Source organism: Ursus americanus, chromosome 21 (assembly GCF_024610735.1).
Source record: "Ursus americanus isolate L20-20 chromosome 21, mUrsAme1.1.p, whole genome shotgun sequence".
NCBI classification, from domain to species: domain Eukaryota; kingdom Metazoa; phylum Chordata; class Mammalia; order Carnivora; family Ursidae; genus Ursus; species Ursus americanus.
Genome location: NC_142147.1, coordinates 959,878 through 1,021,064, shown reverse-complemented (window position 1 = coordinate 1,021,064; position 61,187 = coordinate 959,878). Strand labels below are relative to the sequence as shown.

At 61.3% G+C, this 61,187-nt stretch overlaps 5 protein-coding genes across 12 annotated transcripts; 2 read left to right on the top strand and 3 right to left on the bottom strand.

The window, feature by feature from the left end:
• The first annotated feature begins 13,822 nt into the window (after positions 1 to 13,822).
• CDT1 (chromatin licensing and DNA replication factor 1) lies at positions 13,823 to 18,502 on the top strand. Of its 2 annotated transcripts, none has more exons than XM_045772673.2 (10): positions 13,823 to 14,134; positions 14,608 to 14,892; positions 14,970 to 15,124; positions 15,704 to 15,901; positions 15,997 to 16,142; positions 16,277 to 16,377; positions 16,837 to 17,025; positions 17,280 to 17,420; positions 17,493 to 17,694; positions 18,167 to 18,502. In XM_045772673.2, exons 1-10 carry the CDS (start codon positions 13,904 to 13,906, stop codon positions 18,328 to 18,330), a joined length of 1,812 nt encoding a protein of 603 aa, XP_045628629.2. In that variant the 5' UTR covers positions 13,823 to 13,903; the 3' UTR covers positions 18,331 to 18,502. The 2 variants fall into 2 exon arrangements, with proteins under 2 accessions (XP_045628629.2, XP_045628628.2); XM_045772672.2 differs by having other exon boundaries at positions 15,701 to 15,901.
• Positions 18,503 to 19,009: 507 nt separating this feature from the next.
• Positions 19,010 to 21,431, bottom strand: APRT (adenine phosphoribosyltransferase). The gene is made up of 5 exons (XM_045772681.2): positions 21,267 to 21,431; positions 21,036 to 21,142; positions 19,815 to 19,948; positions 19,502 to 19,580; positions 19,010 to 19,411 (listed from the first exon to the last, which is right to left on the bottom strand). Exons 1-5 carry the CDS (start codon positions 21,344 to 21,346, stop codon positions 19,269 to 19,271), a joined length of 543 nt encoding a protein of 180 aa, XP_045628637.1. The 5' UTR covers positions 21,347 to 21,431; the 3' UTR covers positions 19,010 to 19,268.
• A 421-nt stretch (positions 21,432 to 21,852) lies between these two features.
• Positions 21,853 to 48,370, bottom strand: GALNS (galactosamine (N-acetyl)-6-sulfatase). 3 transcript variants are annotated; one of them, XM_045772674.2, is made up of 14 exons: positions 48,165 to 48,370; positions 42,662 to 42,785; positions 42,125 to 42,199; positions 41,565 to 41,667; positions 38,992 to 39,135; positions 37,266 to 37,332; positions 37,058 to 37,185; positions 36,601 to 36,740; positions 34,593 to 34,696; positions 30,655 to 30,791; positions 29,757 to 29,859; positions 26,345 to 26,466; positions 24,465 to 24,582; positions 21,853 to 22,657 (listed from the first exon to the last, which is right to left on the bottom strand). In XM_045772674.2, the coding sequence occupies exons 1-14, from the start codon at positions 48,279 to 48,281 to the stop codon at positions 22,571 to 22,573; spliced, it is 1,569 nt and encodes a 522-aa protein (XP_045628630.2). In that variant the 5' UTR covers positions 48,282 to 48,370; the 3' UTR covers positions 21,853 to 22,570. The 3 variants fall into 3 exon arrangements, 2 of the variants coding, with proteins under 2 accessions (XP_045628630.2, XP_087726499.1); XR_006775413.2 differs by lacking the exon at positions 21,853 to 22,657 and adding an exon at positions 25,463 to 25,599; XM_087870373.1 differs by lacking the exon at positions 21,853 to 22,657 and having other exon boundaries at positions 24,528 to 24,666.
• On the top strand, positions 48,364 to 52,428 carry TRAPPC2L (trafficking protein particle complex subunit 2L). Of its 5 annotated transcripts, none has more exons than XM_045772678.2 (5): positions 48,364 to 48,464; positions 49,892 to 50,039; positions 50,981 to 51,076; positions 51,213 to 51,292; positions 51,679 to 52,210. In XM_045772678.2, the coding sequence occupies exons 2-5, from the start codon at positions 49,926 to 49,928 to the stop codon at positions 51,914 to 51,916; spliced, it is 528 nt and encodes a 175-aa protein (XP_045628634.1). In that variant the 5' UTR covers positions 48,364 to 48,464; positions 49,892 to 49,925; the 3' UTR covers positions 51,917 to 52,210. The 5 variants fall into 5 exon arrangements, with proteins under 5 accessions (XP_045628634.1, XP_045628635.1, XP_045628636.1 ...); XM_045772679.2 differs by lacking the exon at positions 51,679 to 52,210 and adding an exon at positions 52,217 to 52,428 and having other exon boundaries at positions 48,373 to 48,464; positions 49,869 to 50,039; XM_045772680.2 differs by lacking the exon at positions 51,679 to 52,210 and adding an exon at positions 52,217 to 52,428 and having other exon boundaries at positions 48,373 to 48,464; positions 49,869 to 50,041; positions 50,989 to 51,076.
• A 3,073-nt stretch (positions 52,429 to 55,501) lies between these two features.
• PABPN1L (PABPN1 like, cytoplasmic) lies at positions 55,502 to 58,683 on the bottom strand. Its single transcript, XM_087871061.1, is given in 9 exon segments — positions 55,502 to 55,595; positions 56,097 to 56,239; positions 56,740 to 56,759; positions 56,762 to 56,827; positions 56,969 to 57,074; positions 57,570 to 57,620; positions 57,962 to 58,102; positions 58,430 to 58,482; positions 58,485 to 58,683. Coding segments are annotated over 9 exon segments (873 nt in total).
• Positions 58,684 to 61,187: the final 2,504 nt, after the last annotated feature.

Genomic DNA, 61,187 nt, shown 5'->3' with positions numbered 1-61,187 from the left:
GGTGGCTCGGAGCCGCAGGACCCCGGCACCCCCCCAGCAGCTTTGCCCTGATCACTTTGCTATCCGAGGGCAGTGTCAGCCGCCAGAGCACCGCCTGGGCCTGCTGTGCCCTCTGGTGAAAAAGCCAGGTTCTGATCCCAGGCGGTGCCGGTCACCCAGACCTTCACTTTGGCCTTTGTCACCCTCGAGGTGAGCATGGAAAGGAGAAAGGGGCAGAGCCCACGTGAGTGTGGTCCTAGGTCCCAGACCGGGTGGCACAAGAACCTCGGTGGTGGGTGTGGTTGGGGCCCAGAGAGCCTGCAGCCAGCCAGCACTGACCCACGCCACACCTGCCTACTGATGCCAGCTGCAACCCAGGCACAGACCCTCCAGCTCTTCAAAAGCCAGAAATGCTGGGCAGCTGGGGGGCTCAGTCGGGTGTGGGCTCAGGTCCTGGTCTCAGGGTTCTGAGATGAGCCCCACCTGGGGCTCTGCGCTCGGCCCAGAGTCTGCTTAAGACTCCCTCTCCCTCTGACCGTCCCCACTGCATGCTTGCTCACTCTCAAATCAATAAATGAATCTTTTTTTTTTTTTAAAGATTTTATTTATTCATTTGACAGAGATAGAGACAGCCAGCGAGAGAGGGAACACAGGCAGGGGGAGTGGGAGAGGAAGAAGCAGGCTCCCAGCGGAAGAGCCCGACGTGGGGCTCGATCCCAGAACTCCAGGATCACGCCCTGAGCCGAAGGCAGGCGCCCCAATAAGCGAATCTTTAAAAAAAAAGGGGGGGGGAACATCTGGGTGGCTCAGTGGGTTGAGCGTCTGCCTTCAGCTCAGGTCATGATCCCAGGGTCCCTGGATCGAGTCCCACATCAGGCTCCCTGCTCAGTGGGGAGCCTGCTTCTCCCTCTGCCTCTGCCTGCCACTCCCCCTGCTTGTGCTCTCTCTCTCTGACAAATAAATAAATAAAATCTTAAATTAAAAAAAAAATTTAAAATGTGTTCAATGCTGACTGGTTTTCTCCCTGCCTCTTCTTCAGTCTGCGTGTTCCCGCCTTAATTCCTGCTGGCATTGTGTCTGACCCTGGTCTTTTTCTAGAACCCTGTGAGATTTGTAGCCTTGGGGTTCCTCCCCAAGGCCAGAGCCCCAAGGAGGCTGGGGACATAAGGTCCAGCTACCTGGGAGTCCCAGGACCCACCTGCAAATGGTGGCCTGTAGTGGAGACAGCTGATGCCACCCTCAAGGGGAGCCAGCATCTGGCCACCTAGGGCCATTGGCAGGAGTTGTGGCCAAGGTCTCCGAGCAGCGGCAACATCAACAGAGATGACCAAAAGGCAGCCCACGCTGGCGCCACCGGCTGCTGGCTTTGTGGCCCCAGGAGGCAACCCTCCTCTCCATGCCTCGCAGAGCATCTGTGAGATGGGGTTGTGGCCCCGAGCAGCAGAGCTGTGAAGATTCAAGAGCTTAACATCAGTAGACTGAGAAGTAAGGACTACCGTATGTCCCCTCAGTCCCCTCCATGGGCGTCCTTCACCGGGCCATGGACTGGAGCGAGCAAGGCCCTCCCAGAACGCCAGCAGTGAGAGACAGGAAGAAAAGACATGAGCTAGAGGGAGGCCTCCTCTCGCCCTTTCCTCTGCCTGGCCTGGGGTGATCATGGGGGCAGCTGAGGGGGGTCCCCACCCTCAGGACACTGAGGCCCACCTGCACAGGCTTTGAAGGGACAGTCTGCAGGTCCTCCGGCCACAGTCCCAACCACCCGACTCTCCCTCACCCTCTCAGAGGACTCCTGCCCCAGCACACTGACTTCCAGTGAAGTGTCTGCAGTGTCAGAAAGCAGACCCCCCACCCAGAGCAGAGGGCAGTCCTGGCTCACCAGTGCCTTTCTCTGGGCTCTGCCCGCCAGAGTGAAATAAGAGGACTGAGGTCAATAACCTCCGAGGGAAGGTTCTCCACTCTGACATTAGAGGGGTCTAAGGCATATTTTAAACCAGTGATTTTGAAATCTGTGCATAGGTAGGAAGACCAGGGTGCCCCCCCCCCCAGTGTTTCAGTGGGACCAGTGGTTTCCCATATGGGAGGCATAAGATAACCTTGTTTATATAAAGAGTTTATATGAAAAAAAAGTTTAAAAACCACTCCTTTATACTAAGTCCTCCTAAGGCTTAGGGTACAGGCTTCAGACCCTTTCTCGAGAGCAGTTTGTGTGGTGTGGGAGCAGGAGGGCTTGGAGAATGAGGGGGGGAAGCAGAGTCCCAGAGCAGCAGGACCAAAGCTCCCCACACAGCTTTGGGGACCTGAACCCCAGGGCCCCTCCCCTCCCGTCTGGCTCCCGCACAGCGGCTACAAGGAGAAGGGGAGCCTCAGAACCTACCCTGCAGGAGCGGAATGCACGTGTCCCAGAATCCTGAGCAGCAGAAGATTGGACAGAAGCTAACCAGCCACCTGCAGGAGACGTTAAATAATTACAGTGTATCCCGCCGTGGAGTAGCAACTCTGTGTCCGCTCACAGCAAGCTCCAAGATACAGTGTGACAGCGGAGAAAGCAGCATGTGGTGCCCAGGCCCACACTTCCCCTCAGGGCACAGAGGCAGGGGGAGGCAGAGAGAGAGGGAGAGCGGAGGGAGGGGAAGGGAGAGAGGGTTCAGGTGGAGAGACAGAGAGACAAGGAGAGAGGGAGAGAGAGAAGGTGAGGTGGACAGCGACAAAGACAGACAGCGCGCACAGGGCTGAGGCCACACCATCAGGCTGGGAAGGACACAGAATGGTCACTGAAACACCCCTCCGCATGTCTAGGTGTTCTGCTAGTAGCATATAGTATGACTTTCACAAAATAAATTTAAATTGAGCACAGTGGGGACAGAGTCCCAGAAAAAGAAGTTCCTGACCTGCCTCCTTGAGGGGCAGGGGAGCGGGGAGTGTCTCGGCCACACCTGCTCTCACCCTGCAGGTGACGACATGGGGGCCAGAGAGGAAGTCATCTGCCCCAGAACAAGCCAGGCTCTGAGCCCAGCTTTCCTGACCTCCCACCACCCCACAACTCAGAGTCCCACTAAGTTCATTGTTCTTGATTAAATTCATAATTTCGTCCGGAAGGAGCAAGCGTGGTTAGTTCCCCAAGGGAGAGAGGAAGGGCTGGGGTGCGGCCCATCACAGGCGTCACTCTTGCCCAAGGATAATACAGGCGTTGTTACCTGCCCACACTCAGACATGAATTTCAGGAGGAAACCACCCAAGTGTCCATGAGCAGCTGAACGGATACAAAGGGAGGTTATCCAGCCATAACCACGAGCGAAGGGCTGGCCCACCAGTGGGCCGACCCGGAAGGCACCACGCCAAGCCAAGAAGTCAGACACCGTGTGATCACGTTCGCACCGAATATCCGGGCCAGGCCAACGCATAGACACGGAAACTAGAGGAGAAGTTCCCCGGCCCGAGGGAGGGAGGGAACGGGGAGTTGTTACTTAACGGGGCCAGAGTTTCTGTTGGGATGATGAGAACGTTTGGGAAATGGTGGTTGTGCAACCGTGTGAACGTACTTAGTGCTACTGAATTGTACGCTTACGAGGGTGAAAATGATAAGTCTGTGGATTTTCAGCCCAGACACAGCTCACTGAGGAAACATCCTCGTGGTTAAGATGATTTCTGAGCAGCCCACCCCGAGGCTTCCTCCCACCCAGGAGGCTCCCCAGAGCCAACCACATTCTCTCTTTTTTCTGAGTGTTGTTTTCCTGATGGCTGGCCAAAGACTTGACGAGTTTGGGGGAGTTGTTTTATTTCCCCGAGTACATTCCCACTCAGTTTCCCCTTTCCTGGAAGCCAAGACCAGGAACCGACCCCGCGGAGAGTCAGGGCACACCCGGCTGCGCAGAGGCCCAGACTCTCCCACGGGCCCCGCCCACCTACCGCAGAGCCGGCCTTGTGGATCTGCCCCCTGCTGCCCACCTGCCCACCCAGGGTCAGCCTGGTGACCCTGAGTCCTCGCTCAGGATGTGACCGCACCAGAGTCAGCAGTGACACCAGGTCAGGTTCGCAACCCACCTGCTGGCCTCGCAGGCCGGCCGAGTCGGACCCCACGATGCAGAGATGGGCCAACAGGTGCGTGCGGCCAGGAGCCCTTCACAAACATCTACCGGGAATCCAGTAGGTACTGAAACCCACACCTGCGGCTGCAGACGTCACCTGATGAGTAATCAGCATTTTCCACACAAACCTGACTTTTCGAGCTTGTCAGCAGTTTCCTTACCCCCATCTCAGCAGTAAAAGCACCTGCAGTGGGACGGATGATGGGAGGCACTAAGACTGAGCAAGGGGCCGACGACCTGGACCAGAGCAGCAGTGAGCCTGACCACTGTCCAGGCGCCCCGGGCAAGCACAGGCAAGAAGCCTCAGAGAGGTGACCGATGGCCCTGCCCAGACCTCTGCAGCCTGTCCCACAGCAACATCTGCTGCCTCTCCAGCCCTGCCTGCCCACTGGAAGGACTGTCCCCGGCAGCAGTGGGGACAGGGTGAAGCGGGGGGGGGGCACAGAGTGGCAGAGACCAATGGCTGCATCGACGACGGCTGGCCGACTTTGGGGAGCATGTTCCCCTGGTGAAATGGGATCATTTCCACCATCCAGACGGCTTTTAGGGTGGGAGGAGGGCCCGTGAAAAATGTCTGGCATCAGAACTTGCACAAAGCAGTGAACCAAAGAGAAGGAAGGGCACTTGGGGGCTCCACCCATGAAGCCTCTGCCTTCGGCTCAGGTCATGATCCCAGGGTCCTGGGATCGAGCCCCACGTTGGGCTCCCTGCTCAGCAGGGAGTCCACTTTTTTTTCTCTCTCTCTCCCCCTCTGCCCCTTCCCACTGCTTGTTCTCTCTCTCTCATTCAAATAAATAAAATCTTAAAAAAAGGAAAAAAGAAAGAGGAGGAAACAGGTGAAACACAGAGATCCCTCATCTGGGGAGACCGAGGAGCCAACACCTGGCTGCCACCTGGCCAGTCCGGCACGGACCGCGGACAGACGTGAAGGATGAGACGGACAGGCCATCGCCCCATCCTGAGATTAGGATCCGGGCCAGGGATCGATAGTGCACCAGCGGTTTAAAGGAAAACCACCAAGACTAGAGGGTTTGCAACACATCAACAAACCGAGCCCAGAGAAGAGTAGTGCCTGACTTCGAGGCCGACCTCCCGTCCTTGGCGGGTCCTGGGGACGCTCTTACAGGTGGGAGGCCGGGCTGCTGCGAGGACCCGGGGCCTCCCTGGGCAGGGGCTTCATTCCTTCAAGGGATGCGCTCCGTCAGGCGGAGCGAGGCGCTAAGGTGGAGAAGACATGTGTTTCTCCACAGCCTGCCGCCTGGCCAGCTTCTCAATGCTCCGCCTCCCTCTGCTCAGGGTGGGAAATTCTGAGACCTTACTGCCCCCAGCGACACCTCGAAGGAAACCAGGGACGGCAAACCCAGGGGGTCTGGACAGGGCAGGCTCCAAACCGGGCCAAGGTGGGCCCCGTGGGGGAGGGGGAGCAGCAGGAGGTCCTGGCCCAGCCAGGCGGGTTGTCCGGCCCTCCCTTGGCGCTGGCGGGCGCCTCCAGCCCTGCTGACTCATGCACCCTCGCATATGGGCCACGGCTCTCCTGGGAGCCTGGTGGGAGCTGGAGGGGGGGCCCGTGTGCAGACTTGGCTGCCCCCCACACTTGGCCCTTTCCCTGCCTACACTTCTGGGTTCAGGACAGCTGGGTCAGCTCACGGGTGGAGTAGGAGCTGACACACCCTGCGCCTTCCTCCTTTGCAGGAAACTTCCCAAAGTAGGTTTAACTGTGCAAGCCCCTGCCCCTCCAGCCTGGGTGCCTTTCAGCTTCCTGCTGGTCCCGTTCTGGCCTTCAGTTACCTCTGGTTTTCTTTACTGTCACCGGAGTGGTGCTGACCAAGGGCCCCTCGCTGTGGTCCCACTGATGGAGGTCACCCGCCAGCTTGCTCAGGTGCAGGGAAGGGGGGAAAACATCTCCTTGGCCACAGTGCATGGACCACGGGCAGCGGGGCGCCGGCTCTGGACAGCAGAGCACAGCCACCGAAGCCGAGGCCGACTGCTGCCCTCTCCCACCGGGGCGCTGGGAACAGAGGAAGGAGACAGAGGTCCTGAGCATTCTGGCCCACGAGGCAGGCACAGGGAGGCTGACCACGTCACTCTTCCTCAGGCTCCTGGGTCCCCCGCAGGGTTTCTGGGGCCACTGGCCACATCACTCCACTGTCTGTACCCCTGTGCAAAACACGCAGGGCCGCGTGGGTCCCCCAAATGCCTTGCTCTCTGCAAAGCTCTGCCGGGAAGGCTATCTCCGCACCTGGCAAATTCTCCTCCACGTTCTGGAACCCCTCAGCAGGACTCTCCCCTGCCAGCCCTTCCTGACCGCCCAGGTGGTTACCATGCCCTGCTCCAGCCGCTCCGACCCCTGGACACAACTCCCGGGGACCCCGAGCCTGGAAGCTCCCCGGGGCTCTGCCTCAGGGGACTCTGCACCCCCGAGGTTGGCACATCACCTACAAGAGACAACGGAATCACACAGACCCCCAACCCCGACGGTGTCCCTGCCATGCCCGCTCTCCTGCCCAGAGCTCTGTGACCCCTGACCCTAACTGTGTCCAGAAGGGGAGTGTGGCTGACCCATGGGAGCTGGTGGAAACACTCTTCTCCTTTCTCCCCTGGACAGTCCTCAGATGTGACCTACTTGGCTTTTTTGGGGTACGGTCCTGTGTGACTGAGCCACCAGATTTGAGTAGAGATGGCTCTTCCACAGGCGCCCTCCATCCCACCTGGTGTCCTGTTCTCCCACGCTCCCTGCAGGGCCCATCACCCAAAGTCCCATGAGGCTTTGCCTTGGGCCCTGCTTTCTGTCAATTCTGGTGAAAAGAGTCTCCCGCCAAGAACACGTGTGATTCCCAATAGCCCTTCATCTGACAATGGCACAGACCCCGCTCCTGGCCCCACTGCCACCTTCCAGAGACTTTGGGGTGGGGCTGTGTGGTCAGGGCTTGCCTGTGTGACAGCACCCCATCACAGGTCAAGGCAGAAAGCCTCCATGGGCCCTGGGACCTGCCCTTTCCCTCCCTGTCCTGAGGCCCCCACCTCCTCACCACGGGCCAGAGCCACTCAAGGCCCTGTGTGGTCACTTGGCAGCCCTCATGGGCCGCACTCAGCCCTTCCTCCCTGCCCACGTCTTCCTCTCTCAGGAGTGGGGCTGCCACAGCCTCCTGCCCCTCACCTGTCCTCCGCAGCAACCGACGGGTCTACCGTTCACACACATCTGTTTGCCGCTTCCCTCCCCCCAAGGCCCAGGAGGAAGTTCAACCTCCTCTGTGGTATTGCAAGCCCTTGGTGGTCTGCCGACCATCCCTGCCCAGCCACAGAGGCATGTGGTCCCTCCCACCCATGCCCAAAGCCTGGGGTCCAGGCCTTCCCTGTCCTGCTCTCGGGTATTTCGCGCTCTGCTCCTGGTCCTCATGACCGTTCCGTTCTCGCTCCTGAGTATTCCTGCACGCATGTGTGCTACAGGCATGCGCCATGGACCCTGGTGACGCCGAGTCACTGGTACGTGCCCATGGCCACACACACACAGGTTGGTGGACGAGCAGGCATCTGACCTGATCTTCAGCTCACCCCTTCTAAACGAGTCATAGGATTTTTTTTTTAAAGGTTTTATTTTTAAGTAATCTCTACACCCAATGTGGAACTCAAACTCACAACCTTGAGATCCTGTCTCCCTCCGCTGACTGAGCCAGCCAGGTGTTCCCAAAGTCACGGGCTTCTGCCCAAGTGACGGCCTCAGCCTCTCTCTGGCCCCCACCCTTCCTCCGGATGGAACCTGGTCTCACCACTCCTGAGTGTAGGCTTCCACGGCCCTTATGACCTAAGTGCTCTGTGAGGCCCGAACGAACTTGTGCGCCCTCTCCTGTCAGCACACCCCACTCACTGCCAGGCTGCAGGAACCCTGGCCCAGGCCGGCTTCCCTCCCGGGAGCTGCTCCTTGCTGGCTACTGGGAAAGTGCAGGTCCCCGTGGAAAATCACTCCCGCGCAGTCTACCTCTGCAGGTAAGCCTGGCCCAGGGGAAACTGACTTCGCAGCACCTGCTTACAGACCTGTTTAAGGCATCTTATGTTAGATCCTGCCCCTGTTTTACCAGCAAAAGATGGATTTATCAGGGAATAAAAAAGGATTGCAGAGTGCGACAAATGAGCTCCGGGAAAACCACAGGCGAGTGTGGGGAACAAAGGGGAGGATGCTTTTTTAAGGAGGGAAGGGGGTAGGTTGGGACTGCTGTTATGAACTAAAAGTCCAGTGGGGTAAACCGGGAGCTGGACGTGTGGGGGTTTCCCGTTGTTCCTGTTGGTGGAGGGAGCTGTTGTGTGTATGTGGGGGGGGGGCGGGTAATGAGGACAGTGTCCCCTCCTCAGGCTGGAGTAGTAAAGTAGTGTCCATGGGCAAGGGCAAGCCTATGGCAGGCCAAGTCCCTCTTCCTGCTGGGTCTGCAATGGACAGGCGGGGGCAGGGCGGGAGAGCTCCCCCTGCCAACCTGCACGCTCCCTTGTAATGGGGTTTCCCTTGACTAAGTTTCACTTACCTCAGTGGGCACTGCCATGGTCCCCTGGCCCCTGCACAGTGCCCAGCACTCAGTGGGAGCGCAATGGATGCTGCCGAATGGGCCTGCCTCACTGCAGAGTGGGCTCCTGAGCTCGGGAGGAACCTTCCACTCCGCAGGGCTGTGAGCCCCCCGAGCCCAGGGCTGTGAGCCGCCTAAGCGCAGGCCACAGCTAACCCTCCTGGATCGGGAGCGGCTTGTGGCAGGCCCCCCCAAAGTCCTTCGGTGACGAGCAGTTCAGGGCCACCGCGGAGGGGTGCGGCGGCGAGCTCGGCCGGGAACAAGGCCCTGGGTTCAGGTGTGACTGCTCCGTACGGTCTTCGTGCGGTTCCAGGCATTTTCCCGTGGGCTCTTATCGTTACGGGGGCCGCCTTCCCACGGAGGACAGGGTAGCAGGGGTCAGGACAGAAGGCGCGGAGCCTGCAGGACCCTCGGTCTGAGGTGACCCCGGTGACCCCAGCGGCCCCCACACGCCAGCGCCGCAGCGGGGCCCGCCCCCTCGGTCTGTGGAGTCGGAACTTGGACCCAGCCTCGGCTCCGGCCACGCCCACAATTGAGCCACGCCCCCAACGACGGCACCTCCCCTGCCACTCCCGACCACGCCCGCCCCCGGTGGCCCTGGAGCCACGCCCTACCGGTCCACGTCGACCCGGCCTGGCCCCACCCCTCGCAGAAACCCGCCCACTCCCCCACGCTTCCGGCCCCGCCCCCCGTGACACCGCCCCTTCTGGAGTTACGCCCCGCCCCGTGCCGCCGCGTGATTGACAGCGCAGAGCTGCGCCGGTGGCCTAGTTTCGCGGGTGGGCGTTCCCGCGCGGGCGGGGGCTGGGGGCCCGGGGTGTTCCGTCGCGTCTCCCCGGGCGCCGCCTTTGCCCTGTGCCAGGCCGCCCGGTCGTGGGGACCCCCGGCCTGCAGCCTCCAGCCCGCTGGGACCCGGCGTGTCCCTAGCACTTGCCGGAAAATTGTCTCCTCGGAACAACTTGGGCACGTGAGCCCGTTTCCGGCTGCGAATTTCATGAAATCTGAGCAAAGATCAGGTGTGAAGTGCGGCTGCACGTAGTATTAGCACCAGGGCGTGGGGATGGTTGTGACGTGGGCGGCGGTGCCCCACGTGACGGAGCTCATTAACAAAGTTTATATCGGTTATTTGCTCACATGACTGGGATATAATGGGTAAAATAAAAACTACTTTGGAATGACTGTCCCCTGATTCTCTTTACCTTCTCAATGTGCTACGAGAAAATGTGCTCCCGCCACATTTCTGTTGTGGCTGCCGCTCTGCACACTCACCCGGGGGTCCAGTGTGCCCACCCCCATGCTGACACTCCCTGAAAGCAGACGTGCTGCTGCCGGAGTCACTGTCACATGGGAGCTTGAGGCCACGTCCGCTTTCCCAGGGCTCTGCTGAGAGCGCGCTCCCGTGAGGTCCCCTTGACAGAGATGAGGACCATGCGGCTTGGGGCGGAGGGGAGACCTCCCGGGTCACTTGGCCCGTGGGCAGCAGCAGCGTCTCCTCCCTCCCGTGTGTCGCATCATGTCTGGTGGACAATGAGCCAAATGCAGGCTGATCCTGGCTGAGACCCAAATGTCTTCACTGAAGGTCAAGCTGCCCCCAGATCTGGCTATAGACATCGCATTGTAAGCCAAGACCGTGAAAATCCCCCCTGTGGCTGCAGGTGCCAGGCTCTCTGCAGGCCCAGGGGAGTCCCTGAAGCCTGGATTCCACCATAACTCCCCAGTCCCTGTCTGGTCTCTCGGGGAAGGTGGAGACTAGCGTGCGGAGCCGGCTCCCTGGTGCACCGGCCTGATGCTTTACAGGTCTTGGCTTCTTCACCCACGAATAGGGTATGGCTTATAGGTCCACCGAGGTAGAGACAGAGAAGGCATTCCAGTTATGGGGACCGGGCCCGCACACAGCACACCTCACCGGAGTCCAGCTACTGCTGTTCTGTAACAGTGCTCTGCAAACTGTCAGGCACCGCGCACCCCCGGGCCGTGGTTATTCTGTGCATGTGGCCCCAGCACGTGGCAGCTGAGGTGCAGTCATCGTGCTATGCACGTGTCGTGGGGGCAGACGAGGGGGTGGGATGGGTTCTAGGGAAGTTCCAGTTGGGCAGACACGGCTGCAACTTGGAACTTACTTCAACTCTAGCCATTTTTTGGAGCGTAGTTAAAATGATGATGGTGGTGGTGGTGACGGTGATGGGGGCCAGGGTTCTCTACTCTGTTCTCTATCAGATAGTCCCGTGGCCCCTCCTTCTTGCCCTTCAGTGTCATCCTCTCCAAGAGGCCACCCTGAACCCTCAGATCTAAAGTGCCCCCCCAGTCACTCCATTTCATGACCAGGTTTTATATTATTTATTTGAAAGGGTTTTTTTTTAAATTTTTAAAAATATTTTATTTATTTGAGAGACAGAGAGTGAGCGAGCATGTGAGCGAGCCCAAGCAGGGGGAGCAGCAGGCAGAGGGAGAGGGAGAGGCAGACTCCCCGCTGAGCAGGGAGCCTGATGCAGGGCTCCATCCCAGGACCCAGGGATCATGACCTGAGCTGAAGGCAGACGCTTCACCGACTGAGATACTCAGGCGCCCATTAAATTATGTTTTTAATAAAACTAATTTCTGTCTCTCTCCACTAGAATGTGAGCTCCTTGAAGGCAGGGGCCTCATCTGTCTTGCTCTCAACCTGGTACACAATGGACCCTCAGTGGCCTGGCCTGTACTGGGCCTTCGGCAGCCAGGCTCCCAGTGGGCACTCAGTAAATACTGGGGGATCACATGAATGAACGCATAGTCCCCGACCTCCCAGTTTCTCCAGGGTAAACACCCAGAAACAAGGGTTCTAGCCCTTTGTTATCTGGTCTCTCTCTCTCCTGAAGGCATTCCAGCCAGGCTATATCCTCTTAACATTCCATACCTATAAGCCAACATGACACTTCAAGGGAAGCCCAGGCAGAACAGAGCAGAGAAGTGCTCTCACTTCCCTTATTCTAGACTCTGTACTTTTATTAACGCAGCCTCATATGGATGAACCCTTGGACCAGGCTTTCATCCAGCCTCCTTGGGTTGGAAGAACCAGAAACCCACTCAGAGGCACTTTAGGCAAAAGACGCAGAGGTATGGGAGGGGCTAGAGGCTGCTTCCTAAAAACCTGGGCCATCACGAAAGGCTGGGGGTCTCCCATGAGAGCAAACTGGAAACCATTACAAACCACCTGAGTCAGCGGCTGGGTCTGGCTGGGTGGCCCTGGGTCACCCAGACCCTTGCGCACTATGTCTCCACCTCACTTCCCACAACCAGAGGTGACAGAAGGGCGGCTCCCACTCCAGTCCCAGGAGAGGATCTCATTGGTTCAGCTGTGCGCCTCTCATCCAATCAGCGATGACTGGGAGGGAGGGGGTCACACCTTGCAGATGTGGCTGCTGATCCCCTTCACCATAGGTGGGCAGACAATGTTCTAAGAAGGAGCTGCCCCAGAGGCTTAAGTCACCCCAAAAAGGCCGAATCACCAGGAATGACATTAAAAATAACAGTGGCATGGCCAGACACACTGCCATGGCACAGACATTGGCCACCGCGCTGGAGCGGTCCCCCGGCTCCCGCTGTCTGGCATGCCCCAACACCCCCGCTGGTTGTGCGGAGTGAATGAAGACAGACTGTTAAGTCCCCAGACTCGCCTCATCCCACATGTGACTGACACATTTGAGATTCATGTTCTGGATCCTACAAGATCCCTCAGCTATCCCAGAGCCACTCAGGGCCTCCGAGGGCCTGCTTCTGCCTTGCCTCCAGACTAGTGCCCCGGGGAGCTGGCCACAGCTCTCCCAGGAGTCCCCCTTGGCTGGGTGTGCATGGGAGTGCGTGCTCTTGTCACACAGCCATGTGGTGGCCAGGCAGGCAGGGCGTCCTCTCCTGAGGCGGCCTGTCTCCCATGAAATGCTGGTAGACACGTCTCAGCATTCTGCAGGCTCTGGGAGGCCTCCTGCCCGTCAGCTTATCTACAGAGGGCAGGGGCTGGGAGCCAGACACAGCCAGCTGTCTGTACCTCTCCAAGACCACGTGTTTCCTTACTTTTTACACTTGAAACGGAGTGCCGGGAAGCACAGTGTGTTTGGGAGGGAAGATGGCGACCTCCCTCCTGATGAGCAGCTAGGAGCTGGAAGATTTACAAAGTCCTCTTGCCGCCGTTGGTCTTATGAAGAGGCTGTGCCTCGAATGTGTGCTGTTCCGGAGTTCCAGAATCCTGCACATCTCCCCCCTGTAACGCATAGCAAGTTTAAATGTGGAGAGCTGCACTTCCACGGAGGTCAATGCTTGCCTCCAGAGTGTGGCCCGGAGCGCACACACCGCCACAAACCTGTCACACACCTAGCCTTAAACACGCCGGCTGCCACCTTCCACCCTGCTCCCTGGGCGGCTGCTGTTCCCCAAGCACGGGCGTAGCTGCCCGCTGCCCTCATCGCCGACGGGAGCTGCCGCCTCCGGGCACCCTTCCCCCACCGAGAGGCTCCCTTACAGGGCACCCCGGGGCTCCGTGGGTCCCGGCAGCAGAATTCTCGGAGGCAGCGTGCCCGGCAGCAGGATCCCCGGCCCCAGGGCCCCGCAGCAGCGTCCCCGCGTCCCCGCCTTCCCGGCGGAGGGTCCCCGGCGGCAGCAGGATCCCCGGCCCCAGGGCCCCGCAGCAGCGTCCCCGCGTCCCCGCCTTCCCGGCGGAGGGTCCCCGGCGGCAGCAGGATCCCCAGCCCCAGGGCCCCGCAGCAGCGTCCCCGCGTCCCCGGCGGAGGGTCCCCGGAGGCAGCAGGATCCCCGGCCCCAGGCCCCCGCAGCAGCGTCCCGCGGCCCCTTCGGAGCTAACACACCCCTGACCCTCCCGAAAGCCACTCCTTCTACAACAGCCTCCCTGACGCAGAATTCGCACCCGCGGAGAGACTCCGGGGTCTGGCTGCCGACCCTGCCCCGGGACGCCGCCGAGAGGGCCAGCGTCCACGGTGACTGCTGTCAACCTCCGCAGGAAGCAGCGTGGTATCGCTCTCTTGCCGGGACCTCACCGACTCCTCGTCCCGCCCACGACGAGCTCTTCCACCTTCCGAATCCCGCGGAGAGAGTCGCGCTGCGGCGCATGCGCGCGCCGGCGCCGCCTAGAGCGTCAGCGCGCATGCGCCTGGGCGCGTCCATTTCCCGGCCGCCCTCAACCCCCCGTGCCGATGGTTCCGCCCGCGGGGGCGGGGCCAGGCTTGGCGGGAAAATCGGCGCGGAGCGCGGCACCACTTCCGTCCCGCCCGGTACCCGGTTCCTGTCCCCAGCCCCGCCATGGCGCAGCCCCGCCTCACCGACTTCTTCGCGCGCCGCCGCCCCGGGCTCCGCGCCGCGCCGCAAAGGGTCAAGCCGGCCTGGAGCACCCCGAGCCCGGCCAAGCCCGCGTCCGGCGCCTCGGCCCGCACGCCGGGCGGCAGCCGCAAGCGCGCCCGCCCGCCCTCCGAGCCCGCGCGCGACCACCCCGCGCCCCCCGCGCGCCGGAGGCTGCGGCTGCCGGCCGACACGGTGAGGGGGGAACTGAGGCCGGGTCGGGGGGAGGGGGACGCGGACCGGGGGGCTGGCTGCCGACAGTGCACCGTGCAGAGAACAGGCCCGGAACAGCTGCCGGAGACAGTGGAGAAGGCCTGGGGCTCGGTCAGCGCAGACGGCTGGGGGCAGGTGTGCTGCGGCCGCCGCGAGAACCAGGCACGGAGCTCCGCAGCGAGGTCGCAGAGGTGCTGTAGTGAGCTCCTGGAGGGGCCGTAGGAGGGCCAGGGCTCAGTGGGCTGGTAGATGTCCAGTCTGCCGGCGAGGCCAGGCGGGGGGTCGGGCCCGGGAAGAGCGGGAAGCACCGACAGGCGATGGCCCCGCCCCTCTGGCTCGGCTCCGGCGAAAACCTCCACCGGTGCCCCCAGCAGCGCCTACTCTAGCTAACTGGGGAGGAATCCCTCTCTTACCGCAGTGTCTCACTAGTTCACCTTTGGCCTCCTGCCCGCCAGGTCTCAAGTTCCGCTGTCCCGGCTACCCCGGCTGCCCCAGCTGCCCCTGCTGCTCCCTCGGACCCGGCTGCCCCCGCTGACCCGGCTGACCCAGCTGTCCCCGCTGACCCGGCTGTCCCCACTGACCCGGTTGCCCCGGCTGCTCCTGCTGCTCCCGCGGACCCAGCTGCCCGGGCTATCCCCGCTGCCCCTGCTGCTCCCGCGGACCCGGCTGCCCCTGGCTCCCCAGAGCAGACCCCTCTCTCAGCAGGTCTGCAGCCCTGCCTGGCCACCAGGGAGAAGAAGGTGAGGCTGGACCCAGGGTGGGGGGGGTAGAGTGCTGTGGGTGTGACTGGCCAGCTGATGGCATCTTGTGTCCACAGGCCTCCTCAAAACTCATTTTTTCTGAGCTCAAGTCATGCCTACAGCGGGCACGGGAGCTTGGGGCCCGGGCCCAGGAGCTGAGGGCAAGTGCCCAGAGGAAGGATGCTGGGGAACCCAGCGTGCCAGAGGACCAGGGGCAGCCAGCAGGGCCATGGTGAGTCCTGGGTGGGCGGTCAGGCACCGGAGGAAAGGCAAGGCTGGTGGGAAGACAGGGCTGAGCAGAGGCAGGGGCTGCCCCTTTCATGGACCCCGTGCACTTGATGGGGCTCTCGGATCCCAGCCCTGGCACTGGCTCGCTCCGCACCCTGGCCTCCATCTGTGAGACATGCCAGTTCTTGCCGCGGGGGCCTCTGTGAATTTTCAACGGCTCGCCTTATTGGGTGTTTGTCCCCTGTAGCCATGTCCGTCCTCCCCACCTCCTGTGGTTACCTCGTGCCTCTTAGAGATGAGGGAGCCAGGGTTGGGGGTGGCCAGGGACTCCCCCAGGTGGCCAGGCAAGACATGAGAGAGCTAGGTTTGGAGCTAGGCTTTTCTGTCTGCAACCCCAGCCGTGCTCGTGATGGGGGCACGGGGTGTGCAGGGGCTGTGGGAACTGGAGTGCGGTGTACCAGGGGAGTGGTGCTCAAGCCCCAGCTCTGGGGTCTCCCTGGCCGTGCTGGCTGCCTGCCTGCCGTTGGTGTGGGAGGGGTGTGGCTCTGGTGCTTCCCCCGACGCCTGGCTTCCTCCCCAGCAGTGGAGAGAAGGCACCTGCCTACCAGCGCTTCCATGCCCTGGCCCAGCCGGGGCCCCCGAGCCTCGTGCTGCCCTACAAGTACCAGGTGCTGGCGGAGATGTTTCGCAGCATGGACACCATCGTGGGCATGCTCTACAACCGCTCCGAGACCGTGACCTTCGCCAAAGTCAAGCAGGGCGTCCAGGACATGATGCGCAAGTGAGTGGCCTGAGGCGGGAGGGGGGCCGCACCCTGCCTGCCATCGGCCGTGTGCCCTGCCCAGCGCGCTCTGACCCCAGCACCTTGTCCTGTAGGCGCTTTGAGGAGCGCAACGTGGGCCAGATCAGAACTGTGTACCCTACTTCTTACCGCTTCCGCCAGGAGCGCAACGTCCCCACCTTCAAGGATGGCGTTAAGCGGTCTGATTACCAGCTTACCATTGAGCCGCTGCTAGACCAGGGTGAGTGTGCTTCGGCGGAGTTCACGCAGCTCGACTCCCCGCCCGTGACACGGTTTTGAGCAGGGGTGTGAGGTGTTGGGTCCCCGGCCTCACACTCCAGGGGCCGGGGGCTCAGGCCTGAACTCTGCCCACAGAGACCGGCAGCACGGCCCCCCAGCTGACGGCCTCGTGCCTCCTGCAGCGCCGGCAGGTCTTCAGCCAGAATCTGGTGGAGCGTGTCCGTGAGCACCACAGGGTGAGTGCGTGGCCGAGATGGCCAGCTTGGCCCTTGTAGGAAGCATCTCCCGAGCCCGCCCTGTCCTCTGGGCCCTCCTCCAGGGCTCGAGCCATCCCTGTCCTAGCTTGGTCTTACCTGCAGGAAACGGGCCCTCTCGGGAGGCTGACCTTTAGAGTTCTCTGAGCCCCTCCGAAGATGGCCTCCTACAGGGTGCGGGCCGGGCGGGGGCCCTGGTCCTGGTCCCCTAGCTGAGGGGAGGAGCCCAGCATCGCAGCCTCAGTCCCTGCGAGGTTCATGACGGGCTCTGTGGATGCTGGCGGCTGCTGTGTCCTGCCCTTGGCCCAGCTGAGCATGTGGAGCTCAGGTGCAGGACCTTGCCCGAGGTCGCCCAGCTGGGACCGGAGCCCAACAGCCTTGCCTGCCCCCACGCAGATGTGCCCAGGGTCACCTGGCACTCCCTGTCTCCTTCGAACACAGGCTTTCCTGGCCTCCCTGAACCCTCCCATGGTGGTGCCCGAGGACCAGCTGACACGCTGGCACCCCCGCTTCAATGTGGACGAAGTGCCTGACATCGAGCCGGCTGAGTTGCCCCAGCCGCCCAGTACGGAGAAGCTGGCCACCGCCCAGGAGGTGCTGGCCCATGCCCGCAGCCTCATGTCGCCCAGGGTGAGAGGGTCAGGGATGATGGGGCGGGGCAGCCCGACCGCCACATGGGCACCTGACAGGCTCCATCCTTGGCCACGTGCCTCGGGGGTGGTGGGAGTGGGGGATGTGCCCTCCCCTCATTCACAGCGTGCCCACTGGTGGGTTCTGCCCTGGGGCCACGAACGCCTGCCCTGACACGCAGGGTGCTTGGGCTGGACAGATAGCAACTCCTGTGCAGGGAGGGCTTCTCATTTCTCCCCTCTGACCTGCCCCAGATGGAAAAGGCCCTGAGTGACCTGGCTCTGCGTACGGCCAAGCCCAGCAGCCCTGGGTCCCCTAACCCTGCCCTGCCGGCCACCCCGCCGGCCACTCCCCCTGCAGCCCTGAAGGGGGTGTCCCAGGACCTGCTGGAGAGGGTGAGTGTTTGGGGTCCTGGCAGGGAGGCGGCGGGAAGGGCTGTCCGCTGACGATTCCCGGGCCTGCGGCAGATCCGGTGCAAGGAGGCGCAGAAGCAGCTGGCGCACATGACGCGGCAGCCGGAGCAGGAGCAGCGACTGCAGCGGCTGGCGCGGCTGCCCGAGCTGGCCCGTGTGCTGCGCAGCGTCTTCGTGTCAGAGCGCAAGCCAGCGCTCACCATGGAGGCGGCCTGCAGCAGGATGGCGGGCAGCTACGTGGTGGCCATGAGCCCTGGTAGGTGCGGGGCCCGGGCCCTCCCCACGTCCCCGACTCCCGGATGAGGGTGGGCACCGTGGACTGGCCGCTCCCCATATGTGTGGCGTGTCTGTGGTGTGTGCCGGGTGGGCGCAGTGCCCTCGAGGTCACCTCTCGAGCCTCTACGCACACAACCCAGCCAGCTAGTCCCCCTCAGCCCCTCACAGGGCTCCACGGGGCCGTCGCCTCCCTCCAAGCTACAGGGCAGCTCCTCCCTGGGGACTGGGACTGGTGTGGAGCTTAGTGGGGGGTCAGCTCCTTGACAAGGCTGCTCTCTCTGCTTCTCGGGGGCACGAACAGGCCCGGTGGGTGTGTGGGAGAGGGGGAGGGCTGGTCCTAAGGAAGGCCTGCTGACAGGGCCTGGACACCCGCCCCGAGGGCAGTCAGCACCCACTCGCATGGGCGTGGGCCCCAGCCTCACGCACCCCCCCCCCCCCCCCCCCGTCTGCAGGCGAGATGGAGCAGCACGTGCGGCTCATCTCTGAGCTGCTGCCCGACTGGCTCAGCCTCCACCGCATCCGCACGGACACCTACGTCAAGCTGGACAAGGCTGCTGACCTGGCAGGTGTCGTCACGCGGCTGGCCCGCCTTGCCCATGCGGAGGCGGCGCTGTGAGCCTCGCAGACATGGGCTTTGGGTCCCTGGCCGGCCTGCTGCGTGTTTTACTTCCTTTAGGAACACAATGCACTTTTGTGCCTTCCGAACTCCCACGAGGCTCTCTGGCCGGTGTGGGCAGCACGCCTCCCCTGGTGCAGCATTTCGTCATTAAAGTGGTTTCTGTTGGGGACTTTGTCTTCGCTGTGTTTGGGGGTGTAGGGAAGTGGAGCAGGAGGTCAGGTGGTTGGCAGAATGCCTCCTGGACGTCCATGTGGAAACCCTGCATGGTCAGTGAGCTTGGCGTCCCCATTGGACCCTTGTAAGAGGGAGGCAGACTGCAAGTCTGGAGGGTGGTGAGCCGCTGGCCTGAGGATGGAGGGCCGGCCCTGAGTCCAGGTGCGATGGGCTCTAGAAGCCGGGAGAGCCAAGGAGATGGTCTCTCTGGAGCCCCCAGAAGGAACCAGCCCCACCCACATGGATGGTCACTTCCAGCATCTAGAAGCCGCAGGGGCCGGGACGTGACTTGTTAGAGCCACAGCTGAACAGCAGTTTGCGGAGCACCAGTCCCCCGTCTGCCCTCTGTGAGGACAGAACCACACAGTGCTGCAGACAGGCCTACGTAGCCTGCCGGGGGATTCCTGCAGGTCCCGGCCCCGAGGCCCAGATCCCACCCTGGCACCTGGACCAAGAGCAGCCGTTCTACCAAAGCAGTTTATTCGCTCCTCTCAGTGTAAGTGCACCTGCAAGGGCCTGGAGCTGAGCCCCAGCTTGAACTGCTAGCTCCAGGCCTTGGCACCTCCAGAGCCCACAGGACGAACCCCAAGACAGTGGCCTAGGCACCGGAGAAAGGCACAAAATCGTTACCAAAAAAAAAAAAGTCCAGGCAGATGGCCAGCGCCCCCTGGCGGCCAGTAGCCAGCCACTGGGCTGGAACTCCTGCCAAGACCGGGCCAGAGTCACTCAAACTGCAGGAGAGAGAAAAAGGGCACGGGCGCCAGCTTCTCCCGGCCCTTCAGAGATGTCAGCTCCACGAGGCTCACGCACTCCAGCACCTCGGCCTGCAGCTGGCCCAGCAGGTTACACGCTGCCCGCATGGTTCCTGGGGAGAAGGGGGTCGGCATGGTGACGAGGCTCCCAAAGGCCCATGCAGCCCTATACTAGGCCCTCTTGGCCAGGGAGCGACCCTTACCGCCAGTGGCCAGCAGATCGTCCACGACGACCACCTTCTGTCCCGGCTCCAGGGCGTCTCTCTGGATTTCCAGCTCAGCCTGCAGAGGGGAAGCAGGCACACGGTCTGCATGTGTCCGGAAATGGCCTGGGAGGTGACGCCGAAAGGACGCCACACAGTCTGGGGCCCAGCTTCAACCCACCCAGTGGTTTCCTGGCTGTGTGAGCTAGCCTGGTGTCTCAGAGTCCGAGCACCAACCACGGCAGTTCCACTCGACCCACAGCCATCCTCGGGGGAACCAAGGGTCAAAGGTGGCGGCACCCAGCCCACTCACCTTGCCATACTCCAGCGTGTAGGAGGCAGACACAGTGGGGCCAGGGAGCTTCCCTCGTTTTCGGATGAGCACGCAGCCCAAGCCAAGCTCCTGGGCCAAGGAGGGGCCGAACAGAAAGCCTCGGGAGTCCAGGCCTGTTGGCGAGAGCTGGGGTGTCAAGGGGCAGCTGTGTCGCACAGCTGCATGAGATCCCCGTGGGCCAGTGCTGGAAGGTGACACGGAGCCCTTCCAGTGACAACAGGCTCCTAGCTCAGTTGGCTCCAGCTAAGAGACCAACGACATCCACCCTCTCACGAACGCTGACCGAGCACCCACCCTGCACAGGGACAGCTGGGTGCTGGCAGGCGGGAGATTGGGGGCTGGGGCCCACGACCAGGTGTGTCCTGGACGCCCGGGCGTGTCCGTGGCTGCGTGGCCTCAGAGAAGCTAGCTAACTTTTCCCCACAGCGCTGCTGCCAGCCCGTAACCGGGCTAGCAGGGGCTATGGGACGGACTCAGACACCTCTTGTTATCCTTAAAAGCAGCATCTACCCAGAAGGGGCAGCAGCACATGGTCCCCATCCCACCCAGACCAGTGGGGGGTGGGCTTCTGGGAGGAACCCCCTGGGGGACTCAGCCAAGTGGGGAGGTGTGGCCGCTCAGGGCGGTGAGGAGCCGAGGAAGGTCTGCATGTGTTTGCCCCCAGGTGCCGCTGGGGACAAAGGGCCTGGCCCACGGCTCAGTCAGTACACACTGTAGGGGCACCCCCATGTTCTTGGCCCAATGGACTCTGGTCAGACACTCCCTGGGGAAATTCAGCCGCGGAGTGCCACGTGTCCGGAGCCGAGGACCAGGAACTTGGGGGGGGGACGACCCTGCCCTCGGCCGCGCCGACCAAAGCTGTACCCACCCTCAGGCTGCAACGTGGGGCGCAGCGGGTCTATCCTTACAACCCACCCAAGGGTTACCACCCAAACACCCGTGCGGCGTTCAGCGTGTCCCCTGAGGGCCGCCCCCAGCCCCCCAAACAAACGCGGGGCGTCCGTCCTGTGTCCGCTCTTCTCGGGGGGAGAGGAGCGCACACGCCGCCCCCCCTCCGGGCCTAGCGCAAACCCAGTGACCCCGCCAACCACACGGCCTCCCGGGGCCTCCGCAGACACCCCAGGGCACGGCAGGGGGCGGGCAGGAGGCCCGGGAGGGCGGCGTCCCCCTGGGGTTCAGGCTCCAGCCCCCTCCACTTGCCCACGATGTAGTCGATCTTGCCACCGTGGGTCTTTCTCAGGTGGTTCGCCAGGAGGCTAATGGAGGCGCGGAAGGAGTCGGGGTCCTTCAGGAGGGGCGAGATGTCCCTGATACGCGAGAGCAGGCCGGGTGACCCCAGGGGTCGGGCCTGGGCCCCGCCCCGAGCCGCCGCCCTCCGGGGCCCCGCTCCTTCGTCCGTCCGCGCGGCCCACGCGTCCCACCCGCCCGCACCTGAACAGCACCCCCGGGACGGGGAAGTCCGGGAAGCTGCGGATGCGCCGCGCCACCAGCTGCAGCTCGGAGTCCGCCATCGGGCAGCCGGCGCGTGTCGGCGAGCCGGGAGCGAAGCTCAGCGAAGAGACCGGACGCACGCTGGGGAGGGGCCGGCGGCTCTGCGCCTGCGCTCCGCGCCAGTGGGCGGGGCCGGGCGGTGGGGGTAAGCCCGCAGCCGCTTGCAGGAACTACCGTATTTCATCGAATCTTAGGTGCCAAGGTTGTTAAGGCGCGCTTGTATTTTTGTACCCTGAAGAAACGCGTCCCCGCCAGGGGTGGTTTGCGTGCGCCCTGGGCGCGAACTCGGCGTCCCCGAAGGCCCGGCCGGGCTCCCGGAGAAAGCCCCAGGGGCGGGCGCGCGCGGGCGGCAGCGGGGGCGCCGGGGCCTGGAGGGGAGTGGCGGGCCCGGGACAGTCTGGGAGCAAGGAGGGCCAGGGCCACCGAGAGCACCGCCCCGTCTGCGCAGGTGGGCGGTGGCTCGGCGGCCCCAGCGCACCCCTCCCCCTCCGTCGACTGCCGCAAAATGTAGCTCTTAAAAAACACCCAAATGCCCATTCCTTTATTCTAAAATTTTCCTTCATAATTTCCCAAGTCTTACAATGGTGCGGCTTTGGCGTCACGATCACCGCAGAGACGGGAAAACCCCCTCCACGGAAGGCGGCTACACATGCCTCCGTGTGGGGACGACGAGGTTGGAGTCTACACCCGCTTGCTCAGGCTCCTGGCGCTGGACCACACCAGGAGCCCAGCGGAGGAGGGTCGGCAGGGCAGCCGTGAGGCGCCGACTTGCCCCACAGGGCAAGGGGATAGGATCCCTAAGGAAGGTGGAAGATCGAAGCTCCCCACAGGACCAGGGAGGCCTTCCTCGGCCAGCGTCAGGATCCCCCTCCACGTTCACAACCGCACCCTGGTGGGGTGCAGGGGGACCCTCTGCACAGGCCCAAGGGGCCAATACAGCATTGGCACATCCAACCATGACAGCGGGACTCGGGTCGTAGCCACGTCCTCTGGATCCTGCCATGGAGGCAGGGCCCTGGGGTAGGCCAGCATTCAGCTCTGGGGCTGTGAGGCTGTGGGTCATCGTGGCAGGGTCAGGCGGGCCAGGAGGCCTGAAAGACACCAGGGCCAGGTCTTGGCACGTGAAGCCTTGCAGGTCTTGCTGTTGGCTGCAGATGAGGTCTGTCTGGTGTGGAGGGCAGAGGGCAACTGCGGCTCTTCCAGCACAAGCGGCCCTGAGGCCAGAGCTCTCCTGCCCGCAGGCACTAGTGGGGCCAGGAGCACTTCTCCGGGATGGACTCCGGGGGCGTCAAGCACTTCCCTAACTTTTCACAGCCTGGGGGCGCCCAGTTCTGCCGGTGAGAGTCAAGAGAGAACATGAAGTTACTCTAAGCACGTCTGGGCTCAGTAGTGGCCAGACTCCTGCCCCGCCCCATCTCCTCCTTGGCCTCAGGGCGTGACTAGCCATGGCGGGTCGGCCACCCACTGGCCCTGCTGCAGCGCCACATTTCAAGAGGGGCTGACCCACGAGGGTCCTCACAGCCTGCTCGCGATCATCCACTGAAAGCTCTCTGATCGTCAGCTGGGGGGAGAGCTGCCCTGTCTCAGTGGCACGTGAATGTCCACACTTGCTCTGTATGGCCGTACTTCTCCTGGCCCAGAGGAGGGAGCCCTCCTTGTTTCGCTATGTCCTCCCACTGCCCACGGGGTGTCCCTGTGCCCTGGCAGACAGACTCAGAATCAGCGTGGGGGCACTCCCCCCAGAGGGGGCACCACAGGCTGTTGCTGAATCAGAGTATCAAGGGCAGTGAGAACCCCGGGTGAAGGGCTCTCCTGCCCAGGATGGCATCACATGGCCTCTGGCTGCCCGTGCAGGGTGGGGCCGGCCACTGGGGCACGACAGGCTTGGCGAAGGAAGCTGCTCTCAACCTCGGAGGCAGAGCAAAGTGACAGGGTGTGTGCAGAATACAGACTGTGGGCCCAGCCTGCCAGTCTAGGGGGTTGGGGAGAGCCAGCACCCACGATTCTAGATGCTGGTCTACAATACTCTGGTCTGCCTTCAGTTCACTTGCGGGATTTGCGGGAAGGGGGGCACTGGTCCCCCACTTTTTCCAGCTGCGGCAATGCCCCACCCAGGTCCCTCCACCCCCGCGCTCGCTACATCTCCACGTGGTGGGAAAGGACGCTGCCACCTGGAGCCTCAGCCTGGGCGGGCACCACATATTTGCTGACGGAGGGCATGCTGGGGGTGGGGACAGCTCGCTTTCACAGAAAGATTAAAGACGGGGCTTGGAGCGGGCATGGGGGCTCTCAGGCTCCCGGGACCCCAGGCACCTTGGTGGTCCTGACACAGGGAACTCTGTGCTCCAGTGCTGTGAATTCAGAAGGCAGACCACCCCTCCGAGGGAAGGAGGCGGCCCTGCTGGCTTCTGCTCTGACTGTCCTTCTGTGGGCAGCTTGAGGACACGAAGCCCCAGGCGTGGACAACACCCCCACAGCGGCCCTGGCTAACGAGGCAGCCTTGCCCGCCTATGATCATGTTCAGTGCCAGGAAGATGCTCCGAGTGCCCGACTCTGTTTCCCTGGCACACCCCCCCCACGCCACACTGACTCCTCCCAGCAGGCTGGGCTCCAGTGGCAGCTTCAACCGTGCTCAGCGACTCTCAAATCCACCGGTGGGTTTTGGGGTGCGGCCAAAGCTTCTGACACTGGGATACCCAATCACCCATCTTTGTGGAGCAGGGTGCACACAGGCACGCTCAATTACAGGGACAGGACTTGCAGGCAAGTCCCCGCAGGGTTCCAGGAGGGCTGTCCCTAACAGGACCTTCAGGCCATCAGCCCAGCGTGTCCACACCCCACGTAGGAGTGGCTTATCTCGCACCTGCAGAGGCACCAAGCGATCCCCTGCCACACCTGTGAGGTCTGTGCCGGGGCAGGAGGAGGGAAGTGGCCTCCGGCTCGTGGCCTCAGCAGCTTCTGGATGCTGTTTACTGGCGTCCTGCCACACCGCCCAATGGTTGCCTCAGCTGCCAGAACTCTGCGACCCCAGACAGCTCCCGCTCGAGAATGTGGGTGAGGGTCTGGGGTGTGAAGAGGTCACGTGGCCCTAGGGACACCCTCCCAGCATTGGCAGCCCGTGGCGTATCAAGCACTTACCATGACGGCCTGGTTGCACACGTTGAGCTGGGGCTGTCCGGGGACCAAGGTCTTCTGGTGCTGCTGGACGACCAGGGTGACCCCGCGAAGGGCATCCAGGTACTCAGTGCTGGCAAAGCTAGAGGCAAGAGTGCCAGGTCACCGAGGGAGGGAGGCCCAGGCAGGCCACAAGGTAGGTCACCCAAGAAGGTCAGGAAGGTGCCTGGGGAGTGAGGGATCCCTCCGATGAAGCCACCAGCCAGCGGACCCCACCTCTACCCCTGTGTGCGCAGAAGGGCCCTGCCCAGGGGCAGGGGTGCACCCCAGGAGCACAGCAGCCATGACTCCTGCCTCACTGCTCAGGGCCTGAGCCCTGGCCAGCACCCCCGAGGGCACCGTCAGGGTCACGGGCGCCCTCGAGCAGACTCAGATCTCTGCAGGCTCCTGCTGCCTTCCCACTTTCTCGGTCCCTCCGGCCCGAATCTGTGTAGCAGAAGCAGCCGGTCCTGCCCTGCTCCCCACGGTCTCTGGATCCGCAACTGTGGCACTCCCATGTCAGCCCTGCTGCTCAGGCCCTCCACCAGGCTGTGCAGGCTGAGCTCACCACACACACCCCGACAAGCTCTTCCAAGCAGGTCTCGAGGCCTGTGTCACGTCTTTCCACGATTCTCTGACCAAATGCACTGGGAAGGACCGGCTTAAGCTAAGCTCAGCAGTCTCATCGGCAAGGTCTGCCTGGGTCTCCTTGTCTGGAGCACGGGCACCAGTGTAACAGGGACATGTGTAGCTTCTGGGTGACCCTGGGCCCAGTCAGGCTGCTGGAAGCCTAGTGGGCAGAGAGGCAGCAGGCGGCTCCTCCAGAAATCAGGCCCTGCCATCCGCTCCCATGGTCCTGCTGGGTCTTGGCTCTGAAGTTACTTCCAGGGGCAAGAGGGGGGGGGTCACACTGCTTCTTCCCAGCCTCCCCCTGGTTTGGCCTGATCCCCAACCCCACTTGCACGTGGCCCTGGGCTCCAAACCTGTGGCTGGTGATAACTGTAAGGCGCTCCCAGCTCCCACTTGAGTGTCCTGGAACCTCCGTGACAAATGGCCATAGACTGGGGCTCAGACCCAGTTCTGGAGGCTGCAGTCTGAGATCCAGGCAGGAATGCACCCCCTTGGAAGGATCCAGGGTCCCTTAGCAGTTGGGTCCCTCCATCTCTGCCTCCGTTTTCATGTGGCCTCTCCCCTGCGTCTGCATCCCCTCTCGTGTCTCCCATGGATACTCTCACTGGAGGTAGGGCCAGCTCATCTCAACCCTCACCTTAATTACCCTACAAAGTCCCTACCGCCAGTAAGACCACATGTGAGGTTCTGGTGGGTGTGGGCACAGGCACATATGGCTCCTTCCCACGGTCTTGGGCCTCTAAGCTGGACAAAGGCCCTGGGAAGCGTCTCAAGTGCTCTGGATGGCATGGCAAGGCCCCACCCCAGAGCCTCGCTGGGAGGAGCCCCAGGGTGGATCTCTCCAAGCTGGTGCTGCCTGCCATGCACAGAGGTTCTCGTCTACCCCACGCCCAGACCCTCAATCCCCCACTGCAGCCATCCCTGAAGGCAACTCAGGGTGGGGGTCACAAGGACCCGTGGGAGAGGGAGACAGATGGCAGGCAGATGGGAGCACCCGAGGAAAGCAGGCCACGCACGGCACAGTTTGCCGCGGCTGACACCAGAGGACGGGCCTGGAGCACCTGTCGGGGATAGGAGGCCCCCATGCGTTTCTTTGTGCTTTCATGCGTCTCTAAGAGCTCAAGAGGCACGTGGGGCTCTCTGGTGACACCCAGGCCCCGGTGAGTGCCTGCATTTGGTCGGGCCTGGCCAGCATCTTCTCTGCAGCCAAAAGGCCTCCCCGCGGCCTGGCTCACCTGAGGGGGTACCTCTCCCCCGGGTCTCGTCCCAGGTGGAAGATCAGGGGCAGCTTTGTGTGTTCCTCCTGTGTGTGCGTGGTAACTCCTGAGACGTTCTGCCCAGGGCAGAAATCAATGCCCTGAAACGAGAGGCCGGGAGGGCAGTGAGGGCTGTGTGTGTGTCTGCACACGCGCGCCGGGAGCCCTGACAGCAGTGGCCCTGAGCTCTGCGAGGCAGGCCGGCGCATTGCGTTCCGGCGTGCCGCATCCCAGGAGCGCCACGAGTGGGTGTTCCAGGGCTGAGCACGACGGAGGACGGGCCTCCTGTAGGATGGCATCTTTCCCACGTCCCTGGCCTCAGGGACACGGAGCCATCATGTCTGTATTTTTTGTACCCTGCTGTACTTTTGGGGGGAGGGGAAGTGAATCTATTTCAAATATTTTAGGGGTACCTGGCTGACTCAGTCGGTAGAGCATGTAACTCTTGATCTCGGGGCTGTGAGTTTGAGCCCCAAGTTGAGTGCAGACATTTGTTTAAAAACAAAATGTTAAAAAAACAAAAAAAACAAAAAAAAAGTGCTACCACCAAAAAAAACATATAAACTGTTTTTAGCCCGTCTCATAGCTTCTAGGGCAAAGCCTCCCCAGCCAGTCTTTGGACAAAGGCCTCCTGTGGCCTTGCTGTGCTCAGTGCTCCCTGAAGGCTCCTGGGCCGCCCCGGAGGCCAGGCTAAGACAGAGGCCCATGGCGGCGGCCCGGATGCCCAGAACAGCAGGGACTGAAACGCGCTACTGCTGACTTGGTCGAGGACACAGGAAAGCAGATCGTGTGGCCCCGGCCCCCCAGATGGGCCCAGCTCTGTACCCTCCCCAGGCCGCCTCTGCCCTCAGGGCTCCTCTGGGATGGGGGCAGCTTCGGCTTCAGAGGTCAGCGTGTGGCGTGAGCACCGTTCAGATGCTGGGATGGCTCTGGGCTCCCTCCCGAAAATGCTGCACTCACGGCCTGGACCTCTGTCCCCAAGGCTCACAGGCTGCGGGACTCCTTGAATTGGGAACGAGAGAAGCCAGCTGTACCCCGAAGGAATCCTGACGGCCCAATGAGCCCAGGGCCCCACAAGCAGCTTGGCTCCAGTCTTCGGCCAACACAGGACATGGCTTACAGTGTCTGGAGAGGTGGCATGACCTGTGCATGTGAACCCCAGAACTGGGGGCTTGGGGACTGACTTGGGCCGCTCGCTTCTCAACCACAAGCAACTGGAAGGCTTTCTGCAGGCACCAGTGTGGTTGACAGGCAACCCCCCGTGTCTGACCCCCGCCCCCCGCCGTGTCTGCCACAGACAGCTGGTCAGTGGGCCAGGTAATATTTTGCTTTTCAGTAAAGCAGGGAGGTTAGGAACCCAGGAAATTCCACTTATCTGCACTGAGCTGAGATTCTCGAGTCAGCGGCTGGAAAACTAAGGAGGATCACAGATGGAGAGGGCGGCCAATGATGGATGCCCAAGTGGGCTCCAAAGTGGGTGACCCTTGACCTTCTGGGAGAAGTGCTGGAGATCACAGGTGGATTCGACAATGGGAGAGCCCACTACCTCTAGCACGAAAATGCTGGCAGCTAATGGTCTAGACAGAACACACAAATCCTCATTTGGATGCAAATCAAATGCGCTATTTAATTAAGACCCTGCTAATTAGCACAGGATTTCCCTTACGGCTGTTGTCCCGAGGGAGGCCGTGCCCGTGGGGCATCACAGCCGGGCCAGCCCCACTTGGCCCCTTCCCCCTGGGAGCCCAGGACTGTGTGCAGAGCGGGGAGCAGAGTGCACCTGCCCCTCCGCGGCCCTGGCCCTTGGAGGCCTGCACTTAGGCTAGGTCCAGAAGTGCAGACGGTCACATGCACACGTGTACCCCACTCCCGCTGAGCCCTGCGCTGGCACAGGGAAGCTGGTCCCTCCCTCCTCCTCTGCCCTCCCTGCTCAGCCAGCCCTGGGGAACGGAAAAGCTTGACCTGGGATGTGGCCGGGCCCCAGGGACAAGAGTACAGCTGGGAAGCTAGCAGGGTCCATGGGGGCGATTCCCCAAGCCAGGGACCACCGACCTGTACACCCCAGCTGAGACGCACCCTCAGGCCTCTCCCTCAGGCTGGGAGCCTGCCCGGGACCGGCTGTGTGGCCCCAGCCAGGCAGCCACGTGGCTTCTGAACAAAACTGCCCCTAGCGTGTTAGCTGTCTGGAAGGGCTTGGAAGAGGTGGCCTGCCATCCCCCTGGTGCTTGTGTGAGCGGCCGATGGGTGTGGGGATGCTGTCGCCCTTACTTTTTGGGCCCTTCCCACCCTCACACGCTCCCTCGGCCATACTGACCCCTGGAGGGAGAAGGGCCATCGGAACAGCTGTGTGGGCAGCCCTGACGGTGAGCCCACTACCCTCCCGGGCAGCTGCCTCCCAGGGAGGGACCCCCTGACCTCCACACACAGGGTAGAAAAGAAGCATGTGCTTCATCTCCTGAAAACTCAGAAGCTGTGCCCAACAGACACCCTGAGGGAGCGGGAGCCGCATGTCCCTTGAGCTGGGAGGGGGGACCGCCCACAGCAGAGCGGCCTCTCCCAATACTTCCCGCCCCAGGGTAAACTCGGTCAGGACAGGACAGGCCAGGCAGGCAGCTGCCCCACCTGCAGGACCTTCTGGACTTTCCCGAAACCCTTTCTAAAGAAGCTCCCCCAGCTCTTCTGGGTTTCGGCCCGGGCAGGGGGAGGTGCTGGGACGGGCTCGTCTGAGTCAGCCCTCACTGCACCCTGCCCCGAGAAGCCCCGAGAGGCCCCGAGAGCCTGCAGGGCCAGGGAGCCACAGGGAGGCCTGAGGGGTGGCTTCTGGAACGCCAGCTGCTCCTGTGCCACCTGAACTCTCGGGCAGCTGACAGTGGGGCCGGAGAAGGCCCTGGGAGGGAGAAGTGAGGCCACACATCTGCCCCCAAGCCCACACGGCCAAGCTCTGGGTTTTTGGGTGTCATGATCTCTTAGCCTCCGAGAACCTAAAGGGCAAACCACATGCAGCCCTACCTAATAGATGATTGGAGGCCAGGTGCTCAGGATGGCTGAGATTGCACCTAAAGAAAGGGTAGGCTCACCTTCGGGGAGGGAGAGCAGGTGCAGGGACCCTGGACACAAGCTGGGAGGGCTGGGGGGCCTGGAGGAGTCTAGTGCTAAGAGTGCAGACCAGGGGACAGCAATCTGCCATGCCCTTTGCCGAGTGCTCTGGAAGAGGTTGGGGGCTGCTGCTGAAGGCCCACAAGTCAGGAGGCAAGCACGAGAGCCCTGTGGCCACCAGCCCTCCGCAGAGGCCTCTGGTCCTGGCCACCTTCTGGCCTGCTCTGTCCAGATGTGTCCTCCTAAGGGTGGGGTGGTGGGGGTGCAGAGTGCACGGCACCCCAAGCCCCCTTACCTGTCTGTACTCCTCCCAGGAATTGGTCCAGGTCCAGAAGTGGGCCTTGTACTGGCCGAGGGTGACTGCCATCAGCGTGTTGCCACGGTAATAGAATATTGGCCTGTCAGCAAGGGAGGGAAAGGGTCAGGAGACATGAGAAACCTGCGGGCACACAGTTATGCTGAAATGTTACAGAAATGACCCTGCTGGGCTCACAATGGGCACAAGGGTAAACAGGTCCACAGGCTGCAGTAGGTGAGCCCATGGTCAGTCCCTTGGTTCTTGGCCCTGGAGGTGAAGCTGGCAGCAGGCAGAGAGCGGCTCTGGCCCTCATCTCCGGGCAGACAGCCTGCTAAGACCACCACCACCTGCACCCCCTGCCCCCCAGTAAATGAGCTCTTGTCCAGGGTTCAAGACGAAAAGACAATGTTGAAAACACCTAACAATGCCGTCTCATCCCTGCCCTAAAGCCAAGGCTGCATGCAGCTCTGAGGGCAGCGGGGCTGCTCCCCCTGCTACACCACTTAGCGTTTCAGAATTCACATCCCTCAGAGCAGCCCACGAACCTCGTTTTGTATGAGCAAAACAGCGGCTGGTCTCAAGCCAGGGAGAAGCTAAGTCCGGACATGACGGATCCGGCAGGAGTGGGGCCCAAGACGGGGCTGGGCTCCAAGGGTCTGGACGGCTGGAGACTCGGGCAGGAGTCTGTCCTCCCTCCCGCAGCCCCTCCACCCCGAGCGCTGGGCCTGGATGTGCCCTGATGCCCCAGGTGCTGGGAATGGTCTCGGAGCCCCAGGGCTCTTGCCCCCTCAAGCCCTCCCCCAGCCCCGAGCCAGCTGGGGGAGGAAACTGCTTTGTCAGCCAGGCCTGGCTCTGTCACCTGGTGCCAGGAGGCCAGTGCCTGGCTGGAACCCACCTGTCTGTCAGCTGGCCCCGCAGCATGGCAGGGAGCAGGTCCAGGCCGTCGATCACCCTGTCGCTGGGCGGTGCCAGCCCTGCGAGGGCCAGGCTGGTGGTGAAGAGGTCCATGATACTGCCCAGCTGGTGGCTCACCTGAAATGACAGGACGTAGGTGCACATATCCTGGCCCGGCACCTTCCTCTGGGCCCTGCGTTTGCAGTCTCACCCAGCTCCAGTCTGTCCTGGAGCCCCTGATGTCCTTGAGGGTCAGGCTGGCACGTGGGGGGCCGCCACACTAACTCTCGCACCTCAGGACCCCGCGAGGGAGGGACGAGCCCTCTCCCTGGAAGAGTGGCTTTGGGAGCTCAGGGCCAAGTGGGCATTCAAATTGTTCCACCTGCAATTTCTGAGCCTTCATTTCTGTGGTGACTACGAATCAGAAAGAGGCAGAGATGAGAAGAGGGTGCAGCAGGATGCCAGCGGGGTCCGGCCTGCTGAGGCTGGCACCCCAAGCCCGTCTGTCACCAATATTGTAACACTGAGCCACTGTGGACTTCCCAAATCAGGTAAGAGCACAGGTGGAAAGAAGACCTGCGAGGCCCGGAGCAGCACGGAGGAGGGGCAGCTGGCTGGAGCCGACGGGAGTAGGGGGGACGGGACAGGTAACTGTCATGCCAGAGACCACCCTGGCCCAAACTGAATGGTGCAACTCCACGCAACCAGCAAGACGGGCCTAAGGAAAGGCGCGCTCTTGGCAAAGGGCCGCGTGCTGGTCTCCGGGGTGCACGTCTACTCTCCGCACGCGGCTCTGCGTCATCTGGAACCCACAGGGTTCCTTCATCCCGCCACGCAGCGTCCGTGGCCTGGATCTGGGGTGGGAGCTGGGTCAGTGGGAAGCCCAGAGAGTCTGTGGGCAGGCTTGGCGAGGCAGGCATCCCCTGTGTGCACGCTGTTGGCTGGGACCTCCAGCCATGGCTTCCCAGTCCCCAGGAGCTCCTCAGAGCCACCGTGGGATCACGTGACACTCCCCCCGACACGAAGAACTCCATGTGGACACGGAGTACACAGGCCATGGCTGCTCGCATCGCTGGTCTGCAGCCCAGTGTGGGGGAACGGGAAGGCCACGTTTGATTTAAACCTTCTGCGAAGGTTTGCAGAGGGGAGAAGGTGGCCAATGGCACTATTGTCATGGCTTCTCTCCCTTGCCACTTTTTTTGGACAAAAAAGAAAAAGAAAACAAGAAATCCAAATATTTTCACTACCTAGAAAAAATAAACGGGGAGGAGAGACTGTCGTGTGGGTGGCATGGTGGGGTAGGACAGGATATCTGATGTTCTTATCAGCACAGAACAGCTGGGGGCACACAGAGAAACTTCCTGGAGGACAGAAACTCTCAACATGCATAACGCCTTTAAGAAAAAGCCATCAGCCTGCTGTGGGCATATGGGAGTCCCTCTGGTGCCACCATGACTTCCAAGATTCCACTCTGAAACAGTCACCCTGCCAGGCATGGGGGGGCAGATGACGGAGACGTTACATAAAGTCCTCCCAGGGTCATCACAGGGCACAGGCCTCAGAGCCTGTCGGGTCAACTTCAGCATGTGCTGTGGGACACAGTGCAGGGAAGGCCGCACAGCTCTGATCGGTACGTTCGCTCCTCCAGGGAGCAGGGCCCAGAGGGGTGAGGAGCCAGGCAGATGAGGGGGTGAAGGAAGATGGCCCCAAAGGTTGGGGCCTTCCCTTGGGAGAGAGGTCCCCATGGAGACTGTCTCAGAAGGAGAAGCTGGGGGGAGCCAGGGGAGGAGAGTGGGCTCATGCCCCACGCCTGGGGTCTGCTCCCAGCTCTGCCACCTGACAGCTAGTGGTCCTGACAAGGGACTTCCTCTCCTTGGGTGACAGTTTACTAACATGTGGCATGGGAGTGGTGATGATGATGATGGTGATGATGATGATGGTGAAAATGGTGGTGATGAGGATGATGACGATGATGGTGATGATGGTGACGATGATGGTGGTGCTGATGATGATGGTGATGATGATGATGGTGATGGCGATAATGGTGGTGATGAGGATGATGATAGCAAGGGAAATGATGGTGATGATGATAATGGTGATGATGATGGTGATGATGATGATGGTGAAAATGGTGGTGATGAGGATGATGATGGTGGTGGTGATGATGGTGATGATGACGATGATGGTGAAAATGGTGACGATGATGGTGGTGCTGATGATGGTGGTGCTGATGATGATGGTGATGGCGATAATGGTGGTGATGAGGATGATGATAGCAAGGGAAATGATGGTGATGATGATAATGGTGATGATGGTGGTGAAAATGGTGGTGATGAGGATGATGATGATGGTGGTGATGATGGTGATGATGACGATGATGGTGATGATGGTGACGATGATGGTGGTGCTGATGATGATGGTGATGATGATGATGGTGATGGCGATAATGGTGGTGATGAGGATGATGATAGCAAGGGAAATGATGGTGATGATGATAATGGTGATGATGATGGTGAAAATGGTGGTGATGAGGATGATGATGATGGTGGTGATGATGGTGATGATGACGATGATGGTGATGATGGTGACGATGATGGTGGTGCTGATGATGATGGTGATGATGATGATGGTGATGGCGATAATGGTGGTGATGAGGATGATGATAGCAAGGGAAATGATGGTGATGATGATAATGGTGATGATGGTGGTGATGACGACGGTGATGGTGGTGATGATAACGGTGGTGATGGTGATGGTTGTGATGATGACGATGATGGTGATGATGATGATGGTGATGATGATGATGGTGATAATGGTGGTGATGAGGATGATGATGGTGGTGGTGATAGTGATGGCAGACAGAATAATACGCACCCCCACTGAGGTCCACGTCCCAATCCCCAGACCCTATGAACGTTTCCCTACATGGCAAAGAGGGAATCAAGGCTGCCAAGCAGCTGACCTTAAAACAGGAGCTGATCCTGGATCCCTGGCAGTGGCCGGGGGGCCAAGATCAGAGGGACGAGGGTCACTGCAGGGTCCTGACCGTGGACAGTGGCTGGGAGGCCAAAGTCAGAGGGACAAGGGTCACCACAGGGTACTGACTATGGACAGTGGCCAGGGGGGCCAGAGTTAGAGGGACGAGGTGACACTCGACTGGCCGCTGCTGGCCTGGACGATGGAGAGAGGGGCTGTGGGTGCCTCGAGAAGCTGGGGAAGACGAGGAGACGGCTTGTCCCCTGAAGCCTCCAGAAGGGACCAGCCCTGGGACACTGTGAGCCTGGCCCACGAGTCCTGGCCGGTCTCCCGACCTCCAGCCTGAGCGGACGAGGGTGTTGTGTGAGCCACTGAGTATGGCAATTGTGACAGAAACCATGGGGGAATCGATGTCCCTCGTGGTGTTGCTATGAGGGCCGCGCCGTGCCAATGCTCTGGGAGAGACCAGTTCAAAGACCACAAGAGGAGTATTTCCAAACATTAGCCCTGACACCCCGTATTTATCAGGAGTCTGAACTGAGATGCCCCGTGAGAGAAGACCCTGCCTGTGGGTTCCTGGTGGAAGGAGGGACAAAGCAAGGGGCTCTGAGGGGTAGAAAAGGGCTGCTATCTCTGAGAGTGCGCCTATGGAACCAGTGGCCTGGGAGACATACTTTATGGCCAAACAAGCTCTTAGAAACTCAGCATGCCCTGTGCCTTCCAGGTGTTCGTGATGTCCATTAGCACACTAAGGTTCTGACAAGTCCTGCACGAATGAAACCTGCTTAACTTAGTTGAACTCAGGACTGCCACATTCACTGACAAGGCAGCCTCGTATTCTGATGGCAGCTGCTAACACCACCCCTGATGTCCCGGTGCCTGCCCCATCTGCCCTTCACCAGCCTCCTCGTGGTGTGGAGGAGCTGGGAGTTATCACCTCCTCGAGCAGCCGGCGTGACTCACCTGGCCCGCAGGGATTCGCCCAGGCCACCACGCAATCGCAGGCTCCCGCATCCCACCTTCGAATGTGGTCTGCTTCCCACACAGAAAGGGGCCATTGCTACCACCTAGAGACACAGAGTTGTCACACATCAGACGCCTACCCCGAGTCCCCAGGGTGGCACCCACCCTGCTGGCCACTCGCTTTTAGGAGGGGTCCGTCTGTCACACCTTCCTGGCCCCTCAGGGGTGACGCTGCTGAAAGGACCAGCCACAGAGTTCAGGCCTCAAGTTCAAGGTCAGAACGCCTGGAGCTGGTCTGGCAGTAAGGCTGTGTCTGTAAGCAGCGCAACCGCTCAGAAATGGAGAACGTGACCACTGCCGTTAGCCAGAGCCGCAACACAGGTCCCGGAGAGCAGCTCAGTGGGGTTCACGGCTGCCTGCAGGGACCATGTGACTTAAACATAGCGTCCTCAAGTGTCCCGTGTATATGGGGTTGGGAGTCTAACTAAATGCGTCCACTCCTGGGTCCCCTGGCGGGGTGTTCCATGGGGGAGGGGGCAGATTGTGTTTCGGAGAAGTCCCGCTCGGAACCACACGTGTGGGAAGCGTCGGAGGGCACACAGCCCCAGCCAGGCTGGTTTGCTCCCAGAGCCCAGGGCAAGGTCCCTCAGCAGGACACACGGTGGCCTGCCACCGCCAGCGCCGGCTGCCTGGGGCTCCCGCAACCCCGGCCCCCGTGAGAAATGGGAGAGGTGTTGTTCTCGCTCCCACGCGGGACCGGAACCCCCCTCCATGTGCTAGTGCAGGCAGAGCCCGAGGGAAGAGCACCAGCGAAGGACGCGTCAGGGCTACAAGCAGGCACAGATGGAACGCACACGCGAGTGAACTGCAGGGAACAGCGAGGAGGATGGACACAGCTCCTTCCGGGGGCGTCACGGGGCTGAGGTGTTGACGAGGGGCCGCTGCTTGTCTACTATGCAGCAAGCTGTGAGGCGAGTATACGGATTTGCGTTCTCACAACTAGGTGTGTGGATTTCGTGCGTGTGAACCATTCCATACTTTAGGCATGAAGATGGGACACTGAAGCCCAGGCCTGGGAGGCTGGTGGTCCCAGCGAGGGCTGGCCATTGGGGGGCTCTCGGGGCGCCAAGGTGGGTAGGCACAGCAGGGACAGCAGCACCCAGCCGGGCCGGGGGCCTTTGCTGGGAGGGAGACAGAGGGTCCCGCCCTCCCTCTGGGACCATCAGCTGTACGGGGAGAGCCTGCATGAGGACGAGGTCCCTCCACGAGCCGGGGGTTGGCACTCCATGGCCCCCTTGGGGCCCCGGACCAGCCAGGCCCAGACTGAACTGTTCTGTCACCAACGTGATTCCTTCTCAGCTTGAGCTCATCTGCCCCCCGGAACAGCAGCTGCAGGAGCTCCCCCCCAACTGTAGGTTCCCCCAGTACCTCCTGACCCAGGCCTGTCCCCCTGGGGTTTCCTGCTCCCCGTGGCCTTCCTTCTAGAGCCCTCTGAGTGACTCAGGACCCTGCTGAAGCCCCAGCACCTTAAAGGAAAATGGGACAAAGAGACGTGCCACCACGGTGTGGCGGGGCCTTACAGGACACAGGGTGGAACAGCCTGAGAGCCTGCCGAGCAGCCCCAGGGGCTCGCAGCCCTGCAGAGAACCCCTCCCTGGGGCCAAGCCAGCACTCTGGGGCGGCGGCCAGGCCCCTGCCCTCCTAGACACCACTTCCCACGAGGTGGGGAGAAGCTCTAGACTTCCAGGGCTGGAGAGTGCTCCACGGAATGTGGGTGTTGGTGGGTCGCCCCTGCCAGTCTCCTGTGTGACTGGGCCCAGGCCACCCCCCGGTCTGTTCCCACTGGACAAGGGTCCAGGAAGGAAGCAGGCATCTCCCCCATCGGACGGGGCTCCAGGCCGGCCCCGTCACACTCTACCGAGGGTGGCTGAGTGGCCTGACGGAGCCTGACATTCCAGTGCCCCGAGGACAGCCCCATCTGTGCGGCGAGGGTGCCTGAAACACTGGCCTTGTTTGGGAGCAGAAATGAGGGCAGCGCCGTTGTCAGACGTGAAGAAAACAAACGTGTTCTCTGTGATCCTCAGGTCCTGAAGAAGGCTCAGGATTTTCCCAACACTGTCGTCGATCTCCCGGACAGCATCCCCGTACCTACAGGAGAAAGGGCATCAGGGAGCAGTGAAGTCACGACTTTGGGGATGGACAACACACCGGACTGGCTGAATTCAAACAAGAGGGGAGGAAAAGTCCGGTTCCCAGAGTTAATCCAGGACAGAACCAACTACACCACTGCAACCCTTTCACAAAGGCCGGGCTGATGGACAGCTTTGGGGAAGCACGGGTGCTGCTCTCTCTTTCTGTGAGGGTAACTGAAGACGTAATGGCACTGAGTGCCCCGTCCCTGGAAGTAATCAAGCACGGCTGAACCCTCCAGGTGGGGGTCCCTGTCTCTATGACCAAGGACTCACCGCCCTCGCCGGCTGGTACCCAAGAAGGGCCGAGAAGCATAAACAGGTGCGTGAGTGGCGTCGATGGCCCAGTAGAGGAAGAAAGGGCGCTGAGCCACCTGCTGCCTCTTCATGAAGTCCAGAGCTTCCTGAGGAGAAGACGCTACCTTCGTGTGCCCTGGCGGCCGGCATCCCCCACCCGGGCCTGCCCAGCCCACACTTCCGTCACCTGCAAGTACACCTGTGTGAGGTTGGCCTCCCCAGTCCGCAGATTGATCGGAAATTCCTCATAATATCTAAAAACAACACAGACCCAGACAAAAATCAGATTTCAGAAGGCCAAGAAAGCCTCCTTCTCCATGATTCCACAGGCGAAGTTAGGGCCTTGTTCCCAAGAAAGACGGAAACGTTGAATGCGCGTGTCAACGACGCTGAAGCTGGCACTGCTCCGGAGGTCACGGGGCTGTCGAGCACCAGGCGCCACGGCAACCCCCCCAATCTGGGAGGAGCAACGTGCGAGGACAGAGGGAGGCTGGCAGAGGCGGGTCTGCGGTCACCCAGGGCCGGCGGCAGCTCACGGGCACAGGTGCTCTAAGCTGACCACGAGGGCACCCGGAGCCCCCGAAATGCACTTCCGACAGGGCACGCGCTCTCAACTAGGCTGTTATGAAAACGCAAGGGCCTGACCGAGCTTTCTGGCCCGTGATATACCAGAACTTCCATCGAAAATGTGAAACAATACAAAAGAAAGGAAGGAAGGAAGGAAAATCAAGCCAAAGGAAGCTGGAGACAGACCAGGGCCTGACCCCAGTGGGGGCGACGATGCAGGCTCCGCGAAGGCAGGTCCGTGGCCAGACGGGCACATGTGGAGCCACTTGGCTCAGACAGCAGAGCACCCCTGGCCGGCTCCCGTGGAAGCTCCTAGCATACGGCCCACAGGCCAGCCTGGTGCAGGCACACAGCCTCGGAGCTGGAGCCCAGGGTTGCCCATGGCTTCGGGAACGGAACCTCAGAAGCTGAACACCGTGCTGTGTGAACACGCCTCGTTCGGGGAGGCTCTTTGGTTCTCACCATATTCCCAACCTTCTCAAGGTTAAAAGCTCCTGCAGGTGTGGCTCAAGCAGGGGTCCCCTAAGCCGCGGGGTCCCCTAAGCTGCGGGTTGTCTAAGCTGAGGGTCCTCTAAGCCGCGGGTCCCCTAAGCTGGGGTCCTCTAAGCCACGGGTCGTCTAAGCAGGGGTCCCCTAAGCCGTGGTCCTCTAAGCCGCGGGTCGTCTAAGCCATGGGTCCCCTAAACCTCGGGTCCCCTAAGCTGCAGGTCGTCTAAACCAGGGTCCCCTAAGCCGTGGGTCCCCTAAGCCACGGGTCCCCTAAACCTCAGGTCCCCTAAGCTGCGGGTCATCTAAGCTGAGGGTCCTCTAAGCCGTGGGCTGTCTAAGCCATGGGTCCCCTAAGCCGTGGGTCCCCTAAGCCGGGGTCCTCTAAGCCGCGGGTTGTCTAAGCCGGGGTCCCCTAAGCCAGGGTCCCCTAAGCCGCGGGTCCCCTAAGCTGGGGTCCTCTAAGCCACGGGTCGTCTAAGCAGGGGTCCCCTAAGCCGCAGTCCTCTAAGCGGCGGGTCGTCTAAGCCAGGGTCCCCTAAACCAGGGTCCCCTAAACCACGGGTCCCCTAAGCCGGAGTCCTCTAAGCCACGGGTCGTCTAAACAGGGGTCCCCTAAGCCAGGGTCCTCTAAGCCACGGGTCGTCTAAGCAGGGGTCCCCTAAGCCAGGGTCCCCTAAGCCGCGGGTCCCCTTAAGCTGCAGCAGAATCACCAGATGACAGAGCCACGCGCTGGTGCACTGGGATGCCAGCACTGGCGAGCAGGCGGTCCCAGAACCTCCGTCCTGCTCCTAGGGCAGCACCAGAGGGCAGGGCTGGGCTCAGCTGTCTTCAGGGTGGGGAGGGAAGGGACCCGTTACCTGCCGACCATCTCCCAGTCCCTGTACACAGGGATGTTGGGCCTGGCCCTGTTGTCATAAGGTCCAAAGTGACAGTTGGGGGATCCAAACCACTCGTCGAATCCATGCTTCAGGGGGTGGAACTGAGGCCTGTGGCCCAGATGCCTAGAAACAGGAACCCAGGACACTTTAGGGACCCCTGCTCAGGGGGCACCCCAAAGTCCTGAGCACAGACAACTCATAGCCTTCACAGAACATTTCAGGAAGCAAGAGTCCCTCCCGTGCTGAGCCCCAGGGGCCCCCGCGACCTCTTCCTCCAGGCGGGCACCAGGACCCCGCCCACCCCAGGCCACAGCCGAGGGCCCTGGCCGCAGAGGAGCGCTCAGGCATCCCTCTGGAGTGCTGGGAGGTGCTCTGGGAAGACACCTGGTGAGCTCTCTCACACCTGCCCAAACCACCCAGAACTCTGAGCACAGCCCCACCTCTGTGCTCTGGTTGCTTCCTTTTTCATTTGTCAGGATGGTTCTGGAAATTCAGCCTTTTCTGGGCTTGTGAGGAAGGCAATGTCCCAGTGAGGTAGTTACCAGCCTCTCAGGATAAGGTCTTTAAGAGCCTCCTCTCCCAGTTACAGATAATCATGCCCCAAAAGACAAACGGAGGGCCCTGGGTGAGCTGACAGCCCTGGCGTGGCCTCATCACAGACTGGGACAATGCCAGGACCTGCCAAGGCTGCTCACTGACCCAGCGCCCTGGGCCTGCCCACAGGGTGACACCGGCCAAGCTGCTCCCCAGCCCAGGCTCTCTTACTGTGGGCATCCAGAGCCAAGCACTCCCACCCCTCACAACCCTCCCTTTGTCAGTCCTGCCAACAGGAGGTCCCCACGGCAGGGGCTAGCAGTCCCTGAACACAGACCCATCTGCCCTTGAGAATGCACAATGTAGGTAGATGGGAGTTTTCCACTCTGGCCATGGGCTCTTCTGGAGCCTGGCAACCCCCCGGGGCAGTGGGCTCACACACGCCTCTCATGGACACACAAGCTTGCAAGCAGTGTCCCCAGAGCAGAGTCTCCCTCCTCTGCTGCCCCTGAGGAGGCCTTGGTCTCCAGTGGCTCCTGCAGACCCCTGGGCGCTTGGTCACTCGGTCAAGGAGGGTGCGGCATGGTGCAGTGGGGGAGGCCGGGCCACGCAGGGCCAGAACCAAGGTGCCCAGTGACAGTCTAAAAAGATGCCAGTACGTGCATCTCTAGGGACCTCGGCTGCCATGGCTGGTTCTCAAACGCTCGGCCTCTCAACTGTCACGCAGCCAGCGCCAAACTCCGGCCTCTGCAGGCCCCCCCACCAGGGGCTGTGGCTTCTCTCTGCAGGAACCTGACTGCCAGCTCTGCACTTTGGGCTTCCTCTTCACGTCTCGTGCCTCCCTGGGCCTGCTGCTCCAGCGTGGTCATGTCTCCACACCCCAGGCCAGCACCGGCCAGGAGGGGGGCACGCTGGCTGTGCGCAACCTTCCTGCACACCCACACCCACCAGCTCGCATGGCCTCTGCTTAGTACAAACAGCGGACAAAGTCCTGCTTATGCTAAGCTGTCAACTCAGAATGTTTATCCTAAAACAGCATTGGGGCCAGCGCCGCCCACAGGTGAGCTGGAGAGGGCAGCAGGCTGCAGTCCCCGGGACCAGGGCAGCTGCAGCAGGCTCTCCCTCGAATCCAGGCTCCACCCACCCCCAGACTTGCTCAAGCCAAGGAAGTCTGGCTCTGTGGTGCTGGGCTGGGAGGAAGAAAGTCAGGGAAGTCCACAGCCCTGTAATGGGACCCCACTGAGACTGGGACCCCCACCCAGGAAGTCTGCTGGTCCCAGGGCAGAGCTGCCGGGCCAGGCATCACAGGGCCCTTCCCTTCCGTGGGCTCCACCCAAACACGGCCCTGGCCGGCCTCGCACCCGGCCTCTGCCAGTCTCTCCGGGCTTTCCGGGCACTGCCCAGGACTATGCAGACAAGCACCCCCGCAGCTCTGCTCCACCACCACCTCCTCCGAGCTCTGCTCCGCAGGACGGCTCCCGACGAAGACTCAGGAGTGAGAAAGCACTCATTGGGAGACTCCTAGATCCCCAGGATTCTCCGAGGATGTCTTCTGGTTGCCGCTGATCTCCCATGGCTGTGACTACTGTGCTGTGCACGGGGTGCTCGCCCTCGAGAAGCCAGTGCCAGCAAGTTGCAGAGGGGCTAAGGGCAGAGGGGCCACGGTGCAGGGAAGGAGAGGCAAGGAGGGCTGGACATCAGGAAAGGCGCCCTGGAGAGGGCGGGCTTGCTCTCTTCCCAGAGCCCCACAGCTGGGGAAACGGAGGAGAGAACATGTGACCTTCACATCTGCCCTCTGGGGCTGCACACCTGGGGACCCCCGTCGAACCTGCTCACAGCGGCATGCACAGCACGCACGCGCACAACGTGAGCCTCTGTGGTCACGACCACGAGGTCCTGACGATCCCACACCAAGCGACTGTTCTTCTCCTCCCGGCTGCTTCCTCGCTTCCCCACCAGACAGAGCCCCTGCACTCGCCAACCAGCTGTGCACACCCCACAGGAGTGTCAGGACTCACCACTTGCCCACAATCTTGCTGGCATAGCCGGCCCCCTTCAGCAGCTCGGGCAGGAGGTGCTCCCCGTCCGGGATGCCGCCCACGATCTCCTGCGGCGTATAGGCTGCAAGAGCAAGCAGCGCGTGCACTGTGTGCGCGCACGGAGCGGCTCCCTCTGCTGGCTCCTCTGGAGCACGACTGTCCCGGCACATTTTCCATCCTGAGCCCTAGATGCTGGGCGGCTCCGGGGACAGGACAGCAGCAGGGAAGGAGCAGTGAGCGGTGCCCATCCAGGCGTCCTTGGCAAGGTAGCGGCCGGGAAGGAGACCGGACTCTCTACCGAGTCCCGGAGAAGACCAGCGTTAAGCCCACCTTCCTCTCCACTCACAACGCACTGTTTTTGGTGGAGGCCTGCTCTAATTGACATGCTACAACCCACATAGAGCCTTTGAGCCGAGGCACCAAGCGGGTGCTCACTGAGCTGGCCCGCAGAAGCCAGCTCACACGTGACAACAGTGGCAGACACCCCCTCCCCACCCTGGGCCCCTCTCGTCCTTGGCCTCCCGTGCCACACTGCGTACCGTTTCTGGCGTGGCCGTTGGTGGTGTAGAAGCCGTTGCGGATGGGCAGGCGTCCAGTGAGCAGAGCTGCCCGAGCTACGCGGAGGAAACAGAAATGTCGTGAGCACGCCATCCCACGCTAGACCCGTGGCCAGCTCCACGATGGTCCTACTCCTGCTGGCGTCTCCAGAGTGAGAGCCTGGTGGGCAGAGCACCTGGCACAACAGCTTCCACCCGCCCCCCCAACACCGGCCTTCCTTCTCCTCCTTGGGGGAGCTCGTAAGGAGTCTCTCCAGCACAAGCGGTTGTCCTGGGAGGAGGGGGAGCTTGTTCTGAACCACACACAGCCACTCCGCTCCAGGAAAGAAGAAAAGCAGATGCCACAGGCGGCCTGCGACAGCATGGAGTCTGGGTGCCCCAATGTGCTGGGGCCCCGATGGGGAAGGGTGAGGGCCGCACCCGCCTGCCAGCCCTTCCGGTGCTCTGCTTGGAAGGAAGATGGGTGGAGCCTGAGTCCTGGTCCCTGCTCCTTGTGCCCACAGGCCAGCCCCAACTTACATGGTGAGCACAGCGGGTTGGCTGAGTAGAAGTTTGGGAAAAGCATCCCTTCTGCAGCCATCCGGTCCAAATTCGGGGTCTCTCTGGAAGGTTCTCCATATACCCCCAGGTCGCCCCACCCCATCTGCAGAAGAGAGCATGGAGAGGTGGAATGAACCTCCTTCTGTCTTGGGGGAGACGTGAGAGATAAGCCAGGAGCTGTCCGCCTTGTGCCCCACGAGCCACAGAGCTCCCACCACACCCCGGTGCCGGGCGCGGGCCTGCGGAGCGCCATCAACCAGCTTGGCTGTGTGCACCCTGCTTAGTGGAGATGCCCGTGTGCTCGCCTCCTCCTCAGCCCCCGATGCCAGCATCTCCGGCTCACGGGGAGCCGGCCACTCAGAACACAAACCTACGTGCCACACAGAGAAGTCTGTTGTGCAAACTTAGGTTTGAAAATAAGCGGTAAGGCTCCCCACCAAGTGAAACACAGCACGGCCACACCACTGCGCGTTCCACTCCCAGGTCTACGAACGAAAACGGGAAATGAGCACCACAGGGAACCAGACCGACTACACAAGTGTCTGCGGGGGCGTGACCGACGACAGCCCAGAGCAAAGGCAACAGGCGTCTGACAGCCGCTCGCTGGACATGCAGATCGCGGTCTGTCCACGCAGCACTGGGCTGAAAGTCATGTCCACTCAGAACCTATACGCGGCCTCGCATTTGGAAACACAGATGTGGGGGCGCCTGGGTGGTTCAGTCAGTTAAGTGTCTGACTCTTGGTTTCAGCTCAGATCTTGATCTCACGGTCATGAGTTCAAGCCCCGCATGGGGCTCTCCGCTGGTGGAGCACACTTAAAAAAAAAAAAAAAAAAAGCGGGGCGCCTGGGTGGCTCAGTCATTAAGCATCTGCCTTCGGCTCAGGGCGTGATCCTGGCGTTCTGGGATCAAGCCCCATATCAGGCTCCTACGCTGGGAGGCTGCTTCTTCCTCTCCCACTCCCTCTGCTTGTGTTCCCTCTCTCGCTGGCTGTCTCTCTGTCAAATAAATAAATAAAACCTTTAAAAAAAAAAAAAAAAAGGAACTCCCAGCGCAATTAGCCTGGATGAAGACTCACTGGACTAACAGGCCCCAAATCCAAGGACTGCTGTTCCCATCCCAAGAACACGGAGAGGCGGGGTGCAGACACAGGAGAGCCGTGGGAGGGCAGCGGCTGAGGGACACGGCCACACGCCAGGACCGCCAAGAGCCCCCAGAGCAGGAGGCGGCAGGAAGGGCCCTTCTCCAGAGCCTCAGGAGGCACCGGCCCTGCCGCTGTCCTGACTTCAGACTCTGGTCTCCGGAACTGGGGCGGGAGACTTCTACTGTGGTCAGTGCTGATGCCCCCGGAGGCAGCACACACAAACGGAACACGGCTGGGCCAGGAAACAGGATGCTGAGGGCCGGGACCAGACATGAGGACCGTGTGCTGTGGGGTTCCATTTCCATGAAGTGCCAGAACAGGCAGGTCCAGGGTCGGGAGAAGGATCATGGGAGCTGGGGGAGGGGAGGCGGGGGCCTGCCAAGGGGCACAGGGCTTCTTCTCGGGCCGATGGACATGCCCTGGAGTGGACTGTATATGGTTGCACAGTGCAGTGAGCCCGTGAGACCCTACGGACCTGCCTATCTAAGCCAGTGATACTAGGCCTGTATGCCACGCGACATCCCCATACAGCTGTCAGAAAAGTGCAGGCACCCCGCAGGCCCCTGACCGCTCTCCTGAGTCAGCCAGCAGGCGGTCCCTTGGGCCTTTCAGCTCTGGATTCCTCTGAGCCTGGTTTATTCTGAAGTCCCTGAAACAGCTTTTCTGTTTGGTGGCCACGGGCGCTGGCATGGGATAAGCACCCCTCCCAGGGAGGCATGGCCACAGGAAGGACGGAGGCTAAGCCCGGGGGCAGAAAAGGGACGATGTCCCTCAGCAGCGACAGGAGTCTGCGAGGCCCCACACAAAGCTGCACATTCAGGGACAGGACCCATACGCCCCAATCAAGGGGGGCGGGAGGGGGCCAAGAGCATGGTCAGAGCCGGACCCAGCAGCCCACAGTGCAGGCGGAGGGTGCCGCTGCCATCGCCGAGGCCGTGAGACTCACTTCCCTTCCTGGGCGCCGCCCTTCCTCTCCCTCGAACTTGAGACTCTTGAGCAAGAGGGGCTCATCGCTGGCTGTGAGAGGTCCTCCTAGGCCCTCAGACTTGCATCAACACGCATCGAAGGGCTCACACAGTCCGCTCACTGGCTCCGGCGGTTCAGGCTGGCGTCCCTGCCCGACAGGCCCGTCACAGTCACACAGGGGCCGCTGCTCTGCAGCCCGACTTCACACCCCCACTCCTGCCATACAGATAAGGAACCAAGACACAGCCTGCGCCCAGGCACTCGGGAGTGGGCCTCTATCCCCTGCCTACCCTCCAGCCCCGTCAGCTGTGGAGAAGGGAGAAAAGTCAGCTCCTCTGAAGAGACCGTTTTCAGCATCTTCTAAACTCATTCAACACACATCTGCGGGGCACCCATCTGGTCCTGAGCACACACCGAGGAACGATGAGACAGCTCCCGTCCTGGCCCTTGACAGGTGCCACCCAGGAACGCCAAGGGGCCGGCAAGCCCCATCATCACTGCCCCCATCCTGCCCCCTGAACTGGCCCTCCCCAGTGAGCCCGGCTCCAGGGGGGAACCCAAGCCATCAAGGTAGAGCCCCTACAACTGCGCCTGGCAGTGGGGGTGAAGGCCAGCTGGGGGAGGGGTCTCTGTATCCCCCTCAGGCAGAAGCCCCTGCAGCCCAAAGCTCCCCCCACCCACCCAAAGCCCCCTGTCCCTGGCCTAACAGGAGAGCCAGGGTTTCAATTTCTGCCCAAGTCACTGTGAGTGTGTTTTCCGTCAGTTGTCACCAAAAAGTCCAAACTAACCTCTGTTTGCCAACCACGGCAAAAGCTTTCAAGACTTCCTCCCATTTCAGCTGTCCAACAACCCCAAAGCCACAAGGAGGAGCCTGCACAAGAGATGCCTGGGCCCAGCCCTGGCCCTCCCGGCCGGGTGTTCTGGTTCTGGGCTGCCCAATGTGGGGCACCTGGGCGGGGGGTAGGGGGCTCCCCATGAAGCCCCCCTCGAGAAAAACACCCCCGGTGCTGGTTATGCACCAGCACTCAGGACCTCCTGGGCCTGAACCAACACTTTCAACAGAAATACGATCGCTTGTATACATCTGCGTGTTCCAGCAGACCTGTCGAAAAGGCAAAAAGAAACGGAAGGAAAGTCAATGTATTTTAACCCTGTGTACCCAAAATATGATCATCTCAACACACCTTCAACAGGAAACGCTCTCGGCGCTGCTGAGGAAGCACGCAGCTGGCTGTAGGCGCCGCGGCCACCGCGGGCGAGAGGAGAGGGCAGGAATCGGAAAGGCTGAGCGGTCGGCAGAGTCCGGCCTTCGCAAGGAGACTGCTCAAAGTGGCCTCCGCGGGGCTCGGCTTGCAGAAGCCCACACGGTGAGCCAGAGAGTGCAGGCGTCCGAGACGTGTTGTTTACAGAGGCAAGGTCTCCCCGGCAGCCACCGGGACAGGGTGTCCTGAGGAGCCCAGGGCCTGCTTCAGAAGCAGCCCGCTCCGAGCACGCTTACAGGATTAGAGAAGCACGCTCGCTGGTACCCCAGGTAGCGAACTACGGGTGCGTGTCTAGCATCTTTCAGGGTTACCCAAGAACCCTCAAGAAATTGTTATTTTAATAATGAATTTATTAAGTGAGAAACTTTACACTCATTTCCTTGAACTAAGTCTTCGGAACCTGAGTGTGTCACAGGCAGCTCTCCTCAGTGCTGACCCGCCAGGACGGCTGGTGGCCGTGCGAGGCTCGTGGCCCTGGTCCAAAGGCTCCGGTGAGGCTCTCTGCTGGCCTTTTGGGGAAACTGAGCAATTTTTACTGGAAACACTTCGGACTCTAACTGTGGGGGGTTTCCACGCCAACCGCTTCTTCGACTTCCCACAATCCAGCTCTACCCCATTACCAGGAGCTAGCATCAGACCCCACAGGCTGGGGCTCGGTGCCACGGACTGGCCCCTCTGCAGACACCAGCCACAAGTCCCTCGCCTTTTCCTGTTTTAAACATAAGCTCCCCACCCAGTGTGGAGCCCAAGGCGGGACTTGAACTCACAACCCTGAGATTAAGACCTGAGCTGAGACCAAGAGTCAGGTGCCTCACCGACTGAGCCACCCAGGCGCCCCCAGGGTCTCCACGCTTCTGACGGAACTCAACCATTTCTTGAGACGGCTCACTATACCCAGAATGTGCCATATTCCCTATTACCAGTTTGTCATAAAGGATGTGACTCAGCAGCAGCAGACAGAGGAGATGCCCAGGACGAGGGGAGGGGGAAGTGACACCACCAGCAGCCTGTGAGTTCACCAACCTGGAACCCCTCAAATGCCCTTCCTTAGCGTTTCGTGGAGGTTTCGCTAGAGGCAGGGCTGATTAAATCACTGGCCATCGGTGATGGAACTCAAGCTCCAGCCCCTCGGCCTTCCCCAGAGGTCAGGGCCATGCCAAATACTCCGCTCTAACCATGCCTCAGCCTCTCTGCTGACCGGTCCTGAAGTTCTCCAAGGGCCTCCGCTACCAGCCGAGTCACACCGAAGCTCTGTTATCACGGCAGGGTCGTTCCAAGGTTTGAGGAGTGGACACCAGGACAGGTAACAGGACTTGAGGGGCATCAAGCGCCCAGGCCTGCCCTCTGGGCTCCTGCTCTACCCTGACACCTCACACTAAGTTCAGAACCTCCATTTCACTCCCACCTTCTGTGGATCAAGAGCACGGATGACAAAGTCACAAAGAGACAAATGAACAGCCCAGTCCCCTGCCAGGCATCCTGCTAAGCTCTGCAGGGCTGATCCACCAGTGTGAACAGAGTGACCACACGCCTGGGGCTGCACACACACCCAGCAGCAGGCACTCCTCGGTTCAAGTCTTCCCAGACGCAGAAAAACCTGACCTATGGCCAGAATTCTCAGCCAGCCTCAGCAGCCTGACCAGGGAGACAGCAACTGCTCCAGGCAGCACATCCTGGACGCCAAGAGCAGAGAAGAGCGACTTTCACAGCAGGTGGGTCCTCTGCACCCCTTCCCTGCCCCAGATACCTGAGGCAGTATTGGGGGGGATGGCAAGGTGACCAGGGAGTGCTGAAGCACTGGTCTGGGCCGCCCCTCTGTCCTTCTGGAGTGGGAGACACGAACAGTGGAGGAGGACTCATTCCCTGGGCAGCCCAGACGGACTACCTTAGTCCAGCTTTACCAGAGGAAGGCCGCTGACGGCACGGCCAGGATCTAATGGCCCCGGTGGGTGCCAACGGCCCTCCTTCACGTCCTCCCCTATGGCCCTCCCCCCTCCACGGCCCGCCCCCCCCAGCCCTAGTCCCGGCAGGGCTCTCCCCACCAGGCCGCCCCCACGGCCCTCCTCCACCCATGGCCGTCCGTGGGAGCCTGACCGGGGGCCGCACTCACGTCGTCCATAAGCAGGAGCAGGATGTTGGGGGGCTTCGGGGCTCCCACGGCCCCGAACCCAGCGGCGCTCAGCACCAGTAGCAGCCGCCATCTCGTCACCGCGGCAACCGGTGCCATAGCAACCGAGCGGGGCGCGACAGAGCCGGTACCAGCGGCAGGAACCGGCGGGCGCGCGGGCGCCTCTTCCTGCCGGGCGGCGGGGCGGGGCCAGGGCGGTCGCGTGACTGGCGGCGGGGTCACGTGACGCGGCCGACCCCGGCCTCCAAGATGGCGGTGTGCGTGGCGGTGATCGCTAAGGAGGTGCGTACGCGGGCGGGCCTGTCCCGCTCCAGCCCTCGGCGGCGGGCCGCCGGGGGGCCGGGGGCGGGACGGCGGGCTGCGGGACCCCTGCCCAGGCCCCCGCGCCGAGGGCTCCGCGAGAACGGGCCTGGAGGCTTCGCCGCGCCCAGGTGGGGGCGGTGTCTGCGGCGGCTGGAGTGTCAGCCCGGGGCGAGCACGGGGACCCGGACCCCCGCTTGCGTCCCCCCGTCCGTCCGCGGGCCCCGTTGGTTCTCGCTCCCGAACCTAGCCGTCCATTTGTGTACTCCTGCCGCCCTTGCGCACTCCGCCCGGCCACACCGTCGCCCACTCGACGGCTGACGGCCTCCTCTGCACACAGCAGCCACCGTGCTGTTTTAAACCCTAACCAGAGCGTGTCACGCCCCGGCCCCGCATCTCTCCAGTAGCTTCTCATGGCCTTAGGGTCACGTCAGAATAACTTAGTCGCCTCATTCCCTGCTCCCCAAACCCACCACTCCAACCCAGTGGACTGACCTGCAGCTCCCTTGACAGGCTCTGCTTTCTCACCTCTGGGCCTTTGCGCTTGGAAACCCACTGCCATCGTCTTACGCAGGCTACTGTAGATTTTGTTTCTTCCAGAAAGCTGTTTCTGAATCCTAAGACTGAGCTGGGTGCCCATCCACACGGTTTCCTACCGTGCAAAGCGTTGGTGTCCTGCGTCTTCTATAAGACCAGGCTTATGAGGCAGTCCTTGTGGAAGTTCTTCAAGGGACGCTGTCTTAGCACATGACATGTTATTTATTTGTTGGGTTTGTGGACTGTGCTTCACCACATGTCAGCTTCGTTAGTGTAGGGACAGTATTGCGTTTATCATATCTGTGCAGCATCAGGCACGGGACAGAATCAGGGAATGGTGGCATGTGGGAGCCCTGGGGTTAGGATGGTAAGAATTGGACATGTAGAAATGAAGGGAGGTTTGAGCTGAGCCTGGACAGGGTTTAGTGAGAGGACACGTCAGTGCCTCTGCCAAGGTGAAGAGATTGCAATACGTGTGTATAGGGAAACACCTAGTATTTATGGGCTGGGAGGAGCACATGCTAGGACTGGGCCCTGCACAGAAGGTGACTTTTCCAGCTGGCAGGGCTGTTGTCAGGCTGTGCTCAAACTCATCATTTCTGTCCCCCTAGTGATGCCCTGTGCAGGCAAGAGGTAAACCTCAAGATAAGACTGGGTTCCCCAAAGACACTGCCTACTGCAGTTTGGAGGAATAAACAATGGGTTTTAGAGAATGAGAGTGTGTGTCCCTGTGGCTGAGTCTTGGCTCTTGGCCAGTCCTCCCTCCTGAGTGCTCTGGGGCCTCGTCCTCGAGGCCTGTGAGCCCAGGGTGGGTTCTTGGCACTTCAGTTCCGGCATCCTCTCTTGCAGAATTACCCTCTTTACATCCGCAGCATCCCCACCGAGAACGAGCTGAAATTCCACTACATGGTGCACACATCCCTGGACGTGGTGGACGAGAAGATCTCTGCCATGGGGAAGGCCTTGGTGGACCAGAGGGAGCTCTACCTGGGCCTGCTGTACCCCACAGAGGACTATAAGGTGTATCCTTCACACCTGGTGGGGCCTCCCAGTGGGCAGTCACTCCCTGTGAGGTTTCACGTCTAGAGATCCCACCTCCATTTTCGAAGTATATTGTAGGATCAGCTGACCTTGAAAGACACAATATCGCTTGGAAGGAAAGGGAGCTCTCAACCAACAGGGAATTAGGGCAGCTTGAGGCTAATTTTTTACTTTAATTGGGAGGATAATGTGGGAAGAGCTGGGCATGAATTCCCTGGGAAGTGCGACAGTCTGCACTTGTCCTTTGTCTGGTTTGCAGAAGCACCGGGAACCCTCCTCCTTCATGCCTGTGAGGATGGCTTTCTGGGCTCTGTCCGCAGGGCCACCGCCTCTGAGCAAGGACGGTTCTTCTTCCGTCACCCGGCCCAGCCCCACAGGCCACCATCAAACTTGACCGTCCTTGGGACAAATGGCATGAGATTCCTGGAGTGCAAAGACAGCTCCATGAGTAGTAATGTAGCTTGCCTTCGGTGACATCTGCCCGGGAGCCACTGCTTTACCAGATAAAGTGGCCTTTCGTGGTGTGGGTGCCTTAGGCAGGGTCTGCCTGATTCTTAGGCTTCCGGTTTTGCAGTTAGCACTGGTGGACCAGGAAGTGATTGAGAACAAAGTTGAGGTGCTCCAGGGTCTGGACAGGTGGGCCCCAGAGCTTAAGTCCGAACAAGGCTTAGGCGCCTTCTCTAAACCCCAAAAGGTGCCCCAAGGTAGTGTACAGTCCACGGAGTATGGCCGTGGGGTCCTCCCAGGATTGTGGGGAGGTCCAGCCTAGGACTTGTGCGATGCAAGTTTGCCCTAGTTTTCCAAAGCGGCCTGGAGCCAGGGGCGGTGCACAGATGACCCTCCGCTCACACACCCTCCGTGGTGATGCCCTCTGTCGTGCTGTCACAGAGTCCCTGTGTTAAATCGTGTTCCCTGACCAGCTCTGCAGCTACGGCTATGTGACCAACTCCAAGGTGAAGTTTGTCATGGTAGTGGATTCCTCCAACACGGCGCTTCGAGACAATGAGATCCGCAGTGTAAGTACAGGGGTGTGCGGGCTGTGCCTGGGCTGGTGCGTTTTCTCTTTCTCACTTTGTTCCCAATGCTGAGAAGTCAAAAACTTGGCAGCAGCCGTGGGTACCCGTGAGCTGACGCCATTGGTTCTTGTCTCAGATGTTCCGGAAGCTGCACAATTCCTACACGGACGTCATGTGCAATCCCTTCTACAACCCCGGGGACCGCATTCAGTCCAGGTGAGCTGACTGCTGTGCGGACCCTACCTTGCTGAGAGCCGCAGTTCTCAACGTGCGGGAGGGAAGGTCTGTTTCAGTGATGGCCATCGTTCCCCTAAGGAGTGATTCTGAAGCAGCAGAACCCTGTTTTCCCAGGAAACTCTTACGTGGATGTCCAGTAGATAAATCAGACAGGAGAGGACTGGGGGGCAGGGCAGGACACAGACCTCGCCCTCTCGGTTTCCCAGGTATGCCCAGTCAGTCTGAGGGCCCCCACAGAACCCAGTAAGGGCCTAGGCATACTGCAGGACCTTTGTGAGAAAACGTCCTCCTGTTCCTGCCTGGTTCGGTCTTTGACGTTGAACTTGGATGGTTAGGAAATTAGGTTGTAAGTATCTTTCACGTAGTCCTCCGATAGATACAGACGTGACATTGGGACATCACCAAGATTTTATAAAGAAGCATTCGCGTGCACACATTCCACATCTGCTCCTGGGAGTTCCCTGCATTCCTAGACGTGGTCCCCGAGGGGCTCCTTGTAGCCAGCAGCCGAGAAGATTGCGCGGGGACCCAAGCCAGGCCCTTCCCATGGCGCCTTCCCTCAGTCATGACGCTGTGTCTCGGTTCATCCTGGGCCCCAGGTGAGAGAAGCAGGTGCTGGTACACACAGTCCTGTGTCTCCCAGGCTGCGCAGGACAGGGACAGCCACCGGCCTGTGAACCCGTGCCACCGCGCCTCCACCCCTCCCTGGAGATCCAGCCGTGGCAGGACTGCGGGAACCACTCAGGGCACGAGGAGGCATGAGACTTAGCTTCGCACTGCCGGGGTGGCAGGACGCTGGCCTCGAGGCCGAGTGCACCTGACTGTGAAGAGTCTTCTGGTCCCGGGTCTTGGGCGGTGCTGCAGAGGCCGGGCTGCTTCCCTGAGGGCTCTTTCTCTCTGCAGGGCCTTCGATAGCATGGTGACGTCCATGATGGTCCAGGTGTGCTGAGCGGGGGCCCTGCTGCCGTTGCTGGGGGAGGAGCCCTGTGGACATAACCGTGTTACTCAGATGGGTGTTCATGACCTTTCACCTGTTCCCGAGCATCATGGACATGCTGCCTGGGGGCAGGGTCTCAGGCATGGTGCGTGCAGACTAAAGGTCCTCTGAGATTGGATTTGGCGTTTTCCTTGTGTCAGCACAGGGTTTAACTGAAGAGAGTGTAGCGCGGGACTCTTGAGGTTGGCGCACAGGTTGGGGAGCGGACAGAGCAGGGGGGACAAAGGGGTGGGGGGAGGTGAGAGAGCCCAGGGAGCTTCGGGCTGTAAAGAGGCTGCAGCGGCGGGGGCAGCAGAGAGAGGCGCAGAGGGACTTGTGGGTGGGCCTCCACTCCAGAGGTTGACCTGGCGGGCAGGTGTGTCAGGCCTCCCGTGGCCAGAGCCAGATCTAGAGGGGCCCCCCTTTACAGCCCACTCACCTCCCCCTGCAGGGAGGGGCCTTCATGTCTCCAGGCTTGCGCCTGGCCTTGGGAGGCACCCCTCAGCGCCAGGGAGCTTTGACTCGGCTGGTCAGTTGCCGCTGGCTTTCTGAGGCCCCCTCGGTTAGCGCGTGGCAGTTCCTACCGGCCCGAGGGCCGGGCTGAGTTAGAGGAGTCCCTGCTCACGTGCTGCCTCTGCAGGCCCCCAAGCTGGGGTGGAGCTGACGTGATGGGACTTCTGCACTCTGCTTCCCCAGAGGCCCGCTCGGCCTGTCCAGGTGACAGTCCTTCTGGGATCCGGCAGCCCAGGCTCTAGTACCTTTGTCATTTTTTCAGCACACTGGCTGTGAGTCGCGGGCCCCACGACAGCTGCGAGTCCCTCCCTCCCCTTCTCAGGCGCACCAGAGAAGGTCTCTGACAGGAAGAAGGCAGCTTGGGACCCCCTGGGGAGCGGGGAAGGCTGTTAGCGCCCAGACGGAGCCGTCCCGGCCGCCGTCGCATTGCCTTCCCTTCCCTCCCGTCTGAGGAGCATAGGACTCGTGTTTGAAGTTACAGGAGTAGAGGGAGAACTCTGTCAGGAGCAGGTATTAAAAACACAAGGGCCAGCACCCCACCTCTTGCTGCAGCTGGGACTGGAACACCTAGAGAAGCGCTGAGCGGCACCGACCAGCAGGTGCTGGTTCTGACGCCACCCACACACCTTTGGTTGAGCTCTTGGCAGTAATTGCTCCTGCCTGAGTAGTGGCTCTCAGGGGGCTCCAGGTGGCCGACTTGCTTCCTTGCTAACAAAGCTCCAGTGTTACTGGGTACAATTGACTCGACAGAAGATCTTTCCCACTCCGTAGCACACGGGTAGGTAGTCATGGCATGTGAGTGGATGGTGTTGGGAGAGACTTGCAGGAAAGATAATTTGAAGGGGGGTTCAGCTAGCAGGTGGAGTACCCTTCCTTCATCTTTTCCCATCTGGATCTCGGATGTGATGGCTGGAGCTAAGGCAGCCCTCTTAAAAGCATGAGGAAAAGGTTTATCTCCTAAGGATGGGGAGCAGAAAGCTAGAAGGAACATGGGTTTTGCTGACATAGCCCTGGACTTCTTATAGTCAGTATTTTATAGAGGAAAATAAAATAAACTGCTATCTTGTTGAAGCCACTGCTATTTGGATTTTTCTGTAGGTGCAGCCAGACCAGCCCTTGAACGTGCTTTACGTTCAGGAGTTTTCACACACATCATTAGGTAGCATCTACATTTTAAGCCTGAGAAAAGCAAGGCTCAGAAGTAATGTGCTGGCCCAGGAGCTGCCCATGGAGCCGTCCTGCGGTGGTTTCCCATCACCGTTTTGCAGCTCTCTGCCTTCAGGCTAGCCTCCTTGTGGGCCACCTGCCTGCCTGTCCCTCCACCCTAGAGCTGAGCCCCGTCAGGTGCAGCTCCCAGTCAGCCTGTGGCTGTTGTTTGGGTGATTGCTCCTGTCCGTCCTTCTGCCCCAGACCAGTCTCCTCCAGGCACAGCCACGCAAGTCCACTCAGCAGCTCACCGCCTGGAGCCCTTGCCACCCTTGTGGCCACCAAGTCAGGAGTGTTCTCTGTCCTCCCTCCCTCTTGGTCTGCTTGGGCCTGAAATCCATGGGAGAGGAGGGACTCCTAGGGCCACTCTCTCCTCAGAGTGGCCACACAGAAGGGGTCAGGAAAACACTTCTGAAAAGGAACCAGCTGGGGGGTGGGGGGCGCTGCCAGCAGGACCTCACAGAAAAGCCAGCATGCACGGTGAGCGCCCCAAGGTGGAAGCAAATCCCCCCGCTGGCCGAGTAGGGCAAGCAGCCCCTGGGTGCCGAGCAGGCAGGAGCTGGGGTCACCTGCACGGTGCTGCATAAGCTTCTGCCCAGGAAACTGTCCGGGTGGCGTGCTGCCTTTGCGCCATCCGGACTGCCGGGGGTCCAGCGCCATGCCCGGCTCTGCCCGGACACTAGCCCCTCCTTCCTGCCTTCTCATGGGGTGTGTGTGTGTGAGTGAGCGAGCGAGCGGGAGAGAACAAAGAAATGTACTCCCGGTTCCAGAGGCCAGAGTCGGGAATCGAGGGGTCAGCAGGGCCGATTCCTTCGGGAGGTTCTCAGGGAGGATCTGGTCCATGCCTCTCCAGCTTCTGAGGGCCACCCGTGGTTCTTGGAGGTCCTCGGCTTATAGACACAACACTACAACCTTTGCCTCTTTCTCCACATCCTCTCTGTGGGTACGTGTCTCATTGGGTTTAGGGCCCACCCAGATAATCCAGAATCATCCTGAACTTTTCCTAAATAGGGTCACACTTGTAGGTTCTGGAAATCAGGACGTGGACATATTTTTTAGGGGGCATCATTCACCCCACTCAAGGACACACTTGGCCCCAAACACCGGAAGTATGAAGCTGGCCTGAGAGAGGACACCAGAGACAAATGCAGGTGGAGAGCCAAGGGGTGGCCTGTCCCCCCCACCACCTGTGGACCCGCTGTGGATTGAAGCCCTGAGCAGCTCTGTGCCTGGCGTTAGGAACTGGTATGTAGGATAACCAGGCCAGTCGCTTCGGAGGGGTAGTTGGCAGTTACTTAGCTCCGGAGCAAAGGGAGTTTCCTTTCCCGGCCCTGCAGTGGGAGGCAGCACATACCACACGTTCAGGGAGGAAGTGGGGTGTTTCTGCCTCAGACGGGCCGCAGTCAGAGTGCCCAGCGTGGGGAACTCCCTTCTGACAAGGGCCAGGCCTGGGCACCCAAGGTGCCTGCCCTCCCGCATGGCCTCACGCTGTGTCACTCACGGTGGGGGCAGCACGTACCCCGCAGGCCTCCAGGCCCGCTCTGGGACCCATCACCTGCCTTTCGCCTTTCACTGTCAGGCCTGCACCTGAGAAAGAGGCGAATAAAGGGGAGGCCTGTTGTCACGTGCGTTTAAAAACCAAATTTAATGGATGCTTTACCATTAAGACACAGTTCTACTTTTCTTTAAAAAGACTTGGAGGCTCAAGCTGACTCAGCGCTACCTGCCCGAAGCTTTGCCCAGTGCCTTCCAAAGCCCCGAGTGGCACAGGACCCCCCCACCCCAACCCGGTGGTGCCCGGCTTCATGCAGGACTTGTGGCTCCGGATGGGGGTGCTGCGTAGTTATTCCCGCCGAGAGCACAGCTGTTCACTCCCGACCCACCCCGGCCCCACTCTCAAGGTATCTCAATGCATCCTCCCTTCAATACGGCGAATACCGCGGAGAGAACCTTCCACGGCCGCGGAGTGCAGAAAGGGGAACGTGAGCGCGGGCCCTGCCCCCCCGGCCTGACGCGGGCCCCGGCCCCGCCCCTGGGTTCCACCCCCTCCTCAGGTTCCGCCCCCTCCCTCCCCGTGGCCCCGCCCACCGGTTCCGCCCGCGTGGTCTGCAGCGGGCCCGGCCCGGGAGACTGCTGCGGGCGAAGGGTCCTGCTCTGGCGCCCCGCTGTCCTCGCAAGCCCCCGCGGTCCGTGGAGCTGATCCCTGGCAAGCTGGTCCTTTTGGGCAGCACCTGGAGCCGAAGGCCGAGTCCCTCTGAGACACCTGTTCTCCTCCCCTCCTCCCCAGCGCAGCCTCAATCTAGCGCAGGGCAGAGCCTAGGGCTAACGCTGCCTCTAGGAGGCCGTCCGAGGTTTCTCCGCGGGAGGCTCACAGGCCCGTGTGCAGCGGCTACTGAAGCGGTAATTACAACCCGCAGCGCTGGGGCATCAGACCCTTCTAACCTGTTCCCAGCTTTCTCAAAACTCCTACTCAGACCTGAACTGTTCAGCCAGACATGGTCAGGTGATGGGCCCCTGTCCACCCAGCATCCCCCAGGAGTCCAGTTGGGGAAGGGAACCTCCCCAGTGCCCCATCCAGTGGAGACCCACTGGTTCCTGAGGCACCCCCACCCCCACTGCCCATGGATGTGCCCAGAGACACTGGGGGGTTGGAGAAGGGTGGTGGCCTCCCTGTGCCTGCGTTTCCTGGTTCCTTAGGGATTCGTGGGTTAACGTGGTTTAGGGAACACACCTTGATGACTCGGCCTAGGAGACACTCTCATCCAGCTCCACTGCGGCTTGGGCCAAGCTCCTGGTGGCAAACTCTATGTAGGCATAGCTGGGGTGGGCGGGCAGGGCAGGCACGGGCCACCCCGGGATGCCTGGGCTCCGCAGTACCCCAGGGTGCTTGGCCCCTCCAGAGGCCTCCTCCCTGGGCCCCCTCCATCCCCCACTCTCCACTGCCTGGCTGGCACTGACCCCTTGGGGGTGTCTGGAGAACTTGTCACACAGGATGGTGCCCCAGTGGGCCTCCCTGCAGGGGTTGAAGCAGGCTTACAGGTCCTCCACTGTGCCCCCGTAGTCCCCCTGCCACAGGTATGGGCCCCTGGGGGGGGCCTCCCGCAGAGACCTCACCCTCCCGGGGGCTCCTTCAGCACATTTTCTTGGTAGAGAGGTTGACTGGACCCCGGGGCGGAGGTAGTAGCCAGGGCCTCAGATCCCACCCCTGCTGGGGGTGGACTGGAGACAGAGACGTCCGCCCTCCATGTGTGAGACTACCCCTAAGTTCATCTGGCCTGTCCAGACAACGTGTGGCTTTTTAAAGTGGGATTTGTGGCCAGGGTGGCCAACTGGAGATTTCCCGTAAAAATGCTAAATCCCAGCTCACGTCGGGAAACCAAATGCCTGAGGACACAGGGCCCACGTTCCCTCCTGGGGTAGCCCACCTCCCAGTCAGGTCCTGTCCTCTGGCTCCTCCCCTCCTGGGCCTGTGTCCCTTTCTCTAATTTTCCAGGCCAGGAGGAGGTGGCTGACCATGGGTGCCCACTTCAGGGGCCCCATCTTGTTCCCTCACGGACTCACATTGCCCACATAGACGGATCTGTGGTCCGACCCCACCTTCTCCTTGGGGGTCCCGGGGCAGGGACCACCCACAGAGAGGGTAGGACAAGGGGTCTCACCACAGGCAGGGGGCTCCCAGCAGCTGCTAAGGGCAGGCGCCTCACGCATGTGGCTCATTCCTCACTCCTCGGGGAAGAGGGTCACCCCGGGACTGTTCTGGAAGGGCTCACTGCACACCTGTCCTGGCCAGGCCCGACACATGGAGACCCTGGACTCTCCCTGTGAGCTGGCCCTGTGCCTGCCGCAGCTGCAGCCCACCCAGATGTGCTGATGGGGAAGGGGGCTCAGAGCCGTGAGCCCAAGGACTCGTGGCCCACCCACCAGGGAAGGGGTCGCTGGGCCTGCTGGCTCCTACTTGCCTCAGGGCTCAGCAGCTGCCTGGCCAGTGCGGCCCCTGCGCCCTCCTCCCCCGCTGCCTGGCCCTGCGGCCCGGGCGTCTCCGGCCCTTGGGCCTGTTCCATGGCCCGTAGCTTCAGTTTGATGGCCTCCAGCTCCTGCCAGCACGACCCCAGGTTGAGCCCAGAGGCAGGACGGCTCTTAGGCTCCTCTCGAGGGAGGGCAGAGGGGAACAGGACTGACCTTGACTGTCCTCAGGGTCACTGGCTCTAAGGGGACATGCTGGAGGGAGCGGGAAGGGCATGTGGGCTGGGGCCCTGCCATCCTCCCCAGCCTTGCAGGGGTGGGCACACCCACGACCCTCTTCTGGGCCAGGGACAGTGGCCCAGAAGAGGGTCAGGGCTGCAGCCGTCGGTCCCCCGGAATCCGTGCACAAGTTCCTGAGGTCCCTGGCCAGTCCCCACTGGGCTCCCCGTGGGTGTTACCTGGTCAGGCACCAGGTACTCAGCCAGGTCCTCCCCCGCCACCAGAGACGGAGAAAGCCTGCATCTCCATCTTCCTGGTCTCCCTCAGCTTCCCCTGGCTCCTCCTCCTTCCTGTCCCCACCCCCTGGCCCCAGAGAGGGCTTCTGGGCCCTGCTCCAGGCCCCCCAGCCCTGGGCCTCAGAGTCTGTGGAAACGCTTTGCAGCCAGGCCTCGGTAGGGGGTGGGAAGAGAGTGTGGCTGAGGAACGGCCACATGGGTGGATCGGTGGATCATGGCCTCCGAGCTCACCTCCACACCAGCACCTGCCCTCCCCCAGGATTTTAAGCTCCTCCCCAGGCCAGCTGCTCCCACTAGAGCCCTTAAAAAGCTTCCCGTCGGGCTGACTTCCAGCCCCAGCTTCTGGGCCCTACCCCTTCTTCCTCACCCAGGAGGACCCCCGCCCAGGACACAGGTGGAAAGAGGAGTGGCGCTGAGGCCGGGCTGGGCAGGATCTCCACGTGCGTGAGCTCCGCCGGGCCTACCACCACACCTGCTCGGTGCCACACCTCCAGTGGCAGGCCACGGGTAGGACGACACGGGGATAAGTGAATTCTCCAAGCGTGCACAAGGGAGAAGGACGGCACGTGGGATGAGGACAGGCATTCTGGAGGAGACGGCGCTGGGGCTGCCCTAGAGCGACGGGTCAGGCAGGGCTGGGGCAGAGGGCGGTGTGGGTGGGGGGACCAGTGTGAGCAAAGACCGGGTGGGGTGATGCAGGGGGTGTGCCGCAGGAGGTCAGAGGCCTGTGGTCTGGGCAGGGTAGGGCCCGTCCCCATCGATTCCCCACGGCCACTCCCCTCTCGCACCCTCGTTCTGGACCGGATGGCTGGTGGGAGCCGGAGTCCTGCCCTGACTACAGGTCCTGAAAGTTGAACCAGGTGCAGATCTGTGATGGACACTGGAGGCCTGAAGGCCACTTGTAAAGTCTCTGGCTTCCAGGCCGGCCTCTGCTCCTCACTTCTCGCCCCTGGAGGGCGGCCGTGGGCCTGTGTCCCCGCGTGCCCTGGTTTCCATCTGTCTTCGCTGGAGCGGCTGCTCTGGCTGGCCTCAGCCTGGCTCAGCCTCGGTGCAACTCCTGCTTTGTGTTAGGGGGACTCCTCTGGGCATGCCTGCCCCCCCCCCCGGCCCAGAGTCCCCCGCTCCAGGCCATAGCTGCTAGGTCCACGCTGGGCCCGGTGGGGCCTCTTCCCTGAGGACTTGGAATTGGGAGGAGAGCTGCGTCTCACACGGAGCTGGCCTGTGGGTGTGGGATTGCTTGCTGCTGCTGCTCCACGTTCCTTAGTGCAGGGCCTGCCTCCTGGGCCCAAGCCCCCTCCCAGGTCGCCTGGCTCTGCTCTCAGGGGCCGGCCTCCGCAAGCACTGCGCTCCTTGCCGGCCACACCCCTCCGCTCCTGAGTCCACGCACCACATGCACTGATGTGGGAGGCCCTTTGGCCACTGCACCACTGTTTCCAGGAAGCCTCCCTGATTGCTCCTGCTTCGGCCAGGACTCCACCTCGGTCTCCCCTGGCAGGTCACAGTGCCTCAAGGGCAGCATCCGTGTCTGCCCTGAGGACAGGGCCAGCCCAAGGCTGTCTGGGTGAGGATGGAAATACGGCCATCTTTCCTGTAGCACGAGGCCATCAGGTCCTCGGCCTCCTGGGGGTCTGAGGCCTCATGGAGGGCCTCTGGCCTGGGCCCTTCCCTCCACTTCCACGTGGGAGGCAGAACACCACGGTGGCTGTGTCCAAGCCAAAAGCTGCCTGGACTCAGGCCGGGCCCCCCGCCAGCCTCTGTCTGAGCTCAGATCTCTGCAATGGAAAAACGCTGTCAGCCTGCTCTCTGCTGGGATTGCTGACACACCAGGCCCAGCTGGGGCTCCCGCCAGCCACCTGGCACGGGGACAGACTTGCCCCCATGCTGGCCTTTCCAATGACGCCTTTCAAAATACATCATGTTCCAAGGCTGGGCCCAAGTATTAATAACACCCCTTCCTCCCAGGGGCTGCCAGCACACCGGGAATGCCAAGTCCTGGGCATCCGAATCTGGCCAGGACCTGCCCTGGGAGCCAGGACACCACAGCTGCAGCACCCTGGCTCCTTGGGGTCAAGGTGTCCCTTCCCTCATTGTCCTCCCTTAGGGTCTTGTGGGAGGTGCCCAGCACAGCCACAGGCAGTGGGGCCTGGGGTCCTTGAAGCCATGGGCATCATCTGGGGCCCAAGGTCATCCAGAGCACCTTGAGGACACAGCTTCTGAAAGTTCACCCCACTTGGCAGGAGCACAGGAGGCTGTGGGCGGACTGAGCCAGGGAGTCCGTTCCTATTCACACCCCAACTTATGTCACCCATTTGTTCACAACCCCCATGGGGCAGGGCCTTGTCTCTCTTGCACGGCCCAGAGAAAGCTCCCAGTACATAAACGGTGAACAAAGACATTAGTCACCGGGAACCAAGGAGAGGCACAGCCCTCTGATGGCAAACGTTGGCTTTATTACACAACACAGATAACGGACGTGACCTGAATCATGACGTCTCACAGCACCCAGGTCAAACAAAGCGCATCAGGGGACACGCGATGGGCACGGCGTGCCACGGGTCCCACGGCTCTGAGAAAACCCGTCACAGGAACATGAACCAACACTCGCTCCAACTCCTTTTGGGGAGTTAAGAAGAAGAAGAAGAGGAAAAATCCATCCAATCCCCACAAGCCTGTTCCCAGGGCCTGACACCCTGGATGCCAG

Bases quoted from the DNA above. Each gene is read 5' to 3' on its own strand.
- CDT1 (XM_045772672.2), top strand. From the start codon at position 13,904: ATGGCGCAGCCCCGCCTCACCGACTTCTTCGCGCGCCGCCGCCCCGGG. The intron at 17,026-17,279 runs GTGAGAGGGTCA...GACCTGCCCCAG, and splicing joins GCAGCCTCATGTCGCCCAGG to ATGGAAAAGGCCCTGAGTGA. The intron at 17,421-17,492 runs GTGAGTGTTTGG...GGCCTGCGGCAG, and splicing joins CCCAGGACCTGCTGGAGAGG to ATCCGGTGCAAGGAGGCGCA.
- TRAPPC2L (XM_045772676.2), top strand. From the start codon at position 48,432: ATGGCGGTGTGCGTGGCGGTGATCGCTAAGGAG. The intron at 48,465-49,868 runs GTGCGTACGCGG...CCTCTCTTGCAG, and splicing joins TGGCGGTGATCGCTAAGGAG to AATTACCCTCTTTACATCCG. The intron at 51,077-51,212 runs GTAAGTACAGGG...TTCTTGTCTCAG, and splicing joins GAGACAATGAGATCCGCAGT to ATGTTCCGGAAGCTGCACAA.
- APRT (XM_045772681.2), bottom strand. From the start codon at position 21,346: ATGGCGGACTCCGAGCTGCAGCTGGTGGCGCGGCGCATCCGCAGCTTC. The intron at 21,143-21,266 runs GTGCGGGCGGGT...CTCGCGTATCAG, and splicing joins GTCCCGGGGGTGCTGTTCAG to GGACATCTCGCCCCTCCTGA. The intron at 19,412-19,501 runs GTAAGGGTCGCT...CCTTCTCCCCAG, and splicing joins CGATCTGCTGGCCACTGGCG to GAACCATGCGGGCAGCGTGT.
- GALNS (XM_045772674.2), bottom strand. From the start codon at position 48,281: ATGGCACCGGTTGCCGCGGTGACGAGATGGCGGCTGCTACTGGTGCTG. The intron at 37,333-38,991 runs GTAACGGGTCCC...TGTTGTTTTTAG, and splicing joins GACTGGGAGATGGTCGGCAG to ATATTATGAGGAATTTCCGA. The intron at 24,583-26,344 runs GTGAGCCAGGCC...TCTTGCCTCTAG, and splicing joins GGGGAGAGGTACCCCCTCAG to CTTTGCCAGCACTGAGTACC.